The sequence below is a fragment of the Oreochromis aureus genome, linkage group 7 (assembly GCF_013358895.1).
Source record: "Oreochromis aureus strain Israel breed Guangdong linkage group 7, ZZ_aureus, whole genome shotgun sequence".
In the NCBI taxonomy this organism is placed as follows: domain Eukaryota; kingdom Metazoa; phylum Chordata; class Actinopteri; order Cichliformes; family Cichlidae; genus Oreochromis; species Oreochromis aureus.
Window position 1 is genome coordinate 35,286,555 of NC_052948.1, and position 71,447 is coordinate 35,358,001.

The 71,447-nt window shown below is 40.7% G+C and overlaps 4 protein-coding genes and 1 pseudogene across 4 annotated transcripts; all 5 read right to left on the reverse strand.

Moving 5' to 3' along the window:
• Positions 1-7,876: 7,876 nt before the first annotated feature.
• zgc:92275 (cholesterol 7-desaturase nvd) lies at positions 7,877-27,765 on the reverse strand. The gene is made up of 7 exons (XM_031738975.2): positions 27,099-27,765; positions 14,903-15,091; positions 14,279-14,457; positions 13,556-13,681; positions 13,316-13,435; positions 12,359-12,535; positions 7,877-10,387 (listed from the first exon to the last, which is right to left on the reverse strand). Exons 1-7 carry the CDS (start codon positions 27,502-27,504, stop codon positions 10,226-10,228), a joined length of 1,359 nt encoding a protein of 452 aa, XP_031594835.1. The 5' UTR covers positions 27,505-27,765; the 3' UTR covers positions 7,877-10,225.
• Positions 27,766-33,164: 5,399 nt separating this feature from the next.
• Positions 33,165-41,036, reverse strand: LOC116319598 (annotated as a pseudogene).
• An 8,663-nt stretch (positions 41,037-49,699) lies between these two features.
• LOC116319658 (bile salt-activated lipase-like) lies at positions 49,700-57,658 on the reverse strand. The gene is made up of 11 exons (XM_031739061.2): positions 57,499-57,658; positions 57,104-57,251; positions 56,760-56,879; positions 54,372-54,569; positions 54,130-54,260; positions 51,411-51,518; positions 51,179-51,293; positions 50,794-50,980; positions 50,467-50,670; positions 50,093-50,302; positions 49,700-49,969 (listed from the first exon to the last, which is right to left on the reverse strand). Exons 1-11 carry the CDS (start codon positions 57,562-57,564, stop codon positions 49,786-49,788), a joined length of 1,671 nt encoding a protein of 556 aa, XP_031594921.2. The 5' UTR covers positions 57,565-57,658; the 3' UTR covers positions 49,700-49,785.
• A 2,167-nt stretch (positions 57,659-59,825) lies between these two features.
• LOC116319620 (bile salt-activated lipase-like) lies at positions 59,826-63,896 on the reverse strand. The gene is made up of 11 exons (XM_031739003.2): positions 63,738-63,896; positions 63,343-63,490; positions 62,999-63,118; positions 62,714-62,911; positions 62,474-62,604; positions 61,968-62,075; positions 61,736-61,850; positions 60,923-61,109; positions 60,596-60,799; positions 60,223-60,432; positions 59,826-60,099 (listed from the first exon to the last, which is right to left on the reverse strand). The coding sequence occupies exons 1-11, from the start codon at positions 63,801-63,803 to the stop codon at positions 59,916-59,918; spliced, it is 1,671 nt and encodes a 556-aa protein (XP_031594863.2). The 5' UTR covers positions 63,804-63,896; the 3' UTR covers positions 59,826-59,915.
• Positions 63,897-66,451: 2,555 nt separating this feature from the next.
• LOC116319617 (bile salt-activated lipase-like) lies at positions 66,452-71,384 on the reverse strand. Its single transcript, XM_031739002.2, has 11 exons — positions 71,230-71,384; positions 69,200-69,347; positions 68,855-68,974; positions 68,589-68,786; positions 68,349-68,479; positions 68,142-68,249; positions 67,896-68,010; positions 67,555-67,741; positions 67,195-67,398; positions 66,854-67,063; positions 66,452-66,737 (listed from the first exon to the last, which is right to left on the reverse strand). The coding sequence occupies exons 1-11, from the start codon at positions 71,293-71,295 to the stop codon at positions 66,554-66,556; spliced, it is 1,671 nt and encodes a 556-aa protein (XP_031594862.2). The 5' UTR covers positions 71,296-71,384; the 3' UTR covers positions 66,452-66,553.
• Between the last annotated feature and the right edge of the window lie 63 nt (positions 71,385-71,447).

Genomic DNA, 71,447 nt, shown 5'->3' on the forward strand with positions numbered 1-71,447 from the left:
AAAAAAAACCTAGTTTAATGGTTACAGTAGTCGGCTTACATACACTGGCTTACATAAACATTATATGACACAAAATTCCCCATGGTTCTGGCCCTGCAAGGGGTCACTCAAGTCATGGTATTGATTGCAGAGGATTCATAACTCCACTGGGCCCTAGAGAGAGTGGTTTACCCTTCAAATGTAATTTGTTTTGTGGACTGTGGAGCATGTTGGACTCAAAATGGGTGACTCAGGTTTATTTACAGCAAGATGAACAGAAACAAGAGGCAAACATGAGGGTCATTCACTAACTCTTTCCACAACAGATTGTCTCTCTGAAATGCTCTCTTGGGAACAGGCAAGTGTAAGTCACCGTGCAAAAACAGAGCAAACATACGGACATGGGGAACCAACATCACTAACGGTCTTAATCGGCGATCAGGCGACAGCTGAATGTCTTCCCTCAGCTTAAGTTACAGCAGCACGATGAGACGATGACAAACGGATGTTCTCATCATCTCCAGGTGAACAGGACCGAAGGATGGAAGGAAGCCAAGAGGAATCCCACCCCTGAAACACAAAAGTGTTGTTAGCTGCTCACTCACTTAAATGCATTCACACAGAGAGTGGAAGAGAGGAAAAGAGCAACAAGAGAAGAGTTTGATAGAAAGATTAGTCTAACCCTTGGGGGGTGTTTTTTGTTTGTTTGTATGTTTTTTGATATGCTAAGCAGTGCCAGCGTCCCGTGATGTTAAATATCGGCGGCAGGCGGACGGGATCCTTTATAGACTGAGATGGTGCAAGTCAACGTTTTGGTCTCTTTGCATTTCTCGAACCCAGTTTGACTTTAAAACCCTTCTCCTGTGCAAAGTCTTGAATGATGAGACCCCATCATGTCTTAGAGTCATCATAGCAAATAGCAGGCAGAGCCTTCAGTTATCATGTATCCTCCTGTGGAACCAGCAACCAGTTTGGGTTCAGGAGAAAGATACCCGCTTTGCTTTTAAGATTAGACTTGATCTTGTTTATGCTGCTACAGGCTCGGGCTGCTGGGTGACATGCAATAGTGGCATTTATCTGCCACTATTGCATGTCATTCAATTCTATCTGCTCTCTCCTGCAGTTTGTATTTTACCCTGTCTGTTGCTCGTGGTCATCCTGTGCTGTCCCTTTTTTTCCTTTTCTTTTTCCCCTCACCCACCAACCACAGCAGATGGCTGTCCCCCCCAGAGCCAGAGGTCTCTGCCTGTGCTTGCTTGTAGAGAGTTGACTGATCCTTGGGGTTTTCTCTCTAATATAGTTTGTTGGTCTTTAAAATAAGTTTAAAGGGCGCTATGTATCAAAGTCCATATGAATACCATGACCCAAGGATTCACAGTAGCCTTTTTAATGACATGATTAGTGTTACAATCTTTACCTGTCAGTGGTTTTAATGTTGTGGATGATAGGTGTATGTACACCCACATAAGTCTTTACACTGCTGTACACACAAAGCGGTACTCTGAACGAATTTGAACATATTTCTTCATCACACTATTCCCAGTTGCTATTCAGTTCACCCAACTTTCATAACAACATTAATCTTTAAAGAACAGGAGCTCAATGTATATATGTTTTATAAAATATAGGATGTTTTTCAAATTAAAATCCTTTGGGTTTCCCAAAATCCAAAAATCGTTGGTTATTACTGAACAGTGACACATTTTTAACAAAAATAGTGGCAAAAAAAAAAAAAAAAAAATAACCACAAAAAAATGACTGGAGGCAGAGGAAGGAAACATCCCCATAGGTAACAAATCAATACCGTAGCTCCAAAGGGAGAAATCTTTTTGTAGTCATAACCCTTTCAAGAAAAGAGAATTACTATGAATTATTGACAGACTAGTGTGTTAGAGTCCAGGATTTTTGGTACATAGTGTCCCACTGGAGCTCAGCCTGGACAGATCCATTTTCACACATCGTTTTCTTTGTTGAGGCGAGTAAACAAAAAGCCTCACCGCATACTGCTTTCAGTGTGTCTGCCACATAGATAAGAGCAAATGATCAAAGGACTGAAAATAACTGAAAGAAATAATAACGTTGAACAAAACATCTAATGATTACTCTCCCAGTCTTGGTGTTGCTGCCACAGCCAGTTACTGTTAATCTCACCACTTATTGTATGGCCCTGATGGCATGAAGGCCTCTTATTAGTTGAACCCTCCTGTGTCTCTTTTCCAGCCCACTCATCCACAATGCCAACACATCAATAAAGCCGGACAAGTCTGCTCTGCAGCAATTATATAACAAGTTGGTTTGTTTGTTGCTGGAGCAGCTCAACACACAGTTTCATAAAGACTCCCCAGCTCAGCGAGGCCATTGCACCAAAATAAGTGCATGCAGCCGAGCACACAAAGAGCATCCCAGGCGTTTAAACATAGTATGAAGCTTTCCTCACATATGTGAAAATCCACGTGGAAGTGCACGCACATGTACACACTCCCCGAGTTCACACTTTAAGCCGTCCGCCCACACAGATGTAACACAGACTCATACGCCACCCACACTGTCCTCTGCACTGCGAGGAAAGGATATTTTGTGTGTATATGGGTGTGTGTCTGTTTTAAAGCCAGAATGAAACAAAAATGCTTATCATTAAAATCACACAAATACACAAAAGGAGTTATGGAGGACCACTACTGCTAAATAAATAGATAAATATCCGATTAGATGCAACAAATATGACAGTAAAATAAATTAGGCATCAATTAAAATCAAATGTGACATATGTTGATATCTCTGATTCATTTTTATTTTTCATTAAATGTTCTACTTATTTAGCTCCCCACTTCATTTTCATTTATGTATGAGAGTAAAATACAAAGTGAATATGCAAAGTAAAATACTCTGCAAAGGTCTTGAGTCACCTCTTATTTCTGTATATTTTGCAAGTAAAATGGGAAATAGGTGCAGCAGTTTATTGAAACATGCAAATGTACATGGAAATACAGTTTACAAGGGAAAAACAGAGTTTGTACAATTCTAACAAGTTCGAAAAGACATTGAAGGACATTCAAAGCTCTTCTCTGGATATTGGCTGCCTTCTCTGTCAGGATGATCCCACACTGCTTCAAAAATGTCGAGCTCCAGCCACTGGGGAGGCCAATCCATGACAAATTCAATGATCCGAGTTTGGGATCATTGTCATGTTGAAAAATGAAGCTGTTGCCAATCTCACACTTTCTAGATGGTATTTCATGGTGTTGCATTCATACAGTAACTGCATCAATTTGACAAGCTCATTATAACTCATCATTTGAACTGCTGCCCCAAAGTGTGACATAGCCTCCTTTATTTTTTATTTTTTACAGATTGCTGCAGATAAAAGTATCAGAATAAGACAGATATAGAGAAATAGAGGAAGGAACTGAGGGAAATAAAATTTAATTTAGGGAGCTGAAGCTAAATAAAAGTCAAGAAACTGAAAGCTAACACTAGGACAGTAAACAGTCTAAACAAGAATCTACAACTCCATTGAATCAGAACCCTCATTGTACTAGGATAAGAAAGAAAACATGAGCCAAAATGCAAGACTACAAAACAAAACTGGAAAACCATGACGTGAAATCAGAAATGAAAGACTTAACAGCATCACAAGAACTTAAAATTTCTACAAAGATAGCAAAATTTGAATCCACAATTCAACCAAGCAAATATACGAATCAACACTTGAACCACTATAATAACAGAAAACCCAGTCAAAATCTCAAACTCAATAATATAACAAAGAACTAAAAATGACACCAAATCCAGGACCATGACCATCTTCAGCCACTTACAGCCGCACTTATGAGAATAAAACCTTTCTTGTTATAGTGCCATCTATACTCGCTTTATATCTTCCAAGTGCTTTTAAATGACAAATCTCTCGTTTATGAAACCCATACAGAGGAAATGAAGCAGAGGACAGAAACAGATGTCGCACTTGAACGCCTACATGCTTTAGCGCATGGCTCCGTGTGTTAGTCTTTCACGAGAGCATTTTTCAGAACAAATTTGCTCTGACTCGAACATGTCGAAGCTGAATGGTGCGAAGAACCATAAATGAGAAGTGATGGAGCAGCATTTTGCAGAACGCAATTGTCCCTAGAAGTTGGACGCTTTTAATATGGTGCCCACATTATCTGATTGAAGCGAGACGCGAAATAGGTCCTGCTCTGATGTTGCTTTGATATAAACAGAGCCAGTAAGGCCTTTGAAATGGGTCGCCTAAATGAGTCATCTGCAGATGGATGCTTGCCTATCTGATGTGTTTCTCATGTAGTGTGAAGTCCTTGCATAAATTATAGATGTGTGAGCCCACTCGGTGCTTGCTTGCTCGTTTGTCCTGATGCCGAGCTGAAGTATTGATGCTGCAGAGAACACAAAGACTTACGAATTTTAGATTCCAGCTTCGCTCCTAACATGCTGCAAAGCCCTGTGTGAGGATTCAGAGTTGGATCAATATGGATCAATGTTTTTGTTACACATTAGAGAGGCCTGCTTGCTCCAAATTTGTGATTCTAAAACGGAGACAGTCCACCAAGTCAGGAGAGAATCGGGATTCGATCTAAGGAAAACAAGCATGCATGTTATTACAGACTCAAAAGAAGAAAGAGATATGGTATTTCATGTAAATTATAAGGAAAAACACATCAATCAAGGGAAAACTTTATTACATGATAATACATTTTGAAACAGGTGACACTATCTGTCAAGCTATCCATTGTGGTAAAGCCCTTATGATTAAAAGGAGTAGCCAAAAGTAGCTTTTTATAACATTTGACATCATTTGAGAATTGTATGTTGGCTGACACCCAAAGAGGATAGCAATTTGTAATCAAGGCCAAAATCTTATTGATGTGCCACCCACCTAAAAATTACTGCATAACAAGCATCTTACCACATGACAAGGACACCCTTCGACCTCCTCTAGCCCAGCCAAAGACTGCATGCACAAATCTGAAATAGCCAGTGCTCACTGGTTTGTGAGTCCTGTTTTGAAGCCTTGACCTGAGCATTTTAGCTCTTATAATCTTGTTTTATTTTGTTTTGTGAGAGGAGGATCTGACTGAAAAACGGAGCACGATTACATGCTTGATCACACTGTAGCTCCAAAACATAACCTACATTTAATTTACTTTATACGGTACCATAATTTTGAAAATGAAATTCGTGTTGTACTAATTAAGACTTGAAGCTAGAAACTGAATTCATAACCTAAACTGATCATTTTTCAATAAAATCACACATTTATTCAGCAGAAGGGACAATTTTCCATAGACATCTATAAACTGCTTTCCTTTTTGCAACCGAAGGAATCACTTTGCCTTTGCCTTTATGATTTGGAGGGTACATCAAGCTTTTATACACACTTTATGAGCCAATCACACTGTTAAAACTGCTTGGGAACATTTTGAGGAATATGACAGAGTGGTGACAAAGATCCTAAAGCACTGGTCCTGCTTCAAATCTGGGGCAGAACATCTTCTTCTTCAGCTGGTCCCATGTGGGAACTCACAGGACTCAAAAATTGTCCAACTTCTACACATTTCATTACATCAGTGGCTCTAAAATTGCCCATGAATATGAGGCAGACAAAGTGCTTAAAGTGTATAGAATAAAGCACTTTATGAATCTATGATCGAATGAGGCTTGTAGTCTAAATCACTTTGAGTGGTAACACTAGAAAAGCTCTATTTAACTGCCAGTCCAGTCCATTACAGCACACCCCCAGATGCCCTCTGCCCATGTTTCAGTGGGTCAAAGCCAATTCAAGAGGCAGCCTGACATTTTCCACTGTTTGAAATGTTATGAAGAAATACCAGGTAATGGAAACTGTGAAAGTCAGGACACGATAGGGAAGATAAAAAAAAATGTTAGGATAAAAGTACAAAGTAAAAAAAAACAAAGTTGGGTGGGCAAACTTTTGCACATCACGACTGATGTTTGAAACACCGACTGCTGCAAGGTTTGTATTTTGTTTTCTGTTTTTTAACAGCTCACTTGAAAAATCATGATAATACACACATTTTCCACAGATACATAGAAACAAATCTTTGAGTGCAAGTACATCTACTACAAAGCATAGTAATAAAAAAAAGAAAAGAAAAACAGCCTTAGATTGTAGGGACAAGTTTCCTTCATGTGCAGTTGGAAAGGAGATCAAGCTGGATTTTTTTGTTGCTAATAATATGCAGCAGTAACAGCACAGAACATCCTAGATGTTGTAATGAGAAGTAGGTCAATATGAGACCCAGAAAGATGAGATAGGAGTTTTGATTCGAAGTCAAACCTCTGTTATCTGTAGCACCAAATCCTGCAAAGCTGTGTCACTCTTCAAAGAAAACAAGAGTCAGGAGGTTGACAAGCTGACAGCAGATTGGATGCTTTCAGTTTTGGAGATATTTTGAATGTGGTGTAAGATGAACTATTACAGTACTAAAAAGTAATTCTTCATGCAGACCTCCAATTGACATTATTTAGGAGTCAAGTGAACTTGTGCCATCTCTAAATTGGACTTCTTTCAGTCAAATTTATTTAGAATAAAGAGCTGTGTACCGTGAATTGGAAGACAATAAATGAGGTTTATCAAACAACAGGAACAGATGACATCTGAAATCTGACATTGGAGAAGATAAATGTCCATGCTCCCTCGTTAATGTGGGAAAAGCCAGAGGAATATATTTCAAATGGCAATGAAAGCGCATGAAATATCTCACTGCCAGTTCATACTTAGAGCTCAGGCGTCTAAAATATGGACAGCATTTTAAGTGGGAAGACCATGTACAGAAAACAGCCCAGCATTACCAGTAGGAGGAGCAGGAAGCACAGGAAGTACCTTGCTCTCAGTACTTCAAACAGACAGGAAGGGTTACAGCAGTATCCGCATATATTTCTGCATGTGTCAGCCTCCAGCTGCCTCTCCAGAGTGAAACAACATAACAGCGATGCTGGCGCAGCCTGAAGTTCAGGACCTGAACTGATGCTGAGGTCCGGTTCAGGTTCATATGTGCCGTGACTGTAAGACTCCTCCTGAAGTCTCCAAATCTCCCACTCAGGGAAAGGGGTGGTCTGTCGACAGAAGGGGCACTGAAGCCGGCTGGTGTCCTTGGCCCGGCTCATGATGGCATCTGTACAGCGGCGACATATTTTGTGGTTGCAGTTGAGTAAGGTGACACTGTGATCGCCGTGTGAGTCGAACAGCTCGCTGCAGATGGGGCACTCGTGCCGACTGCTGTCACTGCACAAACTCCTGACACTTTCACTGCAGCCTGGCTGATCCCTGCCTGCCAATTCCAGCTCTTGTGGAACAGATGTCTTTTGGTCAGTCCCATCTGTCGCTGTTTGTGCGCCCGCTTTGTGATTCTTGTCACTGCTGTCCTGATGTTTGTACCCAAGCAGAGGCTTTATCACTGAGTCGCTTACATCTTCTGTTTTTTCTCCCTTGGATTTGTATACTTCTCTGAAATAAGCCTCCTCTGCAGCTGACTGTTGATCTTCTTCCAGTGTAATAACACCTTCCTCCTCAGTGTCAAACACTTTTGCTTCAGCCATCCTTCATTAAAAAAGATTTTAATGCAGGCAACACAGCTCTAGCACACGGTCGACTATGGCAAGTCTACTTTCTTCCTGCACTAAGCGGGCCAATTACTGATGTAATGCTTTAGTATAAGGAGAGCAACACAGTTTTCCCACCTCTAACTGAGATAAGAAAAGTACATTCACAGATAAGGAGTGCTAAGAAATAATGTGCACCTCAGAGAAGTGCCACTGGCCAAGAACAGTGAACATTTCAGCATTATGCTCAATTTAACATACTAACATATTCACTGCAACTGAAAGCTTTTGCCAGCTCATAAATGCATGAGTAAGCACATTAGAGCATAAGGGACAGATTTATTCTTCATATTTATACAAACATCACATCTGCAGATTAGACAGACACATAGCACATGCTAAAACTGAGAAGGTAGGAAGCGGTTTACCTGATATTCACAACAACTATTGTGCTTTAACATTGCTGCCTGTTTGCTTTGAAATGTGTCTTCTCTCATCTAATGCAATCCAACAGAAATTAAAAGTGCACCAAGCCACATTGACGCACGCAATAAGACATTATTTAAAACCTTTATACAGTTAAACACTATAGTGTGTAGTAAAGACGCCTCACAGTACTGCAGTCATCAGTGATTACATTGGGAACATATGCCCAGATTAATTAACCCCCCCAAACAGTGTAATAATAATATAATGTAAGTATAAATATTAGTATTCTATGTATTAGAGCTATTTGCTTTCACAATCTTAAAAATATCCTAAATTTAATTGAGCATCAGTGTCTTATCACATTAAAACAAATGTGCAACGGCAAGTATTTGTGACAGTGCATTATAAATTGCAATTATCAAATCACACCGATATGATCACTTCATCATTTACAATGCATTATGTATATATGAGCAATTATTTTGTTAAAAAACAAAGAATATTTCAGTGATATGCCTGCTATAATCATGATTTGCATATCAACAAAGAATCACATGAGCACACGTAGGTGAAAAAGGTCATTCAGAGCTGCTGAGAATTACTTGCAGAGCTCCATTTCACCTCTGTGTGTTTGTCTAACAGCTATTTGTTGTCCTCTTCTCTCTCACTGAAAAAAATGACTGCATGCTAACTGTCCAGGAATAAACAACAAGCAGCAGTTCTGGCACGAGCATTTAGTAGCTGTAAGGTTTTCTCAGATGTTTTTGGGAACCAAGTCAGCATATGAATGGCATAATATTTCACAAAACCGGAGTCATAAAGAATAAAGAATCATCTGTAGCCAACAAGCAGATGATGACTTGGGTCCTACTAAGCTCTGAACAACCAGTAGCTTGGAAAACTGTGCAAATATGTAACCGGAGGAAGTAGTGTTGTTTTGAAGGGAAAGAGCACACAGACCAAAAACTGATTTGCTTTCAAGCAGCAGCTTCCAAGACTTCCAAGAATGTAGAACAAAATGTCAAAACCTGCAATTCTAAGCTCCAAAAGCAAATAGATTCCCATAGACATTGAAGCTAAAATGCCTGGATTTATGACACATACTTTTGGCCTGTTGCTAAATTTTATTTTGGTCTCTATATCAAATATTCATCTTAATGACAACTGTATGGAGGGTGCAAATATTTTTGTTCTGAGGCTTAATGTTTTGCGAACACAGGTGACCATAACTGCTAGATGTCTACCTGGCTTCACCTTAGCTAATTCAAGTCATCTCATCGCACACACCTTAAAGTGTTACAAGATAAAGGCAGAAACCTTTTTTTTTTTTTTACCAGGCTGTAAACAAGGTTTCAACACAGGAGTCTGTGGGGATTGAATTATGTTTGGAGCCAGCCTCAAGTGGTATTGCAGTTGTTGACACATTGCATTGCCTTCATCTCCAACCTCAGAGGCTTCCTCTTGGTTGAAAACTAAACTAAACTAAACTAAACTAAAATAAGACTTAAAAATTGTTGCATGGTCCTTATAAGTTGTCATGTCACACCACTGAAACAAAGAGACCGTTATCACCTGGCTGCTGAGTAACCTGAGAAATCATTTAAAAAACAAACACACCTGCTCTTACACCTGCAGGTCAAACACAGCCAAGGTTGAGTACACATTAAAGATGTAAATTTACAGTGTGAGGCATAAGAGCATAACAGGAGAGAGGAAGTAATAACTGCATTCTTAGGCGTAAGGCAGAAGAAGGAAGCCTTTCCTATGATCTCAAACTACAGGCAGACTAAAACAAAACAAAACACAGAAAGCCCCTTAGTCAAGAGCAAATATTGGGATATGTATGTATGTGTTTCACAGTTTATGTTATAGATAGTTGGCCTTGTGCAGAGTAAAATAGTTTTGACAATCAAACAGTCAGTAGGGGATTTCTGGTGTCAAGGTATTGGTTGTTTAGATGTTTGTGAAATCTCAGTGGCACTTCAGGCATTGATTAAGGCTGGAAAGTAAAATTACACACATCAAAAATACCCCAAAAAGAGGTCTTTAACAAGACAAGGTTTGAGTCCTTAACAAAAAAAATGCATATCTAAATTGCTTAAACTTGCCAGGCTTCTTGGCTCCTTTTTTCATCAGCAACAAATACAAATGATTGGTGAACGCCTTTGTCCAAAGTGTCAGATTAATGTACCCTGACCTGATAATCTCTGCTTAAATCTCCTCTTGTGGTTCGGGGAGGTCAAAAGTCCAACTTATCACGTTGGTACTGCAGCCGTGGGCTGTTCTCGCTGTAGAACTGACTGAACCAGCGCCTGTGTTTTTGGATGGCTGAATCTTCCTTTACAAGGCGAGGCTTGGAGACATACTTCTTATTGTTCCAGATCATCACATCACGCTCAAACTGAAGACAAAACAAAAACAAGAGAGAGTCACGGGACAGGACTAAATATCAAACATAATTAGAAGATTTTAATACAGTAAAAGTTTTAAGCCTACTTCAAACATTTTTATTTTTAACAATATCCAACTCGTCCTTGATGATAATGAAGCAGCACAGCTGAATACAATTTGTAAAGGAACAGATTTTCACTGAAGTATAACAAGAATTAAATAATGAAAACTGTACTGGTGTCTTCTTGCATTAAATTACAATAATTTATCAGCAGGGGTTTCTTTGTGAAGTGCTGCTCATTAAATGTCACTCCATAGTAACTCCATCAGTTACTGGCATTTCAGTGAAAACGCCCTTCCACTGCTGTCAATGCCAAGTGGAGAAAAAAAAAATTTATTCTAAAAATATAAGCTTGGAACATGAAACTGTGCAATCATCTTCATTCATCTTGTGTTTGTTTTTAATTAAACTATGTATCTAGCTAATCAAAGTATTATGTCTGAATATTTTTAGGAAATCTTAATGGAGGACAAGTCTAGACATTTTAAGTACCAGACAACTTTTCCCAAAGTATTTTGAGCCTGCTATTATTTCTTGTTAAAGTGCAACTATGTGTTTTTATCACCAAGCTAATTATCAGGTTTAATGAGGACTATTTACACCTTATCCGTGACTGTGGTGTTACTTCTCGTTACAATGTGGAGGCTGAATTTAATCAAAGGCAGAGTGGGAGGTTAATGTGCACAGTGATCTCTCCAAGTTAGAGCAGCACTGGGGTATATCTCACTAATAAATAGCAATAAATTACAGTTTTGATATATGAAATGAAAGATAAACAAAAAAAATTTAAATGTGATGGAACAAACCAATGAATAATAGCCCACCCATTGACTAAAAGATGGCGGGGGGAACCCTTGTTTGAACTTAAACTATGGGTGTTAGATGAGAGTAAGTGGGGCATGCAAGGCAAGCAGTGCTTGCCACGTGAAATCTAGAAAATGGACAATAAAAGTGAACTAAAAGGAAAGCGATCTCTCCCCTTACAATTTAGTACTCTGTCCTATAAAGAATCGTTCCTTGTTTGCATCCATCCTGTAAGTTACTGCCATCTTTTGGCCAAAAGTACCTACTGTCTCTGGAAGCTCAACTTAAATATAGTTTCTGTCATTTTCACAGGGGGATTTGTAACCCGGTAACAAAGACTGCAGCTGGGGAAGCTGAGATAGGAGCTGCATTTCACTGATGTGAGATCAGTTATTATAAGTTCTTATACATTATTATACACATGTCCACACACATGTGAAAACAAGAGGGAACATTTGCTACTAAGCAATCAAAGTGCACTGTCGCTGTTCATCTGATCAGGTAAGTTGTCTCTTATCACTTTGGCTAACATGTGTGACGTAGAGGAAAGTTGAAGATATTAAGGCTCAATGCAGCAAGATATAGGAGACTGCCAGTTTACATAAAATAATAAAAGTCAGCCAGGACAAAATCATTAAAAATCTTATATGTTTTAATCAGCTCCAATCTGTCATATTAGTGGAACAGTGTTGGATTTTTTTGTGTCTATTTTGAGGGGATCATCTTCTTTGCTTGCCTTTCTGCAAAGCCACTGTATAATACTGCCTTAAACTTGTACATTTTTCTTCAGATGGCGGCTGTGCCTCAGGAGTTAGAGCAGTTCATCTACTATTTGTAAGGTTGGTGGTTGAATCCCTGGTTGCTCCAGTCTGCCTGCCAAAGTAAAATACTAAAACCTATGTTATTCCTGATGTGTTCATTGGAGTATGAATGTAAGATAGAAAGAACTTTGACATAGAAACAAGTGCTTGTGTTAAAGGGCGAATGAGCCTCAATGAGTTCTCAAGTACAACAGAAAAGTGCTATATAAGAGCCAATCCATAAATTATATGTAAAGAAGCCTGTGTTACAGTTATCATAAAAGATAATGGTACTGCACCATTGACTGTACTGCACCTGAATGCACTCCACTTTGAGGATGAACTTGGGCACCACAGGTGGGATATTAGACTGATAGAAAATGGTGTGAGTGACACACTGCAACAGAGGCTCCACAGGAGTCACACAATGCATGATTACACCCCGGCCCAAGAAAGTTTGGTCAAACAGCAGAAATACTATTCCTGGGCCAACCTGAAAGATAAACATGTAATATTAGCACAAACGTTTAAAGTTTTCAACTTTTCCTGATAAGCATATCTATGCACTTAGGGTTCATTCATTTAGTCAGATTCATTAGCAGTTACTGTAGTAAAAATGTATTTTGCATCATTTAACATCAAGCCTTATTTCCGGATAATTAAATGCCAAAAAAGCATCAGTCTGTTCATGAGAAATTAATGCTTGAAAAACACATTTACATGCATGGTTAAGCTCAATAATGACTGCCTCTCATATTATATTGCTGCCGATCTCCCACTGCTGGCCACAGTAAACATATCCTGCTTCCAACATTTGTGTTGCGTGTAAATGATCCAGCTCCCTCTGCAGCCTTGTGGTTAACCTAGGGAAATTAGTGGTTTCAGGGCACACTTGCATATCAATTTTTTTACTCACGCAGCAAGGCAAAAAGTCACACTGTGCTGTGTTTTTTGCGTCAGCAAAAACCACCATTTTTCTCAGGCTGATCAGGCCAGTGATGTTCCACATCAGAGGTTACAGGAAGCTTTGTCAAACCCGGTTTTGTTACAACGCCGGCAGCAAAGGATACTGTTACTGTTACTGCACTGTTAAACATAATGTTTATTGTTGAAATCATCTAAATTAAAAGGACACGTTCAGATCTAGCATGATTTATTTTGGTTAAATCTCGTTTGAATAAAATTATAGATATGACCAGTGATTTTTGTGCCAGTTTAATGTACAATCAATCATAGGGAATTGTTTACAAATGGCATTCCTGGTGTACTGTACCTGTCTCGCCACAACAGAAACATCCAGAAGAGGCCAGTGGCATCCAAACACTCTAAGTGCATGTTTCACAAACATCTGAGAACAATGCTTGTTAGGCTCTGACTCTGGTTTCCACTCAACCTTCAAGTTACACAGTGACAAACACAGTGTCAAAATCAAAAGTTGCAGGTATAACAGTGAACATATTTACCTTAGTGGATAATGGGAACATCAAATTTAGTTTAGTGTTTTCCAGTTTACCTTCCAGTCATGCTGTACAAATTCCCACATTTTGCTATTGGTGTAACGTAGATCTGCTCCACTGAGCATGCCTGGAGTGTGAAGGTGCGACAAGTGAGCTATGTCTGCTGCATTTTCTGGAATCTCCTACACAGCAGAGAAGACAACTACTTATTAGCAAAAAATAAAATGCTAGCATGTGGTATATTGTTTCTGTCTGTTGGTTTTCTAAGATACATGTAAAGTCCCTTAAATATATTTAAAGACTGCAAGAAAGAACATGTATTGAATATACTGCATGAAATGCATAAATGCCTTGCTATACTGTAGAGATATCTTAGTATTAGCACAAGCGTTGTTTTAGGGAGATGAAAAGCTTCTAGCTTTGTTTCTGATCAGAACCAATCTGAATAAATATCAACAATGCATGGTTCATTCCAGTGTGCGAGGAGTGACCATGAAAAGGAATCTGAGCCTAAATTGAAGGTAATTGATGAACGGATGGATATAGAAACACTGCCCTAAAGACAGCGTACACTACAGACATCATCAGAAGATAGATTATTTTTTTGTCACAACATGCATTTTATTTATAGAGTGACTTGGAATTCCTTATGGAAGCTTGCTTCTGCCACTGAAACATTATCTCATTATATCTTTATATCTTTTTGTCACCACAAACAGAGAAGATACAACAGAAGATACAAGTTTCCATACATTTCCATTCAGACGTATGAACCATACCTGTATATGAGCATTAATAAAATGCTCAGTTCTCCCCCGATAGACCCACTCATCATTTGTGATCTCCGGCTGCTCAGGGACGATCCACTGAGGTTCTTCTCCATCACAGTGAAACCAAACCAAGATTTGCTTGTTGACCTCACAGGTGGGCCAGCTGCGCACGCTGGCAAAATCAGGCACTGATGGACAAATAAAACCCCAAATTAAATCACAACCCCTTTAATCAAGATTTACTCTATTCTGTACACCCGTGTCAGTTAACATCTGACCAATAACATCCAATAACCAATAATCATAACCAATCCAGTCCAATAACTAATAACTGACCAATAACATCTGACCCTGGTCTATTTACTTCTAAGTTTATATAATATTTTAAGCCATTGGCTAAGCATATTCATGCACATCTGAAGATTAAACTGCCATCAGTTTCAGATTTGGACATAATATTTATGAAGGCTTCAAATGTCTTCTCATTACAAATCGCAATGAAATGTTCAGTAATTTGCTTTCTTTATGTAGGTTTTCTAAAATAGTGATTTTTGTTTCTTAGCGAGCATATTATCCAAACATTCAAGGTTACTTAGCACTGTGACATAACAATATTGTAGGCCATTTACTTACCTTTTTCTGCATAGGGAATCTTCACACATACACCATTATCCCCCTGAAACTTCCATCCATGAAATGGACACTCGATGCAGTTCCCAAACACACGTCCACCCACAGCAAGGTTGGCACCCAGGTGAGGGCAGTAGGCATCCACCACATAGGCCTTTCCATCGTGGCCCCGAAACACTGCCACCTGCTCACCTATGATTATAAGCAGAGAAAGGTTTTAATGCTGGGTTTGTGAACTGTCACTGATGAGCATAGTGGATAACAGTACTGTGCAAACTGTAGTTTTTGTACAGTTTTATCCAAACCAGACCAGTGTTTGCATGTTTATTGTACAGTTCAAGAGGAAGAAAAACACAAACGTGCATTCTTTGCAGCATATTCCCTTTTTCCCTGTGCTTCTAAGTATGTTCCTTAGTGCCCTACTTGGAGCAATATAGCTAATTGTAGACGGCACTTATTAACGAAAAAACACACAAATTTTCCAAGAAACAACCCAACCCATACACAGAATTAGTAATTATTATGCCAGATTTTACATTTTATAATGCACAACTTTCTTAAATTATTTCATTAACAATTAATGCCACTCATAGAAGATTTGTATGATCTTTGAAATGATTCTGATGAGCTTTATTTTGTTTGTTGAAACAAAATCAACTGCAGTTGCATCAGAATTACTGTGGCACAAAATTTTAAATGACTGCATTGTATCATGTCACATCCAGAGCGGTGCACACCTATTATGGTCTAATGGTGTTCCTAGTGGAGGTTTTCTTGGAAAGTGCTCCCTGTGGTGCATGTCTAAATTGACACCAGATCAGAAGATCTCTTCCTACTGTCTTTGCTGGATTTGGCTGGATTTTTAGCTGAGCTTTAGATCTGTCGTGCTCAGATAGCATTCAGGTTGGTGCAAGCTGAGCAACTGTAGTATAGAATGACAGCTGAGCAAGCTCTACTAGTGATTAGTCAGGGTACTAAAAAAAATCTGAGACACCAAATAATCCAAATGAAGGGTGACACAGCACTGCACTGCTGCCACCAGACTGTTGGGGGAGCAGAATTTAATGACACTACACAGAACTGCACGGTGGAAAAGACACACTCAGCAGAATTTAATATGTGAATGCATTACTGCAGAGAAAAGTTAGGAGGGAGACACAGCAGGATGCAGATCCTGAATGGGTGCCAAGCTTTTTCTGGGTCAAAAGAATTTGGGGGAGTAAAATGTCAGGGGCTACAGGGAGAACTGAACCTAGAAGGTATAGTGAGCAAGAAAGCAGAAAAGAGAAACAAGTTAGAAAAATAAAATATATCCACTGTGAATTATGGGTAGAAAAATGTGTATGTTAGAGAAAAACAATCTGTATGCTTCCTATTATGTTTTCCAACATGCTGACACACCCTGGTGGGTTTCTGGCAACTTCTCACATTGGCAACCACTGCTCTGCATCACACTTGCAGTGTGTAGGAGGTCTAATAACCTGCCACGCTTGTACTCACAGTAAGATTCCCAACGTGTAGAAAAACCACTCAGTCAACATGCATCTACTTGACAAACTTTTAGCTACAAAAACCTTTCAATTGCTTATCTTTTTTTAGCATATATACTTTCCAAATTCTCTTCAAAGCCTCTTTAACTCGTTACCTCTGGCTAGTATTTGTTACGGTCCTGAGTCTGTGGACTCAGTGTTTTTCTGTTTGTATTAGTTTTCCTTGATTTCATGATGTGTTTTGATTTCTGTCGCTAGTATCCCTAGTTCCTTGGCATTTCTTGTGTTCTAGTTCTTAGGTTGTGGTTCTGTGTTACTTCTGTTCAGTTTCCTGTTTTACTTTGAAAGTCTGTGTACTATGTCAGTGTGTTTTGCCTCCCCTTGTCTTGTCATGTCTGATGAGTCCCAGCTGTGCTCTCCTCCTGTTTCACATTCCCTAATTACCTCTGTATGTATTTAAGCCCTGTGTTTTTCTCTGCCAGTTGTTGCGTCCTCCATGTTCGTTGTGTGTGTATTCATTGTCGTCTACCTTCAGCATCTCCAGTCTAGTTGGTTTAAGTTGTTGTTTATGTATTGCCAAGCGTGACTCACCAGCAAATAAAGCTGCCGTTTAAGTTCATGTTTTGTCTCCGAGTCCTGCACGTGGGTCCAGCCACTGACAGCCACACAACTCATCGTGACAGAAGGACGCAACCATAACATGGACCCAGCGGACTCAGCTCACCTCGAGAGAGAGGTGGACCTTGCTCGCATCCTCGGACTGATGACTCGCATTAGCCATGCCTCAGATTTGCAGACATTCTCAGTTGGGTTGAATGCAATACAAGCTATATTTGACAGAAATCCTCAACTGCGCCAGCTGTCTATTGCCTCGGAGTTCAGCCGTTCGCTGACCCAGGCTAAGGAGGCAGTCAAAGCCCGGGAGCTGGCCCAATTCACCCTCATCTCCTCATCCACACCGCCTCAGTCACAGCGAGCAAGCCCTCTCACGCCGCCGCAGCGGACGGAGCGTTCTACAGCCCCGCTGCAGCAGCTACAGTCGCAGCATCGGACTCCTTCCTCCCTCACGTCTGGTTCCGACCACCCCTCACCTGCCTCATGCCTGGCAGGAATGTGGTCGGAGGATGAGGGGCCAGTCACTGTTGCTCCGACACCCTCCGTTTTTTCTGTCTCTCCCGTTTCCAAGAGAAAGCGGCGTTCTCGTCGTCGCCATCCCTCACCGCGACCGGAGTCCAGTTCCTGCTTTGAACAGCTGGACGTGGTGAGTGAACGGAACAATTTTAACCCAGCTCCTTCCACGCTGGGAATTTTAGGCCCAGAGCCAGTAAAACATGAGTTTGTTAACTCCGAGGCTGTTTACTCTGAGTCTGTTGAATTAGAAACTGATGGTCCTAAGATGGCTGACTCTGAGGATGCCTTTCAGGACTCTGAACATTCTAATGGTTTTCCTTTTGTTTCTTCCAAGTTTGAGAAAGTTCAGGTGTCAGATGATCTTATTTCATTAGAGTCGAACGAAGCTTTGTGTTCAGTAACTGAGAAAGGTGTGTCTGAGTTTCATTCTGAAAAGACTGGAGTTTCTGTTTTTACTTCTCAGCCAAGTTATGTTGATCCTGAGCCACCTGTTTCTGGATCAGTTAATAGTACAAGGATGGCTTCGGGAGCACTAGTTAATACTGAGCTTTCAGATGTCATGTGTGGATCTGTTATGGAAATATGTGACCTTGACAATAATAATCTCACTCAGGATATTAAAAGTCCTGTCCAGAAGACTGTTTGCTGCTCCACACAAAAGACAATCTTTCCAACCACTGAACTAAACATGGACCGCTTAATCTTCCAGTTAAATCCTTTCAACACTGTTCAGGCTACACCTCTTGAAACCGTTGTTGATGTTGCTTCACCCAAGTGCTGTGCGGCTTTCCAGCCAGTTCATTCTGTGACTACCTGTGACAAATTTTATGTTCCTATAACCTCTCCTGAGTTAAAAATCACTAGCCCAGAGAATGCGAATTCAAAGCCTGTTTGTGTAACTCACTGTGAACTCTAACACTGTGCATTCTGTGACTGTCCAGGCTAAGAGCACCAAGGTGTCATCTGCTATAAACAAGCTGGCAAAAGAACTTGGTTTAAATACTGCAGAGTTGGTTGCTCTAGTTAAAGTCTTGGTTCCCCGATCTTGTCTGTACAACTCTGTGCGCCATGCTTTTCAGCCAGTAGCCCTGGACACTGTGTGTGCAACTTCCCAGGCTGCGTTTTGTAAGACTGTGTTTAACGTTGCTCCACACCCAGTTTCTTCAGATACCGCTTGTATGATTTCTCCAGCACCTGTGACTGCCCCTGAACTCATGTTTTCTAAGACTGCTAATGTCAGCCCGGACAATTTAAGAATAGCTGTTTTACCAAGGTCAGCCTGCCATAAGTCTCGGTTTTCTAGAACCATGTCTGGTACCATAAACCTGGTTTTCCCTGTGACTGTTACAGCTCCTCTGCTCTGCTCTCCGCATCCAGTTCCAGTTCCCAGGCAGACTATGGCTCCGTTCATCCCTGCACCCGTATCTGCTCCTTGGGTGGGGATGGCGGGTGCCCGGTCGTTGCCTGTGCCTGTTCTGGTTCCCTGGGTGGGGGCAACTGAGACCCCGCTGACTCATGCACCCGTTTCAGCTCCTTGGGTGGGAACAGCGGTGGCCCAGCTAGCTCCTGCACCCACACCGGCCCCCAGGGGTAAGGCAGCCAGAACACAGCTCTTCCCTGGACCTGTATCTGTTCTTCAGGTGGGGATGGCTGAGGTTCGGCCAGGCCCAGTACCCATCCCTGTTCCCCGGAGAAGAGTTGCTGAGAGTCGGTTACCCGCTCTGTTGCAAGTTCAACAACCATCACTACACCCAGCACGACCATCATCACGACCACCACTACAACTTCTGTTTCAGTCAACCGCCCAGCCGGTAACTCAGCAATTAGCGCAAGCACCAATTCAGCTACCTATGCAGCCAGGGGTCCCAATTGCCTCTGGCCCTGCATCTGCTCCAGCTGGAGGGCTTGAGGAGTCCGTCCAGCCTCAAATCTCGTCAGCTGGGGGGCCCGAGGAGCCCATCCAGCCTCAGGTTTCGTCAGCTGGGGGGCCCGAGGAGCCCGTCCAGCCTCAGGTTTCGTCAGCTGGGGGTTCAGGTGAACCCAGCCAGCTTCCTGCTACGTCGGTTGGAGGGCCCGAGGAGCCCGTCCAGCGCCACGCCTCGTCTGCTGAGGGTCCTGGAGGACCCAGCCAGCACATCCTCATGCCTGCTGACGGTCCTGGAGGACCCAGCCAGCACATCCTCATGCCTGCTGACGGTCCTGGAGGACCCAGCCAGCACATCCTCATGCCTGCTGACGGTCCTGGAGGACCCAGCCAGCACATCCTCATGCCTGCTGGACGGTCCTGGAGGACCCAGCCAGCACATCCTCATGCCTGCTGACGGTCCTGGAGGACCCAGCCAGCACATCCTCATGCCTGCTGGACGGTCCTGGAGGACCCAGCCAGCACATCCTCATGCCTGCTGACGGTCCTGGAGGACCCAGCCAGCACATCCTCATGTCTGCTGACGGTCCTGGAGGACCCAGCCAGCACATCCTCATGTCTGTTGACGGTCCTGGAGGACCCAGCCAGCACATCCTCATGTCTGTTGACGGTCCTGGAGGACCCAGCCAGCACATCCTCATGTCTGTTGACGGTCCTGGAGGACCCAGCCAGCACATCCTCATGTCTGTTGAGGGAGGTCCATTCAGCCGCCGTCTGGTCCAGCCTCTCCGCCGTCTGGTCCAGCCTCTGTGTCTGCAGCCTCGTCTGGTCCAGTGGTTGCCACACCGTCTTCAGTTCCAGCTCATCCTTTTCCACCTCGCCTCTGCCGGCCGCTTTCCAGGTCTCCAGCTGGACGTCATCGCCGGAGAGGCCGGCCCCCTGAACTGCTTCTTCATCACCGCCGTCTGCGCGGCCGGCCCCCTGAACTGCTTCTTCGTCGCCGCCGTCTGCGCGGCCGGCCACCTGAACTGCTTCTTCGTCGCCGCCGTCTGCGCGGCCGGCCACCTGAACTGCTGTGTGATGGGCTTTTGTGCCGTCGGCCTCCGGGCCGGCCTCCGGATCTAGGTGTTTTGATGTCTTGACGCCTATTCTGTTTGGGACTGTTCGGTGCTCCTGTGCCCTTTTTTTGTTTGGGACTTGGTCACTCCGTCCTGGACCCCTGCCGCCCGCCCTGGTTGGGTTGTTTTCGGTTTTTCTGTGTCCCTGGTTTTCGGGTTTGGGCGGTCTAAATTTTGTGCTTTACCTGGATTAATTTTAATGATCTTTTTTGCAATGCATTTAAGTTGGTTCAGCAAATTGACTTGGGATTTAAGTATTTTAGCAATACAAGCTAATGCGATGGAAATGTATCTTGTAGTTTGTAACGTGATTCTCTGTTATGGACAGGGTTAAAAAATAATTGCACAGTCACAACGTGTTTGATCATTTTTGATATTGGTGTTATGGTATCCCTTTTAGTTATTAGTCCCATAAACGTATACAGAGTGCCCGTCATAGAGACATCATGGAGGCTATGATGTCAGTTCACTTTTGGGTGCAGTTCAACTAGAGGTGACACTCTTCTGATAAAATCTGTTTATAAATGATAAATATAACAGATATAAGGGGATTAGTTAAATCACAGCAGACAGTCATTGGAGTGTATAACATGTCTGTGGTGGTTGATATCAGGTGGTGTTTCAAAATGGCGTGAAATGAAAATAGTAGCTGCTATAACGTGGCTTTGTTATGGTGCTGATTTTTCTTTTTTTAACTTTCTAGTTTCTAGAGGGATAAATAAATCTGAATCTCATTTAAATATGAGATTCCATCTTTATTCCTCCCTCTTTGTTTCCTAGCTTCATTGTTTTCTTGGCCTTAGTGTGTTTCCAAGTTTACAGTGGCTTGCAAAAGTATTCGGCCCCCTTGAACTTTCCCACATTTTGTCACATTACAGCCACAAACATGAATCAATTTTATTGGAATTCCAGGTGAAAGACCAATACAAAGTGGTGTACACGTGAGAAGTGGAACAAAAATCACACATGATTCCAAACATTTTTTACAAATAAATAACTGAAAAGTGGGGTGTGTGTAATTATTCAGCCCCCTTTGTCAATACTTTGTAGAACCACCTTTTGCTGCAGTTACAGCTGCCAGTCTTTTAGGGTATGTCTCTACCAGCTTTGCACATCTACTGAAATCCTTGCCCATTCTTCTTTGCAAAACAGCTCCAGCTCAGTCAGATTAGATGGACAGCGTTTGTGAACAGCAGTTTTCAGATCTTGCCACAGATTCTCGATTGGATTTAGATCTGGACTTTGACTGGGCCATTCTAACACATGGATATGTTTTGTTTTAAACCATTCCATTGTTGCCCTGGCTTCAGTGTTGGGTAAGTTACTTTAAATTAGTAACTTAGTTACATTACTAGTTACTTCTCTAAAAAAGTAACTCAGTTACTTCAAGTTACTCGTTACTTTCAAAGTAACTAGTTACTAGGGAAAGTAACTTTGGTTTTACTCAGAATTCTCTTGTTAATGTGTTGCTTCCGTAACTGGATACCCAGCAAGACTGCCAGTCTTCTAGCTTGCTTACTTGCCACAAGTGCACTGTGCCACCTACCAACAGAAAGAAGAAAATAATGTGCACATTTCCACAAGAGAAATCCCACGCCTGGACCGTCGTTGACCGCTGCCATGATTCTAGCCTGCTTTTTACATCCAACACAAAAACTGCAGTCGTGGTGCTTTTGATTGTACTCAGAACTTGGAAATTCTGCCTTCTGAATAGGAAGATGTAGGTAACACCAGACTGCAGATGAGCTGCATACAGAGCTGGACTGGGACAAAAAAAATCGTCCCGGGCATTTTGACTAGAGACTGGCCCACCATTATAGGAAAAATCATAAAGCCTTTGAATGAAAATAAACACTGTTGTGACAGTGATGTACACTGTTCTGATGGTATATATGTATCAATCTATCAATTGTTTGTTGTAAGACTCAGATAATTTTTTTTTTTAAAGCGAGACATTTTAAATGAGAATAATAAAGAAAAGTATTTCCTTGTGCCCCCTTTCCCTGTTAATGCCCTACCTGGCCCCTGGCAACACTTTGCTAGACCCGCCCCTGCACAGTTACCAGCTGTCAGCTACTTAGAAAAGGATCCTGGTGTTATTTGTCTCTCAGAAACAGCTCATAACTTCCCTTCAACTCATTCATGTCACCTAAAAGGTAAACCTGTTTCTACATCACCTGTTCAGCTCTGATGATTCAGTAAGGACATCTCCTGGTTTCATCTGCATGTTTCCCTCTCACCAGATAACCAAACCGATATCATGACCAGCAGCTTTACAGCTGTGGCTCCAGCAAACATCAGCTGATACTAGAAATTAATATTAAATAAATTCTAACAACAGCTGATCAAGCTTAAACGTGCTGCTGTTGTTTAACGCGACATCCGCTGGTTTCCTCTTTCTGGCGCAAAGTGGGCGATAAATAAACAAGAGAGAAAAGCCGATCAGCTGATCATTGATCAGTTTCGTGATTGAAGTAGAAACAGGAGAGGGAGAGGAGAGAATGAGAGAAGAAGAGGCAGCTGTGCAGCTTCAGCTTTGTGTCTTTTTCATTGTAGCTGAAGTCCGGGACAAACTGTTCCTTTTCACCTCAGTACGAAACGCGTAATATTTTCTCTGAATACCAGATGATTCTGTTTTTTAGGTTACGGTTGGCAACTCTAATAATTAACCGTATGAACAAAATAAAGTTCAACATCAGTAACGTAGCACCCACCCAGCTGTATAGAAACTCCGTCATGCTAGCTAGCACGCAGTACGAAAATGTCAGCATACTGAAAATAAACTCCACCTAAACTTGGTTTATATCTGACCCAGATAGACTGCAGGTCATAACTTCTTACCTGAAGTTCAGTTCACCTGACACGCGGACCGGCGGCCGCTTCGGGTCTCTCCTCTTGCCTCCCTTTTCCTTCATCCACCTGCTGGCCTCCACCACTTGCTAATGTTATTGAATCTGTGGAAGCTCGCGATATCCACCATACAGTAACGAGTAACGAGCCTATCTAAATCCCAGTAACGAGTAACGCGTTCCTGGTTTTGGCATAATAACTAGTTACCGTGCTCGTTACCACAATAATAACGTAGTTACTGTAACGCGTTACTTAATAACGCGTTAGTCCCAACACTGCCTGGCTTTATGTTTAGGGTCGCTGTCCTGCTGGAAGGTGAACCTCCACCCCAGTCTCAAGTCTTTTGCAGACTCCAAGAGGTTTTCTTCCAAGATTGCCCTGTATTTGGCTCCATCCATCTTCCCATCAACTCTGACCAGCTTCCCTGTCCCTGCTGAAGAGAAGCGCCCCCAGAGCATGATGCTGCCACCACCATATTTGACAGTGGGGATGGTGTGTTCAGAGTGATGTGCAGTGTTAGTTTTCCGCCACACATAGCGTTTTGCATTTTGGCCAGAAAGTTCCATGTTGGTCTCATCTGACCAGAGCACCTTCTTCCACATGTTTGCTGTGTCCCCCACATGGCTTATGGCAAACTCAAACGGGACTTCTTATGGTTTTCTGTTAACAATGGCTTTCTTCTTGCCACTCTTCCATAAAGGCCAACTTTGTGCAGTGCATGACTAATAGTTGTCCTATGGACAGATTCCCCCACCTGAGCTGTAGATCTCTGCAGCTCGTCCAGAGTCACCATGGGCCTCTTGGCTGCATTTCTGATCAGCGCTCTCCTTGTTCGGCCTGTGAGTTTAGGTGGACGGCCTTGTCTTGGTAGGTTTACAGTTGTGCCATACTCCTTCCATTTCTGAATGATAACTTGAACAGTGCTCCGTGGGATGTTCAAGGCTTGGGAAATCTTTTTGTAGCCTAAGCCTGCTTTAAATTTCTCAGTAACTTTATCCCTGACCTGTCTGGTGTGTTCTTTGGACTTCATGGTGTTGTTGCTCCCAATATTCTCTTAGACAACCTCTGAGGCCGTCACAGAGCAGCTGTATTTGTACTGACATTAGATTACACACAGGTGCACTCTATTTAGTCATTAGCACTCATCAGGCAATGTCTATGGGCAACTGACTGCACTCAGACCAAAGGGGGCTGAATAATTACGCACACCCCACTTTTCAGTTATTTATTTGTAAAAAATGTTTGGAATCATGTATGATTTTCGTTCCACTTCTCAAGTGTACACCACTTTGTATTGGTCTTTCACCTGGAATTACCATCAAATTGATTCATGTTTGTGGCTGTAATGTGACAAAATGTGGAAAAGTTCAAGGGGGCCGAATACTTTTGCAAGCCACTGTAGGTTTCAAGTTGTTGTAGTTTTCAGTTTCCTTTGTACTCTGTGTTTTGCATTTGTTCAATCCTGCCACGAGCCTTTAATAAATAGCTTGCTTTTGTTCATCTCAGTCCGCCTGCCTTCACACTCAGGCAGGCCTGGGACATACCTAGAGAACGGTGTATTACTACAATGCCAAACCCTCATACAAATCTAAAAATGCAATGATCTATTAAATGAGTCGTTCTATAAATACAGAATGAACAAACAAATGAAAAGGTCTCCATGAACATTAATGAAGATTGCATTAATAAACTACAGCTCCACCTTGATGTGAAGACCAGTAGATAACTTTCCATGACAGCTGTGCAAACTCTGATTGTAAGATCCAATAAACTGTATACTGACGTGAAAGGTTGTATTTGGTGAAGTCAGTTGGTGGAGACTTTTGCAGCACAACAGCCTAACTCAACTGTTGTTCGATGATGTTTGTTATTCCTTTATGAAGGATGTTGCAGACAGGGCAGGCACACAGGGATGCCCCCCGTTTTCTAAGGATTACAGTATGTTGCTAACTTGTGTAACTCACTTAAAGAGCAAATGATGAAAAGATGACAGTTATTTACAACTGTGAGCTGAATCCACAAGAGCAGGTCTCACTTTTTACCGGTGGATATCTTTTCCAGGTGTGAAATCCTCTCATACACTGTTTGTTTGTCATTTACTGAAAGCTATGTGACAGAAACCTAAAAAGCCTGACAGGCACTTTGAAACCCTTTTGAACTCAAACTCAAAGAAACTCTCTGAAGAGATCAAACAGTCCCACCACATATCAACATGAGAAGCACAAATCTGTACGTGAAACACAACAGCGGTTGAATCAATGCTCTGTCTTTCTGAAATACACATAAACTTTAGGCCATCAGTGATGAGACCGTCTTGTTGATCACAGAAAAACCTGATGCAGGAGATCAAAGGGGTCAGCTAGTGCTCATACATCAAACCTTATCATTAGAGACAGATCTTAATAATAAAATGTGATGTAATAATAAACAAGTGTTGGATTAGAAAAAGAATAAACACTAGATATTCAAATGAAGAGTTCTTGCAAGATACTAGAATGATAAAAAAACAATTATAAAACAAACCCTAAGGCTCTAGAAAATGTGCATTCACGCAAGTTTTCTTCTCTAATCCTCTAATCAAGAAAATTATTAACACATTAATTAAAGCTCTTATTTCAAAGCACTAATGTTGTCGTGAAGTAATTAACATCAGTAATGGCAACACTGTGTCTCCAAGGTGCCTTCAAACCAAACATGCAGGTGAAAGCTTGAACCTTTGTGTAAAAAAAAAAATGTTACTAAGCACCATAATGCACAACCGTTTCCTTAACAAAGGCTTGGCCAACGTGTTGAAATGCTTTTACATTCCCTGAATTCCAAAAATATTGTAATGTGAGCTTGTTTCGTCTGTCTTGGCAACAGTCCTACCTGGATGAGATAGCAAACATCTGGGTTGCTGGAAAGGTGGCAAACAACTAAAAGGTCTGACAATAATGTTACATGCTGTGCTTCAATAAGTATCACACTTATTCTTTTACGCACCTGAGAATGAAAGTTTAAATAATTCTGTGTCTGGCACTCGAAACACTTACCTGACTGCTTGAAAAGAAATTCAGCTTATTCCCCACCTCATGATGGGGGCAAACTGAATTTGGTGCATTTGTACTTTACCCCACACTGTACCCCACACTTTCACCATGCACCCAGAAAACAACCAGCAATCTGTTTACTCATTCAAACATGCAGTTTTGACAAAAATAACTAACCATTAACAACTATCCATTATTAAAATTATGTCAGCCATAAATTGTGTGGAAAAACCTTGCACATGGAATTTCTGATATTGTTGAAAGGCACGCATAGCCGAATAAACACCTGTAAAAATAAGCCTACATATAAGCCTACAAAGCTCGGTCTAATCACTCAATCAAACTCTGAGTTAAACTTTAACAGTCACGAAGGCTCGTTACATCATTGTCTAATTTCCAAAGTCCAAAGTAAGCTGCTAGCACACATTTAATATCCCCCAAACTTTTATTGAACACACATATAGCCTAATTTTAAGTTTACAGCTTTAAATGACTCTGTAACTTGCTGCAACTCTGTTAATAAACACGTTGTCTAGTCAGCCTGCCCGTATCCCACCATCTGATTCATTTATTTATTTATTCTTTTGATAATTACAACTGCTGGTGCTTTTTGTTTCTTTTCACTTAGCATTTGCACACCATATACTGTAACGTAACTGTGTTTCTTCTGTTATTCCCTGTTAAGAGCAGTGATCCAACCACCACTATGCATCGTACCTAGAATAGACACATTTTTGACCTCGCCCCTCTGCAGCATGTGTGAGTCCAGGACTCGGTACCAGCCGTTTGGGTAAACCGGTGGGAGCTCCCCGATTTTCCTCCTGCGCCTGGCGTCGTTGGCTGCCTGCGCTTTGGTGCGACCGTCCTCCTCCACGTATCCCACGTCTTCAAGCGACCTGAGCAGTTCCAGAGGACTGAAGAACAGCCGGTACAGCCAGCCTATAGCGAAGAAAAGAACACCGACGGAGAAGCAAAAGAAGGCCCGGGCTGGGGCACCGCGTAACCCCATTTCGCTCCATATCGGGTACCAGCTGCCCACAGAGTCCAGCGGATCTCCAGCTTGTGTGATAAGCATTGCACCCACTCCCAGCCCGATGACGGCAGCTGCCTTCGCGTTGGACATGTCTGAGTCTCTAACTTGCACACTGGCACGGTCACTTTATAACGAACACCGGGCACTTTGGACACAGACCAACATTTTTTTTAAAGCCACACCCGGGCCGACTCAAGTGTACATAAACGCAGAAGTGGGATGGCCATTTCATAGTGAAACTGACTTTCTCTTTTGAGGACTATTGTTTAACATTAAATCCTTCAATCCTTTTTTATGTTTGGAGTGTAGATGAGCAAATCACACACACACACACACACACACACACACACACACACACACACACACACACACACACACATATATATGTATATACATATATATGTATATATATATGTATATATGTATATATATATTTCATGACTACAAGAAGAGTGACAAAGTATCTCCCCCTCTGTTATGTAAATTGATGTGCCCCAGTGTATGAGTGTATTATAATTAACATTAAATATGTTTTTATTAATAATAATTTATTTATACTTAAATGTTATATTGGCAGGATTCTACAATGTTATCTGAAACATGATTAGACTCGTGTGCTGTAAACGCCCTCTAGTGGCCTTTGTAATAGGAATCATGTCAAAAGTCAAGTTAACCCTCTGAGAGAGGCGTCACTGGTGATGAGACCCAACGCTACAGACAATCTTAACAGTAGTTAAGTTCTAGTTTGAAGAAAAGCTTTTTGAAAAAAGAAAAAACTGAAATAGTTTATGATGCATGCAATGTTCCCTCTAATTTTTCACATGTCTGAGCGAACACACAAACTCCCTGAGCGATCCCTTGGACCACTGTGAGCGACATCAGACGTGTGCACTGTGGTCACGCCAGCATCTAATCCATCCAAGTTACATGGTTTATTAAAATAATCAAATTACAGCATTTACATTTATGTTAGACTACTTTTAATTAACTGCTTTAGCCCACTTACAATGAAAATTTAAAAAATCCTGTTCATGACCTGTGTAGTATGTTAACACTATTGGAAGTAAAAATAACTTGAACTCCAATTTTGAAAACACAACTTTCTTTCTTTTTTAAAAAAGCTCTGACTTGTATTATGAGTATGAGTCTGTGGTCTGGGAGAGAGTCCTGTAACTCTCTGTCTGCAAAATACAGTATATAATGACCAATGCTGGGCAATTAATTATATAGTTACTTCTTCAAAAAAGTAAATCAGTTTGGCAAACAACAAAGATTTTTGCAGCAATTTTTTTTTAAATGCAGCCAAGGCATTTTTAAATAAACATTTCAAACTATTTACAGAACAATCAGCTGTTCTGCATCAAATCTGATGCCACACAAATTATTTGTGCGACTCCAAAGAATAATTTCTGTCCCCTATGAGATAAAGGAGAACAACAGCCTGATACTTGCAGGCCTGACAACAGGAGATGTATCACTCCTGTAACACCTGTAACATTCAGCAGCCGCCTCATTGTTCTGACACACACAGCAAAACTACACTACACACTAACTACACAAGATTTGCGCTAAACGTCGCAAATCTCTCACATATCAAAACACCTCCGTCACTCCTAAAACTTCCCCCCGTTTCTTAACAACTAGATGCCACGTTGCCATATCATTTTTTGATTGGTCGACATTGTATTTTTTTGGACGAATAGGAAAGGGAGAGGGGGGTGGAGTTTGTTTTTGCTCCCAGGCGGAGAGTGCTTTCGAGCCTTTTTTCTTATAAAACGCCGTTTTTACCGTTTATTCCCACAGTAAATATAAACAACGATAGTATTCAGGAAGAAAACCAAACATTGCAGATATTTTTATCATAACTCTGGTTTTACGTGGCTTATCAACACAATTTAAAAACTGGTATAAAGTCCACACTTTTCCCGTCAATTGTTCCGTCTGTCCTGCTCACATCTCCAATGGTTGTACACGTTGTCATTAACGTGGCTTCACTGCACATCAGCCACGCCGCTTTGCTAGCTAAAACACCGGTGTCGGCACATAAGGACGCTGTCATAGCCTGTCAACCACGTTGATTAGCTGCTTATATACGAATGTAAATCGCATTATTGGCTGGACTTTGGGATAAGGTGGCATCGTTCTAATACAATATGGGAGCAGCCAGTCACTCACTGACTAACACTGCAAAACAGAATTGTTAAAGTATTAATTTTAATTTCAATTCAGGTTAATTTTTTTCGTGCGCAACACAGATTTTCTGTGCGCAGAGACCGTGCCAGCAGTGCGCAATTGCGCACGTGCGCAGCTTAGAGGGAACATTGGATGCATGCAATTTAGAACAATTATTTTTCACGTTCTCTCATTGCCAAGACTTGGGGAAAATAATTTAAAGATGATCATCTATGATAAAGATTTTAGATTTAATCAAAATATCACTGATCTGATCCTATTGTTAAAACTAACTACAAGAAAACAAATTATATTATGTGTGACAACTTAGATCTTGTTAGTATTGGTTGGTGGGCCTTTGTTCCTCCTCCTACTCAGTCCTCACAGATTCCCATCTAATATACAAAATGACATAGCATATTTGGGAGCCTTCACAATACAAATTTCCGTACAATCAGATACCAAGTATATACAAATGTCGTGACCCTGACATTGCCAGTACTAGTTATTCTGAAGGCAGGACTGTGATGCAGTTTGCCTCGCCACTAGAGGGCGCGGACGCGGTTGTTTTTGTGAGTAATGTTCTGTTGGGATGTGAAATGGTGTTCATGGAGGCAGTGTGAATCAGTGTGAATCCGCAAAAATTATGCTTGGGGGCAGTGTATGTGGTTTCTTTCAGAGTGTGTGTACACAAGATTGGTGAGTTACATTATATCTCCTGTTTTAGAAGGACAGTTTGTCAATTTTATTGCTCTTGACATTTTCTGTTCACTCATTTTACCTAGTGGGAGATATGGCTAAACTAAGCTAAGTTATGGCTAAGCTAAGTTTTAACTCCGCTGCAGGTCCAAAGTCACTCAATCACTGCGGCATCACTGAGAGTTAAAAACTGTCTAAATCCTTTCATCTGTAATAAAATGATCCGCGTTGCTGCTCTACCAGGTGTAACTAGTAAGTTTAACATCCAGGCATCCATGAAAACTGAATTTATGAAATTTAACGGAGTTAGAAATTAGCAGTAAGTTAGCTCGCTAGTTTCCACCTAAACATGAAATACCATGTTCTTACTGAGGGATTTCTGAAACAAATTAAGACGTACAGCTCTACTATCACTTCCAACATAAATGAAGACAGAAAACTAAACAGCAGTGACGTTTGTAGGGTTACTGAAGTCGGGCTAGCTGGTATGCAATGATGTGCTACTTGATCGCTAGTGACATAGCTATGTTAGCATAATATAAACAGTGAAGCTGGACGATGAACGCTAACTTTTTTCCACTCAATAAAAGTTAACGTGATTCCCGAAGGTTCAGGGCAAATGCAATCGCATGGCAGGATGCTGTAAACAGACCAAACTTCATAATGACTGAAATTAGCACCACTGAAGGAACAATGGGCTGGGAGGTCAGTTCCTTGATCATTAATATGCAAATTATCATGAGAATTTGCTTGTGTCAGTCATTATGCAAATGTACTGTTTATAAGATTGGGGAAACCTGCAGTCAGCTGAGACTGAAGAAGTCACTTGGATGAGTGACAAAATGTTTCTCCTACTGAAAACGCCAGATGAACAGAATCAACTTTTGGGGAGTTACTTACCTGGATGATTGAGCATTCATCAAGACTAGTACAGATACTTTTAACTTATAAGGCAGCTTATAGGGGAGAGCAGTGTGAGACCTAGAATGTAGATTTGCCTGGCACTAAAGCAGTCTTTCTCAAATGGTGGTACGCGTACCACTAGTGGTACTTGGGCTCTCTCTGGTGGTACACAGGAAGTCTCCAATTTTTTTTTTAAGATTAAACAATATACCATTGGGGTGGTATGCAAGGTGACACCAGAGTTCCTGAGGCTCTTCTGGGAGCCGGAGTAAACCAGAAAACGTGTCCCCGAGCGTGACTCCTCTATGAAGAGCAGCCTTTCCTTATCGCCAGCGGTCACGGCCGCTACAGAGCGCTGGTGGGCTCATTTCCCTGGGGCTTAAAACTGCAAAGGAGCCACAGTAATGTCACGCTGATGGTAAAAACACTGCTCTTTTCCATGGTGCCGCGATCCCAGCCACCATCGATGAGTCAGAGGCTCCTGGGAGAATCGGTGGGGGTGCAGGAGATAACGTCGGTGAATCGGGAACTATCGCCCAGATGCCAAAGCTCCTGGTAGCCAGGGGAATGCCATCCGCTTCTTCTGCGAGAGGGCGGTAATCCTTTGCGGCCAGCAGCAGGTAGTTGGCGAGGCCACCTCACACTGGCAACTGTTGGAGGAAGACGTGAGTGAAGAGGAATCCGCCCTCATCCGTTCCTAGCAAGGACAGCATGCTCTCCGTGAGCTTGAGAGCGGTACCATCATCCAGCCCCGAGAGAGAGAGGAGTTTCACGGCCCGCTCTGTGTGAGAGAGGGAGTAGCGCCGCAGCAGCAGTGTATTGAGAGCGGTGTATTTCCCTTGGCTGGGGGGATCCCAGAGGAGGGTCATCACATGGCGGGTGGACAGCAGATCCAGCAAGGCCACCACATTTCATGTCGTTGGCTGAAACGCCATGAAGAGCAAACTGAGCTAAGACGTACACAAACTGCGAAGGAGGGTCGTGCCAAAAAAATGGCTGCTTAACCACCACAGCAAAAATTTAAACGTACAACTCTGCTATCACTTCCGACATAAATGAAGACAGAAATCTAAACAGCAGTAGCGTTTGTAGGGTTACTGTCTGAAGTTGGCCTAGCTGGTATATTTAATGATGTTCTGTGTGGTGGTTAGCTACACAGCTATGGTTAGCATAATATAAACACAGTGAAGCTGGAGGATGTGAGTTAATGTGAAGGTTCCCGAAGGTTAGGGACAAATGCAATCGCATGATGATGTAAACAGACCAAACTTCAATGAAGGGAACAACTGCAATATAAGGTTAGTCATTAACATACTGCTCCATGGGCTGTGCTGTAGTTACATCGTAATGTTTTAAAAACAGCTTTAAAATGAATAGTGATGATTAAAACCGAGAGAGTGACAGTGATCACTGACTTTTTTTAGGGGTTTGTTCAGATTAAATAGAACAAGATATACAACATTAAAACATGTTAAAAACACAACAGCCTTAATAAATGCAGAATAGTTTGGAGTCATCCAGGCTTCATACGTCATCACTTAAAGATTGGATATCCCACCTGCTGTGAATGTTTTAATGCAGTACAGTTGTTATTATTATCACTTGTCACATCCTGTTTGTGACAGTTAAATTAAATATGTGGTGTTAAATAGGCCTATACTACTGTACTTTAATGTCGGTCATAAGGGTGGTACTTCAAGAGCCATATATTTTATGAGGTGGTACTCAATGTGAAAAGTTTAAGAACCGCTGCTCTAAAGCACTTTGGGTAAACTTCTGTTCTTCAAATTTGCTATTCATATTGCATGTTTGAGGCCATTTTATTCATTCACCAAAAAATGTGAAAATGACACAATTCAGTGATCTACACACTGAACTCAGAGGATAGAAACAAAGTATCGATTCTAGCCCAGTATTAATACCAGTGTAGGTATCGATATCTAATATAAGCTGGTTTCCTTCTAAGGTGACTCTCTGATTTGATTGTGTTGTAGTCATCTCCAATTTAAGTCACATGTGGGTAACAGATAGGTTTCTTTTGTTCTCCTTTTGTTCATTTTATAATTTATAAATTGATTTGGTGAAGACTGTTGGTGCATGGATCTCACATGACATGATTGTGGAAGATATATCTGTCACAAATGTTTGCATGGCCAATGCAACTGGCTGCATGCACCTCGGGTATGTATTCAGGGGGAACTAACTAAATAAAAAGCCAAACACATTTTTGCCCACTTTTTTGTATTATATAATCGAATATGATGTATTATTTAAATTAAAAATGCATAATTAAACATCTGCAGCACCATGGGATGGGAGGCTGGGAAGGGTGGTTGTCCAAAGGCGAACAAAGCAAAGCCTCATTTGCTTTCCAACAGAGCTTTCATTCATCTTTGCATTGATGTCCAGATAGTTTTGTCCACTGGTGGTAAACTTAGGCCAGGTCACAGGAACAGTCAGGTGTTCTTTATTGGGGTCTCTGTGAATAAAATAAAGGATGCAGCCAGTAACTTTGCAGTAAACATTTGTAACTTTCTGTAAAACCAACAAACAAACAAACACATTTGAACAGTGTATTTTACCCAGTTCTAGCAAAGTTAGTCCAGTAGGCAATCATGTAGCCAGACAGGTCTCTGTGTCTCTGCCCATAAGCACTTGGTGTGGTGAAGAGTTTCCCAAACACATACTGAGGGTCATCAGTGTGGTCTGCTCCCACCCAGTCATGGTATGGTTTGTTTGGTCCAGCCAATAATCTGGGCTCAGACATTACGCAGAAATAAGTGTGACCAGACCTGTTTAAGATGATCACAGTGAGTTTAGTCTGCTTTGCAGTAACATTCAGATTATGTTCAAATACTATATTACTAGAACTTTAAATATTTCCTAAGTTGCCCTCTAGTTACCAAAAGTAACTCCAATAGCAAAAAGGGAAGCAAGGCGTTAGTCTCACTTTATCTGCAGCATGCAGATAAACTTCAGCCTCTGTTGGAACCAGGAAGATGTAATCTGTCCCAATTTCCACAGCAGTTCTCTTGATTGTGTCCTGACTGGGTGTTGAATCCCAGTTGGATATGTATTCAGCAAAGGCAATATCCAAACCAGCTTCCCCTTTCTTTTTAGTATAAGCAGCAAGGAGTCTTTTTACGTCTTCTATACAAAGAAAAAAAGAAACAGAGCTGCATTTTCCAAGTTTTACGAGCCCACAAAACAAACCTCTCCCAAAAACAAATCAACCTTACACTGGAATCTCTTTATTCTTGTCAGAAAGGGAAGGAATGTCTTGTGCAGTGAAGGATCGGCCATCCATGTCATTAACACCTGCAAGGTAGTCTATTTCAGAGTTGCCAGGCTCATCAGGCAGGAAGTCTCCATCAACAACAGAAGACGTCAACTAGCTGAGAACTCCAGGATCTGAATAAAACGGAATATCATGTGATCCTTTAAGGATCTATCATTTTGAAAGCTGGAAAGTTAAATTCACAAGAACTAATGCTTAGGGTCTGGAGAGCCTTGTACATGGGGGGGGAGCAGCCATGGTAAGAGTCACAGCATTAGTTGATTTTAAACAGGCCACCATACTTTCATCAGTTGGGCAGCCCACTTTCTCAGCAACCTGAACATATGATAAAGTCTGACAAAGTTAAAGGTCTTTTTTGTAGAGCAGCACACCAAATGTTTACCTCACACAGATTTAAATTTGTTATGAATCATTCTGTAAAAAACATATTGGGACGTTTATACTGCAGCATGAACATTCAATTACAGTTGCACGTGTGTCCATTTGGGGAATGTAAAGCTAACATTTACTCACTGAAACTTTAACATCACCTGTCGTTAATGTATCATTTATGCTGTAACATGCTCACCAGCAAGTCACAAAGACTGTAACTTATCTGTTATTAACAGATTAGCTGAGCAGGAAATACACAGAGGGTTTTATCACCTTATTTATTGATAGCAGCTGCATTATGTATCTAAGTTCTTAGCCTCGCCACTAGAGGGCGCGGTTGTTTTTGTGAGTAATGTTTTGTTGGGAGTTGAAATGGTGTGCATGGAGGCAGTGTGAATCAGCAGAAGTTATTCTTGGAGGCAGTTTATGTGATTTCTATGAGAGTGTGTGTCCATAAGTTACACTATATTTCCTGTTTTAGAAGGATAGTTTGTCAATTTTATGGCTCTGGACATTTTCTGTTCACTCATTTTACCTAGGGTGACCATATTTTGATTTCCAAAACAGAGGACACTTGGCCCAGCCATGAAGAGCTTTAATAATACTGTTTGCTTAAAGAAAATTTAAACATATTGAAACGATGCCTTCTCTGTGCGGTTAATGAATGGTGAAATAAAAAATGTCATATAGCCTTTTACAAGTCAACATGGGCAAAAAAAACAACAACTCAAAAACCTCTGGAATTAAATAATGGTACAGAAACAAGACCTCATCTGTATAAGAACAATTACCAGTACCGGAATGGTACATGGGAAATTTCTTTTGCACTTCATCTGAAAAGCTCCACTTATGCTTTGGCATCTTTTAAACATCATCAGGCGTACTGCTGCACGCTGTCTGTCCCGTATGTGAGCGCAGAGCAACCACTCACAAAGCATCAGCTCAGGAATGATGTCACACATATGGGTCCTCTGTAGGCCTATAGAAAAACCTGGACATTTTCATCAATCTCGAAAATCCTCCCGGACGCCCTGGACCGAACGTGAAAAGTGGACATATCCGGGGAAAAGAGGACGGCTGCTCACCATAATTTTACCTAGTGGGAAATATAGCTAAGCTCACTTAAATTATGGCTAAGCTAAGCTACGTTTTAGTTTGAGTTGGTGATTTTTATCGCGTTTATATGCCTTCTTTTACTTTATTTAACTTCATATGTGATTGGGACCCAAGAATTAAGTAATAGAAAAGATGTTTCAATTTTTTTATGCCAAATATGGTTAAAGCTCTAAGCAAAGGCCGTTAGCCATGGCGTTATTTTTGTGCCACTATTCTGAGCGCACGTAAAAAAAAGTTTGCAGGTGCAATTGTTGCATTTTGAGGAGAAATTTATTTTGAGCGAAGAAAAGCTGAATTTGAGTGAACAAAATTCATTGCTGCGTGCAAAAAATGTATTTCCGTGTTTGCTATTATCCATACACACACACAATAGCAGCCCCTCTCGCTCAGTTTTTGCATTTGCGCTCGCTTGCAATGTGTTGCTCGCGCTCTCAACATTTCTGCCCGTACGCGCTCAACTCTTTCTCTACACCATTATATTTGTGCCACAAAACCAGCCAATCACAGACTTGGATGCAAAAATATCTGATTGGCTGTTCTGGTCTCCAATCAGCTCGAAATGACCAAATGCAATATCCCAGAATCTATTTCGTCCAAAGCTCAAACGAGGCAGTGGCGGAGGAACACAGAGTGGCAGAGTTTGAAATATTACTCTTTCTGGGTCACAAAATAAACTTTTAAGATATTTTCATGCGAGAATGTTGCTGTGTAAACTTCAAATACCTGCTCGATTTATCAAGACATCACATATTTGCAAAAGTGCTCCAACGTTTTCAGAGATACTTGTTACCCACCAGCTGACCGGGTGGTCACTCGGGTTAAACATAATATATAAGGCTGAACTGACAAAAAATCACAGACTACACCACCAGGTATTATAGGAAAAACCATAAAGCCTTTGAACTAAAACAAACGCTGTTGTGACAGTGGTGTACACTGTCTTGTTGGTATATATGCATGATTTGTATCACCTTCATGTTTCCAAACCGATATCATGAGCAGCAGCTTTTACAGCTGTGGCTCCAGCAAACATCAGCTGATACTAGAAATTAATTTTAAATAAATTCTAACAACAGCTGATCAAACTTGAACGTGCTGTTGTTGTTTAGCACAACATCCGCTGGTTTCCTCTTTCTGGCGCAAAGTGGGCGATAAACAAACAAGAGAGACGATCAGCTGATCATTGATCAGTTTCATGACTGAAGTAGCAACAGGAGAGGACAGAATAACTCCATTCTAGCTGAAGTACGGGACTAATCGCGTTCCTTTTCATCTCAATACGGATGTATTGTAATTGGTCCAGCCCAGAGTTGATCATGACCAATTGGCTAATCCACCACCTTTCATTGTTTATACCGTTACAAAAACAAACATAAAAATGAAAAATCACCATTGGCCCACCCGGCAAATGCCCGGGATGCCCAATGGCCAGTCCAGCTATGCGGTCAGCTGGTGGGTAACAGGCAACTCCGAAAACATTAGAGCACTTATGCAAATATGTGATGTCTTGATGAATCGAGCAGGTATTTGAAGTTTACACAGCACCATTCTTGCATGAAAATATCTTAAAAGTTTATTTTGTGACCCAGAAAGAGTAATATTTCAAACTCCACCACTCTGCGTTCCTCCGCCACTGCCTTGTTTGAGTTTTGGACGAAATGGATTCTGGGATATTGCATTTCGTCATTTCGAGCTGATTGGAGACCAGAACAGTCAATCAGATATTTTTGCATCCAAGTCTGTGATTGGCTGGTTTTGTGGCTCAAATATAACGGTGTACAGAAAGAATTGAGCGCGCATGGGCAGAAATGTTGAGAGCGCGAGCAACACATTGCGAGCGAGCGCAAATGCAAAAACTGAGCGAGAGGGGCTGCTATTGTGTGTGTGTATGGATAATAGCAAACACTGAAATACATTTTTTGCACGCAGCAATGAATTTTGTTTGCTCAAAATAAATTTCTCCTCAAAATGCAACACTTGCACCTGCAAACTTTTTTTTACATGCGCTCAAATTTTTTTAGTTCGCTCAGAATAGTGGCACAAAAATAACGCCATAGTTAGCCTAGTAGTAAGGTCTACAAGACAGTGTTGTGGCTCTAATATATTATGTAGCCTACAAATGTGATTATTGGTGTTTACACTGGATTGTAATTTGTGTTCTGTTTTGTTCATTCTGTTTTGTAGAACCACACACACACACACACACAGCCAAACCCATCTATGGAGGTGTTCCACTAAATCTGCCAGTTCAAGAACCGGAAGATCATCACTTGGCCTTGTCATTTGCTTTGAGGGTCATACTGGCATTTAACCAGTGCACACCCTGCGATCACCACCATCAGAAACTGAACCTTAGCATCAGAAATGTTCAGAACACTAGTACAGATACTTTTTACCTATAAGGCAGCTTATGGGGGAGAGTAGATTGTCGTGATTTATGAGATGAATCATGAACTTACAAATTCAGAATACATTTTAATGATCACTAATTTTCATAATAACACTGTGACACACGCCTTTCAGCTTTCCATTTATTTTGAAATGAATGTTTTTTGGAGACCTAGAAAGTAGATGTGCCTGGCTCTAAGGCACTTTGGGTAAAGTTCTGTTCTTCAAATTTGCTATTCATATTGCATGTTTGAGGTCATTTTATTCATTTACAAAAAAAATGTGAAAATGACACAGTTCAGTGATCTACACACTGATAGGATAGCAACAAAGTATCAATTCTGTCGCGCTAGTACCGTCCCAGTATTACTACTTATTACTAAAAAATACTCCTCTTAGTTGTGAAAAACCAAAAGACTTAATTACGACTATATATCTAAGAGTATTATCTAAGGGTAGTTGATATTAATCAAATGCAAACAGATAGAAGGGCAAGTAAAATTAAACAGAAGCTACTATAGACAATTAACTATCAAAATTAAACAGGAAGTGAGAACCATCACTAGAACAGGGAAACACAGACGTGCACACGGGAGTTGACTCCACAGGATGGGACAGGAAACACAGAGGGAACAAAACAAACTCTGAAACTAGAACTAAATTATAACAGGAGACAAAGAATAGAACCTAAATGGCCCAAAAAACACAGTCAGGTGCAGGATCATGTCACACAAAAGCACCAGGACCAGTTAACAGGATGAGCATATGACAACAACATACCTCCACTGCAATCTTATGTGGATTTTTGTTATAAGCCCATTGACAAAGACCGACACCGCTCTGGGAGATAGCTTTCCTGATCAACCCTTTGTTATATGGAGTGAGCGTCTGTGTAGGAACACACACAGAGTATCTAAATTATTACTTGCTTTTAACAGTTTAGTTTATTTGGCATTTTGTTTGTTTAAATAATTGTATATAACAAAGGGAGTTGTTAGGTTTAATGTATGTGTTGTAGGTTGCCATTTAAAAAGCTAGAATGCTTGTGTTTGCTCTCTATGTAACCCACGCATACAAGTACGTGCACGACCTCGATAAGGGGAACAAGCAGCCTTGAGAAGAACAGATTCTACTTAATGAAGGAAGCCACCTGGCTGGGACAAGATACCGACAGCATCCTGGGAGGGCTGCACTCCCATCATATAACCACACACATTAATTTATCTTAGTTAATACAGCAACAAGCTTTATGAATATTCATGTGTGTAACCAATAAAAACAACCTGCAGGGGGAAAGCAAGTTGAAGTGGGTTGGAGACAACTGCTTCCCTCTCGCGAGTGAAAACTTGAGCTCTGTGTGACCTCGTTCCTGAGTGAGTTTCTGTTTATCCAGCAGTATCAGGGGTAAAACTCTGACAGGAGTGTGTTGCTGCATCAACTGTCATGCATAAGGATCATAAGCACTAGTTTGGCAGTGCTTAAATTTTTCTTATTGATATATTACCAGTGTGTGAATGTGAGAGTGAATGAATAGTGGAATTGTAAAGCACTTTGAGGGTCTCGAAAAGCACTATATAAATGCAATCCATTATTATTATCATACTTGCTTCTAAATAAATGAATAATGCATGGATAAACCCATCTACATTCATAGACAGTGATCCCATGCTTTTCCTAAAGCCTCTCACCTGGAAGCGAACACTGCAGACTCCCCAAAGAGGGTGATGTTGTCAGGGTCACCTCCAAATGACTGGATATTCCTGCGTACCCAGGCGATGGCAGCATGCTGGTCCCACAGACCATAGTTTCCTGTTATAGTGATAGATTTTCACTGAAAAAACACTCCACAGCAGTGCAGAGGAGGAAAATACACTACCAATACAATAGTATCACTTACCAGGAAAGCTAGAGTCTCCTGTACTGAGGAATCCCAAGGTTCCCACACGGTATCCCACAGACACTATGATGACATCGCCCCTGTCTGCAATTTCCTGAGAAAGTTTAGCCCCATGGAACCACCGGACATGAAGCCCCCTCCATAAAATCAAATCATCACTGGGAGGTTTGATGAGACTTTGGGAGAAAAAAGATGCATTCTTATCTCACAAAGGACAAAAGTAGTGTTTAGTGTTTCAGTATTGCCATCATCCAACATTACTTTATAAAAAGAGAATAAAAGTCACCATTTTCGCTGTGAGGAACCCAGATGTTGAGGTAGAGGCAGTCTTCACTACCAAGACTTGATGCAGGGTCGATCATGTTGATTTGGAGGCATCTCCTAGCAAACTTAGTTGCCTTCAGTATGCCTGAAGATGAAAACCAGGGAAAAACATAAATTCCTTTCAAAGATGAAGGGAGATTTTCAAACTGTTAATTATGATATTAAATAATACATTTATCTTTGTTTGGTCAGATTTCTTTGAACGCACTATCCCAGCCAGGGTGAGGTTTGGGTTTTTCGAAAGGTCCAGGTTTGGCAGCAAAGGGAATTCCTTAGAATACATCTACAGAGCGGGAAGGGCCAACAGGGATATTTTGCCCCTGAACCTTTACCAACCATTATTTTGTGTGTGTATATACATATACATATATATATATTTGCAAATATATAATATCTGGGAATTTGCTACACTCCATCTACACTATGGACATAAAAAAGGAAGCAGTAATATCAATAAAGTACTACTAACTGAAAATTTTTTTTAAAAAGAAAATAATCCAAACTGTATGTCAGCATTGTTCTATTATTTATCTCCAAGAATAGAACTACATCTACTTACATCTGTTCCCCTAGCTCTTAAGCTCTTAAATAACAAATAATTCTGAAAGCAATAAAATAAAAACAACAACAACCTTTGAACACAGTTTAGGTTTCATGTTGATTCTGATCTGGACATTATTTGCTTTAGTTTATGATCAAACCATTAAAGTTAATGTCTAATGACTCCCTAGTGCTTCTTTTTTCTCCTGCTTTTTGTAATACAGCTGTTGAATTGAATGTGTCAATAAAAAGTTAAGAACTAAACACAATCTGAGGATATTTTTTTAGACACAGCATGAAACAGAGGTTACATTTCTAGCTGATAAATTGCAGACGCAATGGTCACGGCTCAGATTCAGAGCAGATTCATTACTCTATAAATTTACTTGATTTTCAATATTAATACATTTGAAATCTTACAGACATATGGAGGCTGCTGAGGCTATCCCCAGACAACAGACAATCAAAGCAACAAAAAAATAACAAAATCTTTAGTTTCTCCATGGTTGTCCAGAATATGCCAATGCCTTTCCAGGTATTTATATACAGGAGGCCTCCTTCAGAATTGTCCTCTTGTTATACAACATTTAGACCCTTTGCTGCATTAGTGAAATTGAGCTGGTTATTCGTTAACCTCGGATGAGAACCAGCCTGATGTTACTGTGCCAAATGTTTAATATGATAAATTAATGCAAATGAAGGTTATAACTGACAGTTATTCTTTTAATTTTGCTTTCAACGTCCAGCTTACTTATATGAGATTTTACAAGACTAAAATAATTTAAAAAACCTTTTTTTATCGTATTAAATGTTTGTTAAAATTTTTCACTGGCGCTAAATGTACATGCAAATGTAAGCTATTGCATGTACATTTAGAGATAAGGGCAGTGTGGCAACTCACAAAAACAGGTGTACTGGTTCCCAACTTAGTAAAGTACACACAGCATAAGATTAAAAAAAAAAAACCCTCTAAAATAGCCCAACATCTGAGACAGAAAAATGATAGGTGCTTTTTTTTTCTTCTTTTTTTTTTTACTGAATCCAGATATGACAGTCTTGTTGTCAGAATTTAGTAAATGTTCTGCAATGACTGTTAAATTAAGCATAAGAAACTGGCAGAAGGAATGTCTATTAATGCAAGTAATTAATAAACCCATGTTGTTTTTAATACAAGGTCTTAGTTTGGCTGTCTGTTTTCTGGGTTTAGCTATTCCGATTTATTTTCTTGGTACCTTCAGGTCATATACATATATATATATATATATATATATGTATATATATATATATATATATATATATATGTATATATGTATACAGTGGCTTGCAATCTATCTATCTATCTATCTATCTATATATATAGAGAGAGAGATATATAGATATATATCTATATAGATATATATTTTGACCTTGGGACTTGCAGGCCATACACGGCACAGATGTTTCTGTATACTATGCCGGCCACTTGGTTATGGGATTCCATGTATGCCCTCCCTGCTAGCATCTTGTACCCTGCTGTTATGTCCTGGATTGTCTCAGGGGCATCTTTACACAGCCTGCACCTGGGGTCTTGTCTGGTGTGGTAGGCCCCAGCCTCTATGGATCTTGTGCTTAGAGCTTGTTCCTGTGCTGCAATGATTATTGCCTCTGTGCTGTCTTTCAGTCCAGCTTTGTCCAGCCACTGGTAGGATTTCTGGATGTCAGCCACTTCTTCTATCTGCCGGTGGTACATACCGTGCAGGGGCCTGTCCTTTCACGATATTTCCTTTCCTTGTTCCTTTTCTTTTTTGGGTTTCTACTGAGGTATTCACTAAGCACTTGGTCAGTAGTGGCCATCTTCCTGATATACTTATGGATATCCTGGATAGTGGTACTGACACTCACTAGTTCTCAGCCTCCTTCCTTCCCGTTAGCATATATTCTCAGGGTGCTGGATTTGGGGTGAAACCCACCATGCTTCCTTGTGTTGATGTCAGCAGCTTCTATCTCTTCCTTTGGCCAGCTTATTATCCCAGCAGGGTATCTCATCACTGGCAGGGTGTAGGTGTTGATTGCCAGGATCTTGTTCTTACCATTCAGCTGACTTCTCAGGACTTGCAATTAACTTCTGCAGGTATTTGGTGGTTGCGGTTGTGACAGTTGCTCCATTCTGTAGTCAATATCCATAGCCAGTCAATGATCAATGAGTCCTATTCAGAACAGCAGTGGGGGTGGGGACAGAGCATCTCCTTGGTAAATCCTGCACTAGATGGTGCAATTGGCTTGAAGTTGGCCTGTAGTGTTATTTGCTACATCCCCATCAAATTCCTGATGAAGGCTCTTAGAGTCCTGTTGATCTTGTACAGTTCTAAACATTCTAGGATCCCTGTGTTGGGCATTGAGTCATAGGCTTTCTTATAGTCAATTCAGGTGGTGCACAGGTTGGTGAGCCTGGTCTTGCAGTCTCAGGCAACTGTTCTGTCTGCCAGTAGCTGGTATACCTGCCATCATTGTGCAATATCCCACACCACTATAGGCAACAGGGGGCACTCCACAGTGCAGCGCATCCATATATTTGTAGTGTTTCATTAAAATTCATGAAATTAAGAGTTCAAATATATAGTTCTACCTTGGCTAACTTAAAAAGCTAACGTTATATATCTTCCTTGAGAAATGAATTGTAATTGCAAACGTTTACTCAATAATTTTAAACTCCACTGACTAATAATACTGCCTGGATCATCAAGGTATAGTCCTCTGGGCGCAAATGTTTGGTGGGCCCTAGCTAACTTATTTTAAGGATCAGCCTTTTTTATTTTATTCAGTCAAACACGAGGTTATAAATCTCCCGTGATCATGAGCTTAAGCTCTGGGTAAGCTTGTGTGTTACCATACTGAATGTATCAATAACTTAAAAGTTTACAGCAATGTTTTCATCCTGAATTTGTTGAGCAAAAAATGGCATATACCATATTTTCCGCACTATAAGGCACACTTAGTCCCTTCATTTTCTCAAATATTGACAGTGCGCCTTATAATCCGTATGGAATGCCAGGACTGACATAACGAATTAATTAAATACACCACTAAATAATTAATTACATGTGGCAATAATGAATTAAAATTGGAAATAATTAATTAAATAAATATTTATGACACATTTAATTAATTATTATTATTAATTATTTAATGATGTATTTATTTAATTCATTTTGGCACTATTGTCCCATTTAGCTCTCACCCTGAAATAATTTTATCTGTCAGCCTCACCCATCAAACTCAGGGGGCGGGGTTAACGCTGTCGCTGCAGTTTCTCTAACATCTGATTGGTTGCCTTGTAAAGTAAGTCAAGACAGGTCGAGATAATCGATTGCTGGTGTGGACTTGGGGCAGCCAGGTATCCCAGAACGCATTTCAAATCACAGGCAACAATAGTGGTGGCCTAAAGTTTTAAAATACCCCATTTTTCTGTCACCAACTACACTTTTAAAATTGTTTTAGCCACAAACGTAGTGGCGTAATCTTCACGTCTGGTCAGTTTGTCAACATAGAACATGTTTGCATAAGTGCTTTCGGAGATGTCGCTAGCTCTGCTGACAAAGTGTGCCGAGCTCACAGCCCCGGTATTCCATCTGAACTGTTTTTTTAAATATACGTTAACCGGTTTGTTTACATATTCCACTCTGCGTGTTCCACATGTTGCATTCGCAGATTCTCATTTTCACTGAACGATTGTCTCTTTCCGCCTGGTCTTGTGTCTCTGTAACATAAATAACGAGCTTAAGAGCTTTTTCTCAGGACACCAGCGATCAGCTCAACAGGCCCTCAGTTTACCTGCATACCTGCTCACCTGTCAGCTGTTTAACACCTGCTGTTAATTCAGGTTACACGCCCACATTACCTGGTGATATTCACAGTTTAACTGGGAAGCCGGTGCTCAATATAATGGAATGTCGGCGCATTATTCTGCACCAGATAAGTAAATATGGTTTGTTTCCTGAGCGCAGAGCTGCTGGAGCTTGTTTCCCTACAGAGCACTTTATAGGCAAACCCACTTTATCAGCGGCTGATATCCAATCACCGGCAGACAGCTTTGAAACCTCTGCTGAGTTTTAGCTCTCAGTGGAGTTTAAACAGGTTTTGAGCCGGCGAGGCGTGATTGTAGATGCTGTGCAGGTGAGAATATCTCACCTGCAGTGGCATCGCAGGCCACTCCACGCCACAATAATAAAGCATTTTCTATTTAATTATAAACTTTGTCCTAAATATGTCCTTTGTTTTAACTATTTAATAATAAAAAAGGAAACACAAAAAACACTGAAGGTCATGAAAATTAATTGAGATTTAGCAATTCAATGATGCATCCACCTTATTTATTGAAAAGTATCGGTATTGGTATCGGCGGTACAGGCCCGTATTTACTTTGTATCGGCTCAATACCAAAATATGCAGTATCGCACAGCACTACGGAACATTACGGCTATCGTAGTTAGGAGCCTCGCGGAGTAATCTGGGTCCAAAACTTTGTGTGCTTCAGGTCCCAAAGTCAAACGAACACTGCAGCATCACTGAGAGTTAAAAACCATCTAAATATTTTCACCTTTAATAAAATGATAAGCGTTGCTGCTTTACCAGGTGTAACAATTAAGTTTAACAGGCCAGGCATGAAAATAGAATTTATTAAATTTAACAGAGTTAGAAGTTAGCAGGAAGTTAGCTCGCTAGTTTCCACCTAAACATGAAATACCATGTTCTGACTGAGAGATTTTGGAAAAAATTAAAACGTACAGCTCTGATATCACTTCCAACATAAATGAAGACAGAAAACTAAACACCAGTGATGTTTGTAGGGTTGCTGAAGTTGGTCTAGCTGGTATGCAATGATGTGCTAGGCTAGGTGATCGCTAGTGACCCAGCTAAACAGTAAAGCTGGAGGATGAACGGTTTTTTCCAAGTTCCAAGGGTTCCCGATGGTTAGGGACAAATGCAGTAGCATGGTAAGATGCTGTAAACGGACCAAACTTCAGTCAGGAGAACAACTGAGATAATCCATCCACAATACGAGGTTAGTCATTAATATACTGCAACAACATGGGAATAGAGCAGCTGCAAGAGAATTCAACATTAATGAATCAGTAGTACGAAAGTGGAGGAAGCAAGAAGAATGAGTTGAGTAAAGTTTGACTTATCTGACTGTTATATTTCGCTTAATGCGCCTTATAATCTGGTGTGCCTTATGGTACGAAAAATACGCTACGCATTACCATTTTTTTTGTTTTCCTGTCATGCCTGTTTCATTCATTCTGGAAGTACCGTATCCACTAGGTCACTGACTCTGGGAGAGACCAATAGTTATCAGTAGAGTAGGAGAGAAAGGGAGAGGTAAAACACAGAATAGTATATTTTACCAATTATGTAACTGTTATACCCAAAAGAAAAAAAAAATGGTTTGATAATATGGTTTCAAGATCTAATATTTGAGATCATACAATTTTAGTCTTTTTTCCCATTTGTCTCTTGGCTGGGCCCCCAACTTTTGCAGTGTCCCTTGGGCATGTGTTCAAAATGCCAATTGGATAATCTGGCACAGTTGAAAATAGGTGCCTTTTCTGAAATGTTTTAATCAGGGGTGGGAAATTAACGTGTTAATTGCAATTAATTAATTTGAAAAAAATAATGTGTCGTTAAAAAAAATAATGCGTTAAAAAAATAACGCATTTAATTGCATTCCAAGCAAAGGGGAACTCAATGCACGGTATACCGATTACACTGATGCACACATCAGAGCTTCAAAGAATCAGAAGAAAGTGCGTTGCTAGGACTGATCAGAGGCAAATTTCATTTCAAAAGACTACCCGACCGAACCCTTGATAAAAGCATGGTTTTGTTTGCATACCGCAGAAGCACTTCAACCTTACGGTACCATCTAAATGCAAAACATGTTGCAGCGAGCACAGAAACTGTGGGACCTGTTAGCACTAGCAGTCCCAGTTCAAATACCAACAAAAATTGTCAGCAGCCCAAACTTGATGAAATGACTGACTTTAGGACCAAAATTAGCAAGTCAACATTGGACAATCTTACAAATTCTCTTGCAAAATGGATTGCTCTGGATCCGTGGTTCTTAAACTGTGGTACGCTACCACTGGTGGTATGTGGGCTCACACTAGTGGTACGCAGGAAGTATTCCCCAAAAAATGTAAGTTTAAATAGTATACGATGTTCTGATTGAGGGATTTCTGAAAAATTAAAAACCTACAGCTCTGCTGTCATTTCCGATATAAATGAAGACAGAGGATGGAGGATGAACACTAACTTTTTTCCACTCGATAAAAGTTAACGCGAGGGTTCCCGATGGTCAGGGACAAATGCAATCGCATGTCGGGATGGTGTAAAGGGACCAAACTTCAGTCAGGAGAACAACTGAGGCAATCCATCCACAATACGAGGTTAGTCATTAATATACTGCCGCATGGGCTGGGCTATAGTTACATCGTAAGGTTTTAAAAACTGAGCTTTAAAATAAACAGTGGTAATAAAAACTGAGAGGCCGACAGTGATCACTGCCTTTTTTAGGGGCTTGTTCATATTAAATAGATCATTAAATAGGTTTAATGTAGTACAGTTGTTATTATTATCACTTGTCACATCTGGTTTATGACATTTAAAATACATAACATACATATAAGAAATAAATTTGTCTTGTGTAAACTGTATATGGTGTTTATACTTTGAATGACACCAGGGGCAAACAGACTGGGGTAACAGAAAGAGCCACTCATACAGGATGTTTCCACACAGTGGAATTCAACGCTGGATATGGTTTCTCGTCTACTAAAGAATCAAGAGGCTGTTTTTGCTACTTTAGACAAACAAAAGCACAAGCTAGTCATTTTAACGCCATTAGAGCTGATGAAACTCCAAAAGCTGGCAACTGTCCTTGAGCCATGCAGGTAAATAAAGCTATTTTTTAATTTATTGTCACTGTTTCTTCAAAACAGTAACAACGTTAGAGCACTTATGCAAATATGTGATGTCTTGATAAACTGAGCAGATATTTGAAGTTTACACAGCAACATTCTCGCATGAAAATATCTTAAAAGTTTATTTTGTGACCCAGAAAGAGTAATATTTCAAATTCTGCCACTCTGCGTTCCTCCGCCACTGCCTCGTTTGAGTTTTGGACGAAATGGATTCTGGGATATTGCATTTGGTCATTTCGAGCTGATTGGAGACGAAAACAGTCAATCAGATTTTTTTTGCATCCAAGTCTGTGATTGGCTGGTTTTGTGGCACAACTATAACGGTGTACAGAAAGAGTTGAGCGCGCATGGGCAGAAATGTTGAGAGCACAAGCAACACATTGTGAGCAAGCGCAAATGCAAAAACTGAGCGAGAGGGGCTGCTATTGTGTGTGTGTATGGATAATAGCAAACACTGAAATACATTTTTTGCACGCAGCAATGAATTTTGTTCACTCAAATTTAGCTTTTCTTCACTCAAAATAAATTTCTCCTCAAAATGCAACACTTGCACCTGCAAATTCTTTTTACGTGCGCTCAGAGTAGTGGCACAAAAATAACGCCATACACCCCTAGCTTTAATGGTTTGGGGCATACTGGGAAGTATATGATATGTACTTCCTAACTGTCTGTCTAACACTGTCATTTGTGGAAAATCCCAATGAACCTCTTGACATCAACTATGAAACAATTCGTTTTTTGGTGAATGGATCATGAAGTAGTTTGTTGGCGCAGTTATAAATCACATTTACATACAGGACAAAAGAGTGCAAGATAACATACCACTAGAAATTTGGACTTGAGTAATGTTGTCAGTTACTTTGCTGAGTGCAAATCCAGAAAGATGACATTCAGATTCAACAATAGTTTGTGTTTTTTGGAAGGACTGATGTATGTAGGATATATCGAGAAGCTGATCCATTAGAAATAATTATTGAATGAGGAATTTTATTCATTAGTGTGCTGGTTTGGTACAGTGACCACAGTGAAGACCTGTAGTTAATGGACTTCACCCGACTTCCGTTTGAGATTGCTGTTCATGGCACCGGAATGATACAGTTAATACTGTTGATTATTCCTGCACTATACAATTTTTGCATTTACACAGTGTGTGTCTGTGTGAGAGAGAGACAGAGCGAGAGAGTGATATAGTGTGTATGCTCGAGTACAACTTGGTGGGAATGATAACCACTGTTTTTGTCTGCTAGAGTGGGATTTTCACTGCATATTCTGCACCAAATCTCTGTGCGTTCATCATTTGTTTGAAGCCAGCTCACCTCCTGCAACCACTTTTCCGAGAATACACGCTTCTTTTGCGGTCCGTACTCCTTCTGACATTTCTTTGGAGGTGGAGGAACACCAAAGTAATTCCGTAAAGGAGCTTGCTTCATCGACATCTTTAAGAGTTCTAAAGAAATGTCTGTCCCCCTCCAGAAAATCTTATGTACGCAAACGCGCGTTGCAACTTCGTATCTGGTGCGCGTCTTTTATTTTGGATGCGCACCTGCGGACCACTTATGTGCACCCCTGGTCATATTGTAAATCCAAACACATGATCAAATAAACCCAACAGATTAGTATTTTTGTCTGCTATTGATTTATTTTTTATGAGCTAGTGATGCAATACTTGTGTACACATATCCACAGGTGACAGCAGATGCTGCTTATTCTGAAACAACTGTGGGAAGGCTGGGCAGGATCCTGGTCCAGAAATTTACATAAGGCATCCTCATTTTCTGTTGCACATAGTTGTTGTTCATATCAGAATGGATCTCCAGGAACTGTGGTCCACTTCTGGTGAACGTTGGCCAGTTAACAGGCACGCTTGAGCCCCCGTTATTGGGATCTCTGTGGACATAAACAGAAAAAAGTAAAAAATAAATACATCAGCTTAATTTATATTTCAATACTTGATTTAGTTGCATGGTTTCTGTGATACTCTGACAATCTTTTGTGTCTACAGAATTATACCCAGTTTTGGCAAAGTTGGTCCAGTAGGAGATCATGTAGCCGGAGACACGGCGATGGCTTGGCCAGTATCCAAGTGGTGTGGTGAAAGGCTTTCCGAACACATACTGCAGGTCGTCAGCGTGGTCAGCTCCCATCCAGCTTGGGTAGGGCATGATAAGACCGCCCATACGGTTGGGCTCAGAGAAGAGGTAGGAGTAGGTGCGCCCAGTTCTTTAATGAGAGGGGTAAAAAAAACATTGATGTGACAATAACTATACCACTGACAAAAACAATTGGAGTTTCATTTCTGTAATTATTTATATGAATGAAATTTTCCTGAGACCACTATTATCTCATCAAACTGTGACATCTGTATCGCAACATAATATTCTCACGTGGCATGGTCAGCATGTAGATAAAGGGCAGCCTGTGTAGGAACCAGGAAGATGTAGTCCGTTCCTACTCCCACAATGGTTTTCTTGATGGTCTCCTGGCTGGGATTGCTTCCCCAGTTTGAAGTATAGGTGGAGTAGGCATTGTTCAGACCAACTGCGCCCTTCTCCTTTGTGTACGCTCCCAAGAGCCTCCTCACATCATCACTGAAATCAGAAAGTGAGGATTAAGGTCTGACAAAACACCTTACTGTCACCTAAGGTTTGATATAGTGTTACATCCATGTTGGCATTGTTGTTGTTTCAACTGATCAAATGGCTCAAACTCACATAGGGGTGTCAACCAGATCCGAGTTGATTGATGGAACATCTAAAGCAGTGAAAATATGCCCGTCCATGTCATTGACTCCAGCAATGTAATCAATTTCAGCTGCATTGTGGAACAAGTGGGAAGGATCGTCCGGCAAGAAGTCCCCATCAATCACAGGAGACAGGACCAGGTTGAAGACAATGGGGTCTGAGAAATGCAGACAATTAGAACATGTACTATATGCAGAACAAACTTTGTTTTATATATACTGTGTTAGCCAGCATATAGTTTAAACTGTTAGATTTGGTTGTATCCCATTGAACTTTGTGAGTAATCTTGTCAGAAAAGCTTTCATCATGTCTAAAATGAGAATGTAAAGTAGGCTGTTAGGAATGTAATCCTTACTATCGGGTGAACCGGACAAACTGATAGTGCCTGCCAGTGTTAGGGCTCCAGGATCAGTCATCTTCAAACAGGCAGCCATTCTGTTATCAGTTGGGCAGTTGACCTTCTGAGCCACCTGCAGAGTGGGTAAAAATGAATAATTATGGGCCATTGTTAAAGCTGTGTGGACAGATTTTGTATTCCATTTATTTGTTCCAAAAGTGTGATTCTATCCAGAGAAGCTGCTATATACCTCCTCAGCGAACTTGCGAGGGTTCCTGTTGATTCCCCAGGGGCAAAGTGCCACTCCACTCTGGGAGATGGCTCTCCTGATGATCCCTTTATTGTGGGGAGTGAGAGTCTGTGGGTGGAATGTTAGGAAGAATACATAGTTTGATCTTGTGCAAGAACTTTATGGTTTCCAGTAGCAAATAGCAAGCAAACCACTGTGGCAGATGGGTGAGAACCAGGTCTAGGTCTGCTGTAAGTAGGGATGGGTACCGGAATGGCACCGGTTCTGACATAAACGGTAGTAACCAGACCGAAAAGCAGTGCACATTTCGGTGCTTTATTTCTTTATTACGTACGTTCTTTTAGAGCAGAGCTACAGATTAAAAATGCCCAAGGCGAAACGGTCAAAAGTCTGGCTGTACTTCACAGCAAAAGATGCAAACTCAGCAGCCTGCAACAAGTGCTTTAAGGTGATACTGTGCAAAGGAGGTAACTCCTCAAATCTGATGAAACACCTGGGGACGCATAGCGTCTTTTTAAAAGCCGAGAAATGCACCGTATTTGATAGCTTGCTGCGAGACCTCACACCGTGCACATCTACTGCGGGTGTGGTGCCTGTTATCAAACCCGGAGTTAGCAACATCCCCCAAGAACCTGAAGAGTAGAGTCCTGGCCCCTAGCCCTGCCAGTGTAGCAGAAATGATGACGGATGATGATGGCAGCAGCAGCCGTTCTTCTCTGGGTGAGTAGCTTAATGTTGTTTGTGTGTAATTTACGTTGAGTAGGCTAACCACGTTATTAAATTTATGCATGTAAGGTGAACTAGCAAACACCGTCGTAGTTACATGCGGCTGTCTTCTTGTTTGATGGCAGATACTCCCTTCACCCTGGCCAAAAAGGTTAAAATGACCAAAGAAAAAGTGGGAAACAGCTAAACATGAGAGGTTTTTGGACAAAGTTTGTGTTTTTTTCCATTGTTTAAGCACTGCTTCCAGCCAAGAGTGATACCATATATGCCCTATAGCTGCAGAAAAGGCTAACATTGTTATCTTTTTACAAAAAAACAACTAAACATGAGAGGTTTTTGGACAAAGTGTGTGTTCTTCATTCTTTAAGCGCCGGTTCGAGCACTGTTTAAGCACCGGCACCGTTTCAAAAGTACCGGTTTGGTACTGGTATCGGATAAAACCTAAACGATACCCATCCCTAGCTATAAGTGCCACTTCAAATAATATAAATTACTAAATTTGATCTGTTGACTGTGATGTTGCTGAATTGCGTTCAGTGTTTTTATTTTAGCAAACAGTTTGTGCAGGAATTCTGTTCTTCAGTTTCTTGCAAACTAAGTTGCTAGTGTGAGTTTATAGCTCAAAACTCTATAGTCTTGTCCAAATATGGTCAATGGTTCTAACAACCAAAGATTTTGATATATGTGTGTATATATACATATGGATATCTGTGGAAATGTATTTTCTTTTTCTTTTTTTAAATATTTTCTTTTTTGCTTTTAAATTAAACACAGCATGCTTATACAGATTCAACTGAGGACAATAAATACATTTAGCATTTGTGAACTTATAAGCATGAAAAAAGAAAAAGAAGAAGAAAAAATTATAACAACATTAACTAACTAAAGAGTAAAATAAAATAAGAAAATTCACGCGGAGCGTGAGGCATGAATTATGATCAGCTAATTTTAAAATTTTTGTAATTTTTGTCATCTAAGTCCCCAATGCATTTCAATCCCTTTTTCCCTCATTCTAAAAACACCCTATCCATTTTACCTGGTTTAAACAAGTAGTTATGTATTATTGGCATTCTTACTGAAAAGTCAGGTAGTTTAAGAGATTTCCTAATTTGACTTAATATCTTTAAGGAGTATTTAACAACAAAATTACGACTGATAGAATTATTAGAAGAACCCGTGTTAGAAAACAGTAAGACCTACTGATTATCATAACAATAATCAGCAGGCGAACCCCACTGCCAGTGCAATAGAGCTCTTGAATTTGCTGCCCAGTAATAATGTCTAAACACAGGGAGACCCAACCCCCCCGCTGGAAGTATTTTTTTGAAGATGAGCCTTGGATATCCGAGGGGGTTTTCCTGCCCAAATGAATGAAAGAATCAATGAATCAAGCTGCTTAAAAAATTTAAGTGGCAAATACATAGGAAGGTTTTGAAAAAGATATAAAAATCGTGGCAAAGACACCATTCTAATTGCATTTATTCGACCGACCAAAGACAGAGGAAGCAGTTTCCATTTTCTAATATCGTCTTTGAGCTTGTCCAGCATTTCCAAGAAATTCAATTTATAGAGGAGTTTGGGATTTTTAGAGATCTCAAGGCCAAGATAGGTAAAAGATGTAGTCACTAATTTGAATGGGAGTGAGCTGAGAAACTTTGGGCATAGATTATCTGTTATTGGCATAAATTCAGATTTGTCCCAATTGATCATATATCCTGATAATTTCCCAAAGTGTTTAATGCAATTTAAAAGATTAGGGAATGAAATTTCTGGTTCAGAAAGGCAGATCAGTAAATCATCTGCATACATATTAACAAGAATTTCAGCATTCCCAAATTTAACTCCCTGTATACCAGGGTGGTTTCTTATGTTAATGGCAAGGGGCTCCAGAGCTATATCAAAAAGAAGCGGTGAGAGGGGATCCCCCTGTCTCATTCCACGTTGTAATTGAAAGGGGGAGGATTTATCTGCGTTAGTGGAAATGTATTTTCACCTGGAAGCTAACACTAGCTCCACCTGCAGATTCCCCAAAGACAGTGATGTTGCCAGGATCGCCTCCAAATGAGCGGATGTTTCTGTGTACCCAAGCGATGGCAGCCTGCTGATCCCACAAACCGTAGTTTCCTGAGGATCAAATATATTTCAGCTCATGAGAAGAATCACTGCTTTAATGGAAGTATTTTTATAAATGGCAGCCTAGCCTGTACCAGGCTCTGTAAAGTGTGTGTAACTTACCAGGCAAGCCAGAGTCTCCACTGCTCAGGAAGCCCAGTGTTCCCACACGGTACCCCACCGTCACAACAATAACATTTCCTCTGTCTGCAATCTCCTGTCCGCTGTACAGGTAATTATCCAGGAAGTTTGCACCCATGGAGCCTCCAACCAGGAAGCCTCCTCCATAGATCCAAACCATGACAGGGAGACCTGCAGATACTAGAGGACAAAGTTATTGAAATTTAGGTGTGTCTAATTTACATTAAAAAATGAACAAATAACAGAAGCCTGGGCAAGTTAATGCGTTATTATCACATCAACGCATTCATTGATTAATAACGACAATTATTTTATTCTGAAGGTCCATGCTAACTGCCTTGGAACATAAAAAGCCACGGGTCACAGGAGGAATGGGATATTGATCTGTGGAGGCTTGAAATGGGTTACGTTACACATCTCAACCAATGAGATCATTTATGGTGGGCTTGATAGTACTGCAGGGCAGCATTGATAGAACTAATGTTATTTGTAAGAGTTGCAAAGTTGAGTTTTCTTAACATCGGAGTACAGTGGTCTCTCGCTATAACGCGGTTTCGAAGCCTCGCTGTTTTGCGGATTTTTTTTGTTTGTGTGCAATTTTGCGTGCTTTTTTTCCCCCAGCGCATTGTATTCTGCATCCTCATTGACTGTAGACCATTGTCAATCAATCTCATGCCGTGTCTCCTGTACAGTACAGAATGTATTCAGCTTGTCAAATTAACATAAATCTTCGATCGCTAGCAGTGCGACTCTTAAGTGCTGCACTGTATGTTTGTAAGTTATCTCCCCAACAAACACAATAGTGTTGACAAAACCTTTTGCACCGTTAAAGGCAAAAGCCAAAAGGCAGAGGAAGATGCTAACCACCGCATAAAAAGTTGGACTTCAGGACATGCTAAAGGAAGGTAGAAGTTACTGTATTTTTCGGACCATAAGGCACACCGGATTATAAGGCACAATAAACAGGGTTTGATCTTTCATTTCATTCTATAATACTGGACTTATTTTTCTACGAAGGTTTGAACTTTGAGAGTGTTTAAACAAGAGAGAAAAGTTTGAAAATGTTCATTTCTGTCTGAGAAAAGTGTATAAAGTGTGTAGTGAGGGGTTTTACACCCTTAAAACATCTATAATAACCGTAAAAAATAAAGCTGACTACTTCGTGGATTTCACCTATCGCGGGTTATTTTTAGAACGTAACTCGCACGATAAATGAGGGACCACTGTATTACAAGTCTAAAGTATCACTTGATGCCAGCAAACCACCCACTCAAACAAACAGTGGCAGGAGGGTCGGCAGACTACGTTGGATGCAGCTTGTAGGAGAAGTATAGTTAAACAAAAGCAGGAGAAGCTAACAATCGCCATAGCAAAGTGGTTAGCTACAAACTGCAAGTCGATTATTATTGTGGAAGATGTCGGTCTGAGGAACGGTCTTAGAATTGCAACAAATGATGGCATGTATGAGCCTCCCTCAAGACACACCAGAATTCACAAGCTGTATAAAAAGGAGAGCACTATGAAAGCAACGGTGTTATAATGTGCACTAGCTGTTGCTCCCTCTGGAATCTAGTGGATGTCGCTAGGTAACCATAATTACCTGAGAGTTGCAGTACATTATACTGATGAACAGTGGGAGCTGCATTTGCATGCTCTGACTGCAGCAAAAACAGAAGAGAGACATCTGGCTTGGTGCCGAAGAGTAAGAAAATTTCAAGTTAGAGGAATAGATAAATGCAGTTAATTTTGTCAACTCAATCTAGATAACTGAAGGTGTGTTTTAGGGGTTTTTTTGACTGAGATTCTCCACTGGAAATCCAGAACAAACAGACTTCACAGAATAAAAGTCCTTTGACAGTAAATGATGTTGAACATCTCCCTGACAACAGAAAAAATGTTTCTGCTGGTAGATTGAAATAAATCAACATATTTATAAATGTTAACTTGCTGTTGATCAAAAGGTCCCTGTTATAAAGTTATGGTCGTGATTCTATGTTGGATCTGATTAGATTCATGTTTAAGTTGAGATCGACAAGAAGTGTTTTAACTGCTACTGTGTTAAGGGAATACTGCTGTTAAAAAGCACCTTATTTCTTTAAAGACGTTGCTAACTGACAGCAACGTTGCTAACTCATATAGCACATCTGCTATATGAGATGTGCACTTCTCATATAGCAGGGCTATGGGTGCCGGTTTAGCTCAGTGGGTGAGCAGGTGTGTGCCTGGAAAGCAGTAGGCCTGGGTTTGAGTCCGACCTGCGGCCTTTTCCTGCGTGTCATCGCAGAGAATCATGCAATACATGCGATCACAATTAAAAATTTTAATCATTGCCCAGCACTAAAATAAAACTTTGTGCACTTTTGTTTTTACCTGAGCTGCCATGAGGAACCCAGATGTTAAGGTAGAGACAGTCTGTACTGCCGATGTAGTCATTCATCAAAAGGTTCACCTGAAGGCATCTGGGCTTGTAGTCTTTGGCCTGTAGAATACCTGACCAGAAACACACATTAAAAGAGTTGAATATTACATCTGAAAAATTATCAGGATATATTATAACACATTAGTTCACACAGTGCAGGTCTTAGCTTGCCTACCTCTGCAAGTATTAGAAGTAATTTTCTATTGACTGATTAAAGTTAACAGGAGACATGTAGAAAAGGCTGCTGTGAGTTTCAGAGCTAAAGACTGATGAGAAAGTCATTTGGTCTACCTACCATCCCAACCACGGTGAGGCCTTGGTTTCTCAAATGTTCCAGGAGCATCAGCAAAGGGAACCCCCAAGAAGATATCCATGGATCGGCCTGATCCGAGACTAATCGATTTTCCCTCAACCTTCCCTCCCTCGGTCTGCACCACACCAAGCTAAAGAGATAAAGCACAATGAGAATAAGGGAATAAATGTTAACTATTGAAAACATTAAGCTTTAGTAATTTTCTTTACCACATTGATGAAATTTAGCACAAAATATTTAGATTTGTAGAATTTGGCACTTTTGTAATCACACATCTGGGAATAAATGTTCCCACATTTGTAGCTTAATTCTCTTTGCACAGCAAAATGACAAAGATTCTGTAAACATGAAAAATACATATTTTGTGTAACACTTACAGAGGCCGCAGAGGCCGTCTCTAGAAACAAAGCAACGGCAAACAAAATCCCCAGCTTCAGCATCATGAGTAACTGGCAGAATGGCACTGACTATCACCCTGACTTTTATAAAGAGGACTCCTCCCCTGGACAACATCTGACCGGTGTGAAGTTCGTGGGCCTGCTTTTCTCACAGTTACATAATATTTAACCACCTTGTGTACATTACACCTTCCCAAATACTTCCCGTGCATCATATCATTATATCATTAATTTCCATATTTTTGAGAAGGAAAATAAGTGGTTTTAGACTCAGTGACCAGAGAGACAAATTTAGCCAAATGTTCATGTAAGTTGGCTAATGTGTAAGAATGGCCACAGGTCAGGATGTATTTTGAAATATTTCACGCAGACAAATAATGACAGACTGATTCTGGACATGCAAAGAAGGCTACTAGTATTGTGTTTGGCATTAAATTTTTTAATTTAGTGAATTACTTCAAAAATAGAGAGCTGGTTTAAAAAACACACAAACAAACAAAACAGACAGAAATTGTGTTACAGTCCTGACCAGAGCCTTCGTAAGACGTGCAAGTGATGAATCTTTCACGTGTGATTTTGAGTTTTCCCCCTTTTTTCCCAACTATTTATCAGGAAACCATCCTCTATTGAGTTTACACAGCTGTCAGACTGTGCACAGAGTCACACTCCTCTAGCCAATCTGAAAAGTTAACCATTATGTTTTGAATGCTTCAAAACTGAACTGTAAATATCTTTATTTTAGCCTACAATTAATAACTATTTCTACTATAAAGTGCAAATTTGCCCAGTCAGTGTTATCTCTTATGTACTTTTCCACGGCTACTGATTTTATCTGTGACATAATCTATACACCTATACAGACATGGGTCCATGCATATACAGCAACAGTGTCTGCATGTGCATGACACTCACCTGCCACATATCTAGTCAGCCAATCACATGACAGCAACTACTGCATTTGGGGATGTAAACATGGTCCAGATGACCTGCTGAGCCCCCAAATGGCAAAGAAAAACAATTTAAGTGACTTTGAATGTGACTTGGTTGTTGGTGCTAGTCTGTGTATTTCAGAAACTGCTGATCTACTGGGAGTTTCCCTCACAATCATCTCTAGGGTTCAAAGGGCATGGTCTGAAAATGAGAAAATGAGCAGTAAGCAGCAGTTCTCTGAGTGAAAAATGCCTTGTTGATGTCAAACATCAGAGGAGTGGGCTTTTAGTTTGTTAGGTATGAAGCTATCATTAGCTTGCTAGCCCTGACATCTCCACATATATGTATTTAGAGCTTCAGGTGTAAATTCAAATAGATCAAATAAAACTAAGACAACCATATTTGTCTCTGCTATGTTAATTTTCATGAACTAGCACTGATACTGATACTTTAGATCAACATGTCTGCACATGTCCACAGTGGATAGCACATGCTCCTTCTTCAGATCCCACTGTGGGAAGGCTGTGCAGGAAGCTGGTCCAGAAATGCACATAACACAGCCTCATTTCCTGCCTTATGTAGTTCTGGTTCATGTCAGAATTGATCTCCAGGAACTTTTCACCACTTGTTGGTATCTCTGTTAACATAACCAAAAAATGAAAACGTTACTGGTGTGTTTTTCATTTATATTACAATAACTGATTCAGTTGATGGATTTCTGTGACACTCCTATCTATTGTGTCTGCAGTTATACCCAGTTTTGGCAAAATCGGTCCAGTAGGAGATCAAGTAGTCAGAGAAATGGGAATGGATTGGCCAGTATACAAGTGGTGAGCTGAAGGGCTTTCCGAACACCCACTGCAGGTTGTCAGCATGGTTTGCTCGAAAATCTTATGCAGAAGTGCTGATCAGTGTATAATAGAATAGAATAGAATAGAATAGAATAGAATAGCTTTTTATTGTCACTGTTACAAGAACAGTGAAAGGCAGTTTGGCATCTCTCCATGTGTGTGAAGTACACAATAGCGTAAGTATTTACACAATGACAAATTTACATTTACACAAGAAAGATATGTACAAGTTATACATACACCTGCAAACATACACGCACATACATACATATATGTATATATACATATTTGCATCCGTACATGCATACACACACATATTTCCACATACACACTTACATCTATATACATACACATACATGCCATCTAACTAGCAGGTGCATTGAGAGGTGCAGTGTGATCAGTGATATTGCACATCGAGTGGGGGGGGGGGGTGTTGTTAAGCTGTTGATAAGCTGAGATCCTATATTTAGAGCTTCAGATGGTCATACTATAAATCCAAACACATGATCAAATAAACCCAACAGATTAGTATTTTTGTCTGCGACTGATTTATTTTTTATGAGCTAGTGATGCAATACTTGTGTACACATATCCACAGGTGACAGCAGATGCTGCTTATTCTGAAACAACTGTGGGAAGGCTGGGCAGGATCCTGGTCCAGAAATTCACATAAGGCATCCTCATTTTCTGTTGCACGTAGTTGTTGTTCATATCAGAATTGATCTCTATGAACTGTGGTGCACTTCTGGTGAACTTTGGCCAGTTAACAGGCACGCTTGAGCCTCCGTTATTGGGATCTCTGTGGACATAAACAGAAAAAAGTAAAACATAAATACAGCAGCTTAATTTATATTTCAATACTTGATTTAGTTGCATGGTTTCTGTGATACTCTGACAGTCGTTTGTGTTTATAGAATTATACCCAGTTTTGGCAAAGTTGGTCCAGTAGGAGATCATGGCGCCGGAAACACGGCGATGGTTGTCCCAGTATCCAAGTGGTGTGCTGAAGGGCTTTCCAAACACGTACTGCAGGTCGTCAGCATGGTCAGCTCCCATCCAGCTTGGGTAGGGCAATAAAGGACCGCCCAGACGGTTGGGCTCAGAGAAGAGGTAGGAGTAGGTGCGCCCAGTTCTATAGTGAGAGGGGGAAGAAAACATTGATGTGACAATAACTATACCACTGACAAAAACAATTGGAGTTTCATTTCTGTAATTATTTATATGAATGAAATTTTCCTGAGACCACTATTATCTCATCAAACTGTGACATCTGTTTCACAACATAATATTCTCACGTGGCATGGTCAGCATGTAGATAAAGGGCAGCCTGTGTAGGAACCAGGAAGATGTAGTCCGTTCCTACTCCCACAATGGTTTTCTTGATGGTCTCCTGGCTGGGATTGCTTCCCCAGTTTGAAGTATAGGTGGAGTAGGCATTGTTCAGACCAACTGCGCCCTTCTCCTTTGTGTACGCTCCCAAGAGCCTCCTCACATCATCACTGAAATCAGAAAGTGAGGATTAAGGTCTGACAAAACACCTTACTGTCACCTAAGGTTTGATATAGTGTTACATCCATGTTGGCATTGTTGTTGTTTCAACTGATCAAATGGCTCAAACTCACATAGGGGTGTCAACCAGATCCGAGTTGATTGATGGAACATCTAAAGCAGTGAAAATATGCCCGTCCATGTCATTGACTCCAGCAATGTAATCAATTTCAGCTGCATTGTGGAACAAGTGGGAAGGATCGTCCGGCAAGAAGTCCCCATCAATCACAGGAGACAGGACCAGGTTGAAGACAATGGGGTCTGAGAAATGCAGACAATTAGAACATGTACTATATGCAGAACAAACTTTGTTTTATATATACTGTGTTAGCCAGCATATAGTTTAAACTGTTGGATTTCCTTATATCATGTCGTGGAAGTTTTCCATTTAAATAAAGCCTGCAGACAAGCGGTGAGTGGTAGCTAACATTCTTTAATAAAGACAAAGATCAGAAAACCAAGCTTGGTGGAGAGCATGCATGATCGCGGGGCAGACGGTCAGCAGAGTCTCTCTGAGCCTAGCATGGCTCTCAGTTAAATACCTTCTCCAGGAACAAAAGGCAGTACACAGCTGTTTCACACCTTAAGGTTCACACTCCCTTGCTACCTCCTAGAGTCATCGAAGAGACAAAAGACTCGTCCTAGGGAGTTGTCTGCTTCCCCCCAACTTCCTTACCAGACCCCACCATCTGTCTAACTGCATGAGTGTGAGACATGCTAAAATCCAGTGGCACTAAGGCATTATACAATAAAATAATGTGAATAATACATAAATAAAAGAAATTCTTATACAATCCCATTGAACTTTGTGAGTAATCTTGTCAGAAAAGCTTTCATAATGTCTAAAATGAGAATGTAAAGTAGGCTGTTAGGAATGTAATCCTTACTATCGGGTGAAGCGGAAACATCGAGAGGGCCTGCCAGTGTTAGGGCTCCAGGATCAGCCATCTTCAAACAGGCAGCCATTCTGTTATCAGTTGGGCAGTTGACCTTCTGAGCAACCTGCAGAATAGGTGCAAATTCATAATTATGGGCCATTGTTAAAGCTGTATGCACAGATTTTGAATTCCTTTTATTTGTTCCAAAAGTGTGATTCTATCCAGAGAAGCTGCTATATACCTCCTCAGCAAACTTGCGAGGGTTCCTGTTGATTCCCCAGGGGCAAAGTGCCACTCCACTCTGGGAGATGGCTCTCCTGATGATCCCTTTATTGTGGGGAGTGAGAGTCTGTGGGTGGAAGGTTAGGAAGAATACATAGTTTGAAGCATGTCTGGTGCAACAACTTTATGGTTTCCAGTAGCAAAGAGCAAGCTAACAATTGTAACCACTGTAGCAGATGGGTGAGAACCAGGTCTAGGTCTGCTGTAAGTGTCACCTCAATTGAAATTACTAAATTTGATCTGTTGACTGATGTTGCTGTACTGCTTTCAGTGTTTTTATTTTAGCAAACAGTTTGTGCAGGAATTCTGTTCTTCAGTTTCTTGCAAACTGAGTTGCTAGTGTGAGTTTATAGCTCAAAACTCTATAGTCTTGTCCAAATATGGTCACTTCTGGTTCTAACAATCAAAGATTTTGATATATGTGTGTATAAATACATTAAGATATCTGTGGAAATGTATTTTCACCTGGAAGCTAACACTAGCTCCACCTGCAGATTCCCCAAAGACAGTGATGTTGCCAGGGTCGCCTCCAAATGAGCGGATGTTTCTGTGTACCCAAGCGATGGCAGCCTGCTGATCCCACAAACCGTAGTTTCCTGAGGATCAAATATATTTCAGCTCATGAGAAGAATCACTGCTTTAATGGAAGTATTTTTATCTTTTACCGCCCAGCATGTAACAGGCTCTAAAAAGTGTGTGTCTTACCAGGTAAGTCAGAGCCTCCACTGCTCAGGAAGCCCAGTGTTCCCACACGGTACCCCACCGTCACAACAATAACATTCCCTCTGTCTGCAATCTCCTGTCCGCTGTACAGGTAATTATCCAGGAAGTTTGCACCCATGGAGCCTCCAACCAGGAAGGCTCCTCCATAGATCCAAACCATGACAGGGAGACCGGCAGATACTAGAGGACAAAGTTATTGAAATTTAGTCTTTGTCTAATTTATGTTAAAAAATACATGAATCAACTTTTGTGCATTTTTGTTTTTACCTGAGCTGCCATGAGGAACCCAGATGTTAAGGTAGAGACAGTCTGTACTGCCGATGTAGTCATTCATCAAAACAGTCAACTGAAGGCATCTGGGCTTGTAGTCTTTGGCCTGTAGAATACCTGACCAGAAACACACATTAAAAGAGTTGAATATTACATCTGAAAAATTATCAGGATACATTATAACACATTAGTTCACACAGTGCAGGTCTTAGCTTGCCTGTGTTTGTGAGTATTAGAAGTAATTTTCTATTGACTGATTAAAGTTAACAGGAGACATGTAGAAAAGGCTGCTGTGAGTTTCAGAGCTAAAGACTGATGAGAAAGTCATTTGGTCTACCTACCATCCCAACCACGGTGAGGCCTTGGTTTCTCAAATGTTCCAGGAGCATCAGCAAAGGGAACCCCCAAGAAGATATCCATGGATCGGCCTGATCCGAGACTAATCGATTTTCCCTCAACCTTCCCTCCCTCGGTCTGCACCACACCAAGCTAAAGAGATAGCGCACAATGAGAATAAGGGAATAAATGTTAACTATTGAAAACATTAAGCTTTAGTAATTTTCTTTACCACATTGATGAAATTTAGCACAAAATATTTAGATTTGTAGAATTTGGCACTTTTGTAATCACACATCTGGGAATAAATGTTCCCACATTTGTAGCTTAATTCTTTTTGCACAGCAAAATGACAAAGATTCTGTAAACATGAAAAATACATATTTTGTGTAACACTTACAGAGGCCGCAGAGGCCGTCTCTAGAAACAAAGCAACGGCAAACAAAATCCCCAGCTTCAGCATCATGAGTAACTGGCAGAATGGCACTGACTATCACCCTGACTTTTATAAAGAGGACTCCTCCCCTGGACAACATCTGACCGGCGTGAAGTTCGTGGGCCTGCTTTTCTCACAGTTATATAATATTTAATCACCTTGTGTACATTACACCTTTCTGAATATTTCGCATGGATCTCAGTATATCATTAATTTCCACATTTTTGAGAAGGAAAATAAGTGGTTTTAGACTCAGTGACCAGAGAGACTAATTAAGCCAAATGTTTATCAAAATTGGCTAATGGAGTGAACTTGTGTAAGAATGACTATAGCTCTTTTTAAAATATTTCATGGAGACAAGTAATGACATTCTAACTAAGGTTAAGTGAAAAACGGCCAGTGTTTATTTTAATTTCGGTACTTTTTTTTTCTATTTGTCTCCTTTGCAGGTTTTCTCTGTACAAAACTCTGCACACAAGTTCTGGACATGCAAAGAAGGCTACTAGTATTGTACTTGGCTTTTAATATTTTTAATTTAATGAGTTTACTTCAAAAAGAGAGAATGTTTTTAAAAACAAACAAACATACAAACAAAGAAAACAAACAAACAAAACAGTCCTGTATAAGCCTTCGTAAGATTTGCAAGTGATTAATCTTTCATGTGTGATTTTGAGTTTTCTCCTGTTTTTTCCATTATTTATCAGGAAACCATCCTATATTAAGTTTATACAGCTGTCAGACTGTGCCCACAGTCACACTGCTCTAGCCAATCTGAAAAGTTAACCATTATGTTTTGAATGCTTCAAAACTGAACTGTAAATATCTTTTTTGTCGCCTCCAGGCCTAGAATGGTCTGAAAATGAGAAAATGACAAGTGAGCAGCAGTTCTCTGGGCACAAAACGCTTGCTGATGTCAAACGTCAAAGGAGGTGGCTAAACTTCTTCAAGCTAAAGGGAAGGCAAAAGTAACTGAAGCAACTACTTGGAGTCACTCTGTCTTGAAGCAACAGTTCAAACTACTGGCGGTGATATAATGATGTGGGCGATGTTTTTTGGCACACTTTGGACCCATTAATACCAATTGAGCATCGTTTAAATGCCACAGGTTATCTGAATATTGAAACTAACCATGCCAATTCCTTCATGACAGCTGTTTTCCCATCTTTGGCAAGATGCTTCAAGCAGGATAATACATCATGTCACAGAACTCAGATCATCTCAAATTGGTTTCTTGAACATGACAACCAGTCCAATGTGCTTAAATGGCCTCCACAAAAACCAAACCTAAATCCAGTTGAGCACCTTTGGGATGTGGTAGAATAAGAGATGTGCATCATGCATTCGATGCTAACAAATCTACAGCAACTGTACGAAGCTATCATGCCAATATCGATCAAATTCTCCGAGGAATGTTTCCAGCATCTTGTTGAATCTATGTAGCAAAGGATTCAGGCTGCTCTGAAGGCAAAAGGGCACCAAACCCAGCGTACCTAATAAAGTGGCCAATGAATTTATTGCTACACAATAACAGAAAAACAAAAAGCTTTTAAAAATGTCTTTACTTACGTTTAAATAAATTGGTCACATTTTAAATAAACAATGCAAACTATTAACATAATGTCAACAAAATGGTTTTAAGGTGTTGCATGGAATCTACGATTTCAGCCTCCATCTCATTTTCATTTCTTTCAAATGGCGGAAAATTATTTCCCTCATTCTCCTCTTCATCTTCTTCATTTTCATACTCATCTTCGTCCTCTCTCTTTTCTGCACACTCATCTTTCACTGGAGAAACTTTGACCTTTATGTCTTTGCTGTCTTGGGTAATATTGCCAACACTGAAGGAGAAAAATAAAATCCTACTAGCTGACACATTTCTTTCACAAGTCAAATCGCTGTCTCCCTTCATGACATAATAACAGGTGAGTTATCTTTTAAGGATGAGGTGGCCAAATTTGCTGAGTTAGATACCCATTATGAATGTGGGCATTAGGAGGTGACATGATCGGTATCAGGGCCCACAAAATCACTAAACACACACAAAAAGGAACTAAAGGAACTGTACAATATTTTTGCAAAATCTTTTCACTTTTTAAGAAGAGAAAAATATGAGGAATCGTAGAAAATTTAACCCAGAGTGTTAAAAGCACTCTGAGCTGTATTGTCTCTTGTCCTGTCCTTGTTCATCTTACATACATATGGTTAATATTAGGGGCTTTTTATCTTTTTAATTTTATTTAAATTTTGTGAGTTATTATTTGTAATTTCTAGTTTTATAACCATTGTAGATATATTTTGATATTCTTATAAATGCACCATGGGGGACTTTGGGTGAAATGGCATTTCGATACCCTGTATACTGTGTATATTGTTGTATTAACAATAAAGATCTTGAATTGAACTGGCCTTTGAGCTAAGGATGCTTAAACTAACTTTGCAAGTTATGAAGCTATCATTAGCTTGCTAGCCCTGGTATCTCTACATATTTAGAGCTTCAGGTGCAAATTCAAAAGTCAAGTCAAGTCATCTTTATTTATATAGCACATTTAAAGCACATCAAGTGTCTGGCAAAGTGCTGAACAGAGGGATAATATAATCAAATAAAAAGAATTAAAATAGATAAGATGAAAACATTATAGAAACCCCTGAAAGTTGATCAAATAAAACTAAGACAACCATATTTTCTCTGATATGTTTATTTTTCATGAATTAGCACTGATACTGATACTTTATTTAGATCTACATGTTTGCACATGTCCACAGTGGAAAGCACATGCCCCTTATTCAGAGGTAACTGTGGGAAGGCTGGGCAGGATGCTGGTCCAGAAATGCACATAACGCAGCCTCATTTCCTGCCTTATGTAGTTCTGGTTCATGTCAGAATTGATCTCCAGGAACTTTTCACCACTTCTGGTGAACGTTGGCCAGGTAGCAGGCACGGCTGAATCTCCCTTGTTAGGATCTCTGTTGATCAGAGAAATTGAAAACATCACTGATGTGTTTTTAATTTGTATTACAATAAGTGATTCAGTTGTTCGATTTCTTTGACACAAAAATCTTTTGTGTCTGCAGAGTTATACCCAGTTTTGGCAAAGTTGGTCCAGTAGGAGATCAAGTAGTCAGAGACACGGCGATGGCTTGGCCAGTATACAAGTGGTGAGCTGAAGGGCTTTCCGAACACGTACTGCAGGTCATCGGCGTGGTCAGCTCCCATCCAGCTTGGGTAGGGCAATAAAGGACCGCCCAGAAGGTTGGGCTCAGAGAAGAGGTAGGAGTAGGTGCGCCCAGTTCTTTGATGAGACAAAAAGAACAGCAACAGCAATGTGATGATAACTCCACCACTGCTAAAAAAAATATGTATTTTTATCTCTTAATTAATTAGATAAACTGTGACATCTGTATTTCAAGGTCAGATTCTCACGTGGCATGGTCAGCATGAAGATAAAGGGCAGCCTGTGTAGGAACCAGGAAGATGTAGTCTGTTTCAATATCAACGATGGTTTTCTTGATGGTATCCCAGGTGGGAAAACTTCCCCAATTTGAGGTATACGTGGAGTAGGCATTGTTCAGGCCAGACTCACCCTTCTCCTTTGTTAAGGCAGCCAAAAGCCTTCTCACATCATTACTGCAATCAGAAAGAGAGTATTTTCCACTGAGAACTGATAAAATTCCTTACTGCCACGAAATCACATTTTTTTTTTTTTTACCGTTTTGCAATGTGTAACTTGTTTGAAATTGTTTCATGATGCAATTCCAAGCTGATCAAAGCACTCAAACTCACGTAGGGGTGACCACCAGATCAAGGTTGACTGATGGAACATCAAAGTTGGTGAACATATGCCCGTCCATGTTGTTGACTCCAGCAATGTAGTCAATTTCAGCTGCATTGTGGAACAATTTGGAAGGATCGTCCGGCAAGAAGTCCCCATCGATCACAGGGGCTATCTCCAGGTTCAACACAAGGGGCTCTAAGATATGCAGACAATCAAAAATCATTATATACATGCCAGAAATTGTGCCATAATTAGTATGAATATAATTTGGTGGGTAAGTTAAGCAGAACTGTTTTCATCACGTCTAAAATGAGAATGTAAATTAGGTTTTGTGGAACGTAGACCTTACGATCAGGTGAACTGAGCAAATTCACAGTTCCTGCCTTTGTTAGGGTCCCAGGATCAGTCATCTTCAGACAGGAAGCCATTCTGCTATCAGTTGGGCAGTTGACCTTCCGAGCAACCTGCGGAGTGGGTACAAATTATCTGTAATTACCCCCATTGTTCATGTTCTATGCATATGTTTGTATTATTATTTCCTTATTTGATCAAAAAAAAAAAAAAAGTGGTTATATGTAAAGAAGCTGCTATGTACCTCCTCAGCAAACCTACGAGGGTTTCTGTTGAGTGCCCAGGGGCAAAGCGCCACCCCACTCTGGGAGATGGCTCTCCTGATGATCCCTTTATTGTGGGGAGTGAGAGTCTGTGGGTGGAATGTCAGGAGAAATACACATTTTACCATCTGCTTTGAAGTGAGTTCCATCTATGGATAGATGGTCAGAAAAAGAGCAAATACTCTCACCTGGAAGCTAACACTAACTCCACCTGCAGATTCTCCAAAGACGGTGATGTTGTCAGGGTCACCTCCAAATGAGCGGATGTTTCTGTGTACCCAGGCGATGGCGGCCTGTTGATCCCACAAACCGTAGTTTCCTGGGGATTAAATATAATCAATTTTGTGTAAAGAATCACTATTTAAATGGAAGTATTTCTGTATTGGCAATCCAGCATGTACCAGGCTCTGTAAGATGTGTGTACCTACCTGGTAAATCAGAGTCTCCAGTGCTCATGAAGCCCATAGGTCCCACACGGTACCCAAGTGTCACTACAATAACATTTCCTCTGTCTGCTATCTCCTTCCCATAGTACATGTAGTTATCCAGGTAGTAAGGCCCCATGGAGCCTCCAATCATGAAGCCTCCTCCGTAGATCCAAACCATGACAGGGAGACCAGAAGATACTAGAGGGATGAAGACAGTTAGCACTGGTCTAATTTAATATACAAACACTTTTGGCTTCTGTCTTTACCTGAGCTGCCATGAGGAACCCAAATGTTAAGGTACAGACAGTCCTCACTGCCTACGTAGCTATTCTGGAAAGAGTTCAGCTGAAGGCACTCATCGCTGTACTGTGTGGCCTTTAGAACACCTGACCAGAAACACACATTAAAAGAGCAGTGTGTTATCTTTTAATATTAGCATGAAGCATCAAGTATGTTAATATTACATTTACTTCACACAGAGCTGATGCTTATTTCGCTTTGCAAGCAGAAGATAAAACATATCTAAAAGGAAATGTGCAGAAAAAGCTTCTGTGAGTTTCAAACATAATTGCTAAATAGGTAAAATCTAGTGAAAAACGCAGTCCACCCACCTCCCCAACCAGGGTGACGCTTTGGTTTCTCAAACCTTCCAGGAATGTCAGCAAAGGGAATTCCCTTGAAGATGTCCATGGAACGGGATAATCCAAGACTAACTGTTTCACCCTCAACCATCCCTCCCTCAGTCTGCACCACACCAAGCTACAGAGATTAAGGCAACAAATGGACTAAATATGTGAGCTATAAAAAAAGATGGATGTTTGGGTTTTTTACCACACTGATGAAATTGAGCACAATATACAGTGGCTTGCAAAAGTATTCGGCCCCCTTGAACTTTCCCACATTTTGTCACATTACAGCCACAAACATGAATCAATTTTACTGGAATTCCACGTGAAAGACCAATACAAAGTGGTGTACACGTGAGAAGTGGAACGAAAATCATACATGATTCCAAACATTTTTTACAAATAAATAACTGAAAAGTGGGGTGTGCGTAATTATTCAGCCCCCTGAGTCAATACTTTGTAGAACCACCTTTTGCTCCAATTCCAGCTGCCAGTCTTTTAGGGTATGTCTCTACCAGCTTTGCACATCTAGAGACTGAAATTCTTGCCCATTCTTATTTGCAAAACAGCTCCAGCTCAGTCAGATTAGATGGACAGCGTTTGTGAACAGCAGTTTTCAGATCTTGCCACAGATTCTCGATTGGATTTAGATCTGGACTTTGACTGGGCCATTCTAACACATGGATATGTTTTGTTTTAAACCATTCCATTGTTGCTCTGGCTTTATGTTTAGGGTCGTTGTCCTGCTGGAAGGTGAACCTCCGCCCCAGTCTCAAGTCTTTTGCAGACTCCAAGAGGTTTTCTTCCAAGATTGCCCTGTATTTGGCTCCATCCATCTTCCCATCAACTCTGACCAGCTTCCCTGTCCCTGCTGAAGAGAAGCACCCCCAGAGCATGATGCTGCCACCACCATATTTGACAGTGGGGATGGTGTGTTCAGAGTGATGTGCAGTGTTAGTTTTCCGCCACACATAGCGTTTTGCATTTTGGCCAAAAAGTTCCATGTTGGTCTCATCTGACCAGAGCACCTTCTTCCACATGTTTGCTGTGTCCCCCACATGGCTTGTGGCAAACTGCAAACGGGACTTCTTATGGTTTTCTGTTAACAATGGCTTTCTTCTTGCCACTCTTCCATAAAGGCCAACTTTGTGCAGTGCACGACTAATAGTTGTCCTATGGACAGATTCCCCCACCTGAGCTGTAGATCTCTGCAGCTCGTCCAGAGTCACCATGGGGCTCTTGGCTGCATTTCTGATTTGCGCTCTCCTTGTTCGGCCTGTGAGTTTAGGTGGACGGCCTTGTCTTGGTAGGTTTACAGTTGTGCCATACTCCTTCCATTTCTGAATGATCGCTTGAACAGTGCTCTGTGGGATGTTCAAGGCTTGGGAAATCTTTTTGTAGCCTAAGCCTGCTTTAAATTTCTCAATAACTTTATCCCTGACCTATCTGGTGTGTTCTTTGGACTTCATGGTGTTGTTGCTCCCAATATTCTCTTAGACAACCTCTGAGGCCGTCACAGAGCAGCTGTATTTGTACTGACATTAGATTACACACAGGTGCACTCTATTTAGTCATTAGCACTCATCAGGCCATGTCTATGGGCAACTGACTGCACTCAGACCAAAGGGGGCTGAATAATTACACACACCCCACTTTGCAGTTATTTATTTGTAAAAAAAATGTTTGGAATCATGTATGATTTTCGTTCCACTTCTCACGTGTACACCACTTTGTATTGGTCTTTCACCTGGAATTCCAATAAAATTGATTCATGTTTGTGGCTGTAATGTGACAAAATGTGGGAAAGTTCAAGGGGGCCGAATACTTTTGCAAGCCACCGTATATCAATTTGAACACTCAGTGTAACAAACACTGCACATTTTGTAATCATGCAGTCACAGCTGAATTATCAGTGCACAACTGAACTTGAAACATATTCTGTACAGTGAAACCTTTAGAGATATCCAAAAGAAATTTTGTAAACATGAAAAATACACATTTTATGTGATACTTACAGAGGCCGCAGAGGCCGTCTCCAGAAAAACAGCAACGGCAAACAAAACCCCCAGCTTCAGCATCATGATCAAGCTGTCAGAATTTCCTTGATTGTCAGCCAGACTTTTATAAAGGAACCAACGTTGCACAACATCTGACCGACGTGCAGTCCATGGCCCTGGTTTTCTCACTGTTGAATAATATTTAACCACCTTGTATACACTACATCTTCCCAAAA

Coding starts and splice junctions, on each gene's coding strand:
- LOC116319617 (XM_031739002.2), bottom strand. CDS start 71,295: ATGATGCTGAAGCTGGGGGTTTTGTTTGCCGTTGCTGTTTTTCTGGAG. Junction 68,975..69,199: donor GCGTCACCCTGGTTGGGGAG/GTGGGTGGACTG, acceptor GTTTCTGGTCAG/GTGTTCTAAAGGCCACACAG. Junction 68,787..68,854: donor GGTTCCTCATGGCAGCTCAG/GTAAAGACAGAA, acceptor TCATCCCTCTAG/TATCTTCTGGTCTCCCTGTC.
- LOC116319658 (XM_031739061.2), bottom strand. CDS start 57,564: ATGATGCTGAAGCTGGGGATTTTGTTTGCCGTTGCTTTGTTTCTAGAG. Junction 54,261..54,371: donor TGGAGACTCTGGCTTGCCTG/GTAAGTTACACA, acceptor TTTGATCCTCAG/GAAACTACGGTTTGTGGGAT. Junction 50,981..51,178: donor TTTGTCCGGTTCACCCGATA/GTAAGGATTACA, acceptor TGCATTTCTCAG/ACCCCATTGTCTTCAACCTG.
- LOC116319620 (XM_031739003.2), bottom strand. CDS start 63,803: ATGATGCTGAAGCTGGGGATTTTGTTTGCCGTTGCTTTGTTTCTAGAG. Junction 62,076..62,473: donor GAGCTAGTGTTAGCTTCCAG/GTGAAAATACAT, acceptor TTCCACCCACAG/ACTCTCACTCCCCACAATAA. Junction 61,110..61,735: donor TGTTTCCGCTTCACCCGATA/GTAAGGATTACA, acceptor TGCATTTCTCAG/ACCCCATTGTCTTCAACCTG.
- zgc:92275 (XM_031738975.2), bottom strand. CDS start 27,504: ATGTCCAACGCGAAGGCAGCTGCCGTCATCGGGCTGGGAGTGGGTGCA. Junction 14,458..14,902: donor GATTCCCTATGCAGAAAAAG/GTAAGTAAATGG, acceptor TTTGTCCATCAG/TGCCTGATTTTGCCAGCGTG. Junction 10,388..12,358: donor TCAAAGTGGAGTGCATTCAG/GTGCAGTACAGT, acceptor TTTTGTCTTCAG/TTTGAGCGTGATGTGATGAT.